Source organism: Pogoniulus pusillus, chromosome 13 (genome assembly GCF_015220805.1).
Source record: "Pogoniulus pusillus isolate bPogPus1 chromosome 13, bPogPus1.pri, whole genome shotgun sequence".
Classification (NCBI taxonomy): domain Eukaryota; kingdom Metazoa; phylum Chordata; class Aves; order Piciformes; family Lybiidae; genus Pogoniulus; species Pogoniulus pusillus.
The window spans coordinates 12,769,023-12,841,111 of record NC_087276.1 but is presented as its reverse complement, the minus strand read 5'-3'; the positions used below and the strand labels follow the sequence as shown (position 1 = coordinate 12,841,111).

General features: G+C 41.1%; 1 long non-coding RNA gene across 2 annotated transcripts; it reads left to right on the top strand.

The window, feature by feature from the left end:
• The first annotated feature begins 11,932 nt into the window (after positions 1–11,932).
• On the top strand, positions 11,933–70,835 carry LOC135180309 (uncharacterized). Of its 2 annotated transcripts, none has more exons than XR_010304378.1 (4): positions 11,933–12,040; positions 56,063–56,253; positions 58,298–58,411; positions 70,526–70,835. It is a non-coding gene; the product is annotated as an uncharacterized LOC135180309 (long non-coding RNA). The 2 variants fall into 2 exon arrangements; XR_010304379.1 differs by lacking the exon at positions 11,933–12,040 and adding an exon at positions 51,944–52,024.
• The last annotated feature ends 1,254 nt before the right edge of the window (positions 70,836–72,089 follow it).

Below are 72,089 nucleotides of genomic sequence, written 5' to 3'. Positions count from 1 at the left end.
CTGAAAGGGAGGAAAAATAAGCTGAAAAAGATCCTTTAATGCTTTTTACCTCAAACATAAAATCCTGTTATAATGTTCAGGTAATAATTATCAAGATGTTGTTTCCATTCTAGCATTCTTAATACACATGGGTAAAGGAAATAAAATGGAGAGTGTGGTGTTAGTAAGCAGAACTCTCCCTGCTTCAGTCATACCTAATGACTGAGCTCTTCTTTCAGGTGGCTTTTGTTTTAGTCTGTAAAGAAGAACTTTTAAATCCTTGCTGTACTTGTCATCACAGTTGAAGGCTCTTGGAGCAAGGAATGGCAAAATATGTTACATGCTATGAAAATGTGCCTGCTGTGTTTACAATCTTAAAAGTGGGCAGCATTCATTACTTGAACCTCTTCTACCAGATGTGCATATTGTTGAGTGTGGAGAGGAGAGACTTTTTAATTTCCAATCCTGTTTTGTACCCTCTTTAGTCTTGGGGCTTTCTCCCCCACTTTATCTGTAGTAAAACCAAGTCAGCTGCACAATTAACGGTTGCACAGTTAACTACCTAGAGGGATATTGTGGAGAAGCTGCTGCTGGTCTCTTCTCACAGGTAATTTGAGACAAAACAAGGGGGAACTGCCTCAAGCTGAGACTGGGTAGGTTTAGATTGAACATTAGAAAAAAGTTTTTCACAGAGAGAGTGGTCAGGCACTGGAATGAGCTGCCCAGGGAGGTGGTTGTGTCACCAACCCTAGATGTGTTTAAGGGTCATTTGGATGTGGTGCTTAGGGATATGGTTTAAGGTGAATCTTGTAGAGTGGGGTTCTAGGTTGGCCTTGGTGATCCTGAGGGGCTTTTCCAAACTGGATGTTCCTGTGATTCTGTAATAAAGCTGTAATCTCTTTTGCAAAGCAGGGCAGAAGCAGCACAGCTATTGCATTTCTGACCATGCATGCGGGTGAATTCAGAGGATCCTAAGGGTCACTACCAAGTTAGAATTAGCATTCTGGTTAACTGCAAGTCATTGCAGCAACGAAGCCATACACCTGTGGGTGGCATTCTTGGCCTGCTTTTCAGTGTACTGTACAGGGCAAGAGAGCAATTACCAAACTGCAGAACCAGCTAGTGGTACAAATGGAAATGAATCATGCATAGAAGTTCTGTTTCTGACAAAATTCTTTCATTGCAAAACGAGGATTTTGCAGAGAAAAAGACTGGTTATGACTACTTTCTCCTTCAGCTTCTGCCTGGTTATTAAAAGCTGCATGAGCAATTACAGTACTGTGGAGTGTGCTCATGAAAGCTCTATCCACATTGAAAAAGGAGTGAAGTAGCTATATTAATACAGACTATACCTGGGTATCTTTGAAACCCCTACATGTCTGTAATGGATAGCATAAACTTTGAGATCTAAGCTGTGTTTCTATGATCAAATACATCTAAGCCACGCACCTCCTCCTCTGGACTTCTTAATTCCCTGCTACTTTGGGTGCACTGTTAGCAGGACTCCACTCTGCCTCTTTCCACCACTGTAAGGGGGTTCCCCAGGACTGTCTCCCACCTGCTCTGCTCTCTGACTCAGACCTTGCACTTTGCAGGTTTAAATTCTGCTCCATCTCTTAGCTGATGCTTCCCACTATCTGGCCTCACTATTCAGGAGAACATCTAAGTTTCTCCGATACCTTCTCAGAGGTATCAGCTGCCAGCTCTAGCCCCATACAACTACAGACAGATTAATCTTTACTCCTACCCTGCTACTGCTTTGTTAGACCAGAATAGATTAAATCCTTTGTTACAGTGTGCATTGTTCCTGACTGAGAGCTTTCTGCAGAAGCTTTTACTTGACCAATGCCTACATCTGACTAATTGCTACTGAAGCTTCAGTTGTGTCCCTTTTCAATCAAGCTTCAGTGATGTCCCTTTTCAATCACTGTGTCCCATTTCAATCACTGTACAAACTGCTTTACTTTTCCTGGCAACTGTTTTTCCTTCCTCATAGTTGTTGGGAAGCCTCTAGAAAGGTTGTATTCTCATCCTGCCCACTTGACTATGTCACCAGTCACACACAGATGTGTTCTTCCACTACTTTTCTCTTTGCAGTCACCTAAGGAGTAAGCAGGCTATTCTCCTCTGCAGGATTGCTCATGGCCTCTCCTTTCTCTTCCTGCTATTCTATTTTTTTAAAAAATTGTTATTCTTGGGCTACCAGCTCCCACCTGGCACCTGCTACAGTCCTTAATAGTGCAGCTAATAAATGCTGAGAGATATACCCTGAAGATTCTTCTATGCTCAGCAGAAGCTCTCTGTAACCAAACTCTTCCTGCCTTTCCTCTAGCTCCTCCAGAGCAGTTTGCTTACAGTGCTCAGCAGTGGGTGGACAGCTGCTGTGCTGAGGGTTGCCTGTCCCACAATGTGCTCAAATGTCACTCCCCAGTCTGTGCTGGTTATGGCCTCTCTTGGTTTCACAGCAAGGTTTAGTCCTGGTCTCTCTGTGCTGTTTTTATGTTCTCTACTTATTTGTCCCTCTGAAAACCTGGTTCTGGTCGAGCTGAAAAGTTTTTGGGTGCTGCAGCAATAGAGATGTCTGGTGGCATGTGTAGATGGGAGCTTTCATTTTACTGGTGTATTCTGGAATGCACTGCTTTGGCCAAAGGCTGCTCTTGGCTTTGTGGACGTGACCTACCCACTTCAGTAGCAGCAGGAGATTGTTAGCAAGAATACTGCAGTCTTGTTGCTGTTATTTCACTATCAAGGCAGTTTATAGTGTGGTGAGATAATAGGAGCAGACAGGTTTAAGCTCTATTTACAATGACTATATTTAAGCGTAACTCAAAGAGTTTGGCACTGCTGACAAAAGGCATAAAAACATCATGTTTGATTGTTTGTGAAGGGGAATGTGATTCCATCTCTTTTGCTGACATTAAACTTGGGGGAAAAAAATGTATAGGTCATCTTGCCAGCGATTAAAACTGCTGCTGAATTTTTTGTTTTCTGTTTTTGGTGGACTTATTCTTTCTTTTTTTGTAAAGTTGGTCTTTAGACCTTGGGTTGATATTTAAGAAGGAAGAGAGAGAATTCTGAAAACAACATTATAAGTTGTACCAGGGGATATCACAAGCTTTCACTTTGATAAACTGAAAGAGATGGCAATCTCAGCAAAAAATTTCTCAGCTGTGTAATGAATTCTATCTTTTTTTCCCCCTTAAATGCTTAAGGCTACATTTGACTTCTTTATTACCAAAACAGGATGAAGTTAAGTCCTGACCCAGAGCCCATTGAAATCTATGATTATTTCCAGACGCCACAAGGGTCTTTGAAATACTCTTATCTGTGAGTTTGTTCCATCCAGTTTTAGATGCTTAACAGAGATGCTTGAACTTGGAGCACACTTAACCTGTTCTCCCCTGTAGATGATGAGAGGGTTAGCTTCAGCAGGCAACTAATGTCTTCTGTGGGCCGAATTGCTATCTGGAGATACCTGTGTCTGTTCATTGATTAACTTTCTGCAGTGAAGATGCTCTTTAGGTCCCTGAAATTAGGTGAATTGAGTGTGAAACCGATATGAAATGCCCAGACTGATTGTTGTAGATATCAACTGGATACTGCTTCTGAGCAGTTATACATGCTAGGATGCCAAGTAGTGAGAGGACCGGGGGGAATGGAGCAAAACTAGAAGTAGATTCAGATTGGATGTTTGGAAGAAGTTCTTCACCACGAGGGTGGTAAGACACTGGAACATGTTGCCCAGGGAGGTGTTGGAAGCCCCATCCCTTGAAGTTTTTAAGGCTAGGCTGGATGGGGCTCTGAGCAGCCTGATCTAGTGTAAGGTGTCTCTGTCCATTGCAGGGGAGTTGGAACTATATGGTCTTTGAAGTCCCTTCCACCTGACAATTCTATGATACATCTAACCCATAATGTTTTTTAAAGCAATGAATATTCCCTTGGTGTGGACAATGAAAGGAGGTTTGGTGTGGGTATGGGTGTTGCAGGCTTCCTCATATCTTCATGCCTACAGATTTGGTTCAACATTTGAAATGAAGCTGTTGGAAGTCCCTCCACCCACTTCCAGCTCACAGTTCAGACCCTTTATTTTAATGCCCATGTCCCCAGCAGTCAGCACAATCTTTGTGATTATCTTTTTGGTGCCTAAACAGCTTTGAGTTCCTGTGATAACTCTGTGTAGGCTTTTTGATTCTGTACCACTACTTTTCTCCACTACCCAGCAAAGGGCAATGTCTCACACCACCCAAATGTACTGGCTATCAGCGGCTGGGAAAATTCAGTCTTGAACATCTCCTGTTTGTGCTGCCTTCTAAGCGTGAAGTACTTTCAGCTTTGGAGGAGGTAAGCAAAGGCTGCATTACAGATTCCCTGCAGTCGTTTTGAAAAGCCTTTTCATTTCTTTTCCCTACGTTTCAAGGTTGGAAAAAAATTAGCTCCTAAGTATAAATCAAAGTCTTAAACTCCCAGCCTTTGGAAAGAAAGTTACTATAATAAACAGAGCTGTATGAAATGAAGGATTGTAAGAGGCTCAGAGGTCTATCTTTCCTGCTATAAAACCTTCTTTACTCTTGTGACTCCTATGTGGACTCTCTACTCCTCCATTTTTCCTCATTGCTTCAATGCTTCATACACTTCCTTAAGTCTCTCCCCCTCAGGCTTGGGCTCAATTTGTCATTGTCCTTGAGTTGTCTTCAAAGCAATGATTTCTCATCTTGATTTATTTAGTGCTTTGCAAACCTTTGCATTAGAACAAAATAACGAAGTAAGTGCAAGGTGGTGATAAATTGGGTTATTTTTCTCCAGGGATCTGATCGTCATCTCTGTAAACTGACATTGCTTCACGGCAGTGAATGCCGTCATTGCCATCTTGCATTTTCCACATCTGCAAGCAACAGCACTTGAGGGATGCTAGATGAAGTAATTCCACTGGAGAACAGCTCTGCACTTTGCATGAGCTCAGGTCTCTCACAGCCTTGATTCCAGAAAGTAGAGGAATCTTTATCAAGGATACTCCAAGTCCCTTTTCTGGACCTTACATTTGGGGCACAGATTCACCTAAAATGGAACTGCATCAACCAGCAGTGCCAGTACCAAAATAATAATGTGATTTCATGTTTTAGAGAAAGCCTGTGGCAAGTCCTTGTGATTATGTAAATCTCACTGGCACATCTGTCAAGGCCCCAAGACAGAACCCATGAGGCTTTCGTGAGTCACGTGTCCAGAGAGCGCCTGCTGTAAACACTCTGATGTCCCATTTGTGGGTGAGATTTAATGGCTGAGAGTCTGGGGTGTTAATGACCAAATCATTTCTGCTCCAGCACTTTGTTTTATGTTATTTTATGACTTTCCAGTTGGATAGCTCAAGTACCAGTGGGGTGCAATATATCAAGCACATCAGCAGTGTCCTACATTACTGCTTCAGACCCACTGAAGCCATATATCTCCATGTTTATTGAACTTTCATGTTGAGATCTCAGAGGTAAAAGTCTTAAATTAATAAGACACTGTGTGATGTAAATATCTCAATAAGCTGCAGAAGACACAAGCCTCAAATTGCTAGCAAAAAAGCAATGCTCTCCTCCAACTTCCCCTTATCATATTGAAGGCTCACTTCTTAAGCCTACAATGTGTCATTAGTGGAATGCACAGAGCATAGATCCTGCAGCTTCTGGCAGTCTGTCACCTTACAATCTCAGCTTCAGCAAGGGATTATTCTGAAGGAAAATGAAAAGGCAGATTTTAAACAAGTTTTGGCCTATTTTCTTATGAAAATGACTAATGTCTTTGGAACTACAGCAGAAACACATGGGTTCTGTTTTCTTCTGATCCCACTGGGACCTGTCATGGCATAAGGCACAAGGAAACATGGGCAAGGTGAGGAAGCTACAACCTCTAGTTGAGCCTGAAGCAGTCTCTGAGTCTTTAAAACAAACTCTCATTGTAAGAATTTTTTTTTTTTTATTAAAACATTTAATTAAATTAAAAATACTCATCCTCTCTGCATAAAATTGGGCAGGTAACAGACACTTTAAATAAGTAATCCAATAATTTTCTGTTATGGTTTGCATTCTAAGAGGACATAGAATGAAATTTTAGACCTGCATGTATAAAAATCAAAAAATATATGAAGATCAGCAGCTGTGCAGTGATTTCACACAAGGTTGCCTCATTCCTGGTTATGCTTTTGTCACAGGGTTTGTTGCACAATTCTCACCAATTCTTCCCCTTTTGTATTTTCCTCTCTGGCTTATTTGTGCAAGGTCTTGAGGGCAAAGAGTAGAGCCAGTTATGCTTGACACAGGATGACTATCTCCTCTAGGGATGCCAGAGGCTGTTTAAAATATAAAAGTGCCAGTTAGAAGAGGAAATGAACTCTTTACAGGATCCTGTCAAAAGAAAAGAGAGGAGGGGAAAAGACTTTTCCTTCGTTTAACTGTTGCTCTCAAAATGATCGGCAAGGATGAGATTTATCTTTGTGCTGATGTTATATTTAAACTACAGGCACTGTTTAAGGTTTCACTGTGAAGTTTGCAAGAAAGTTGAGACTACAAGTAGAGGTTCAATCTGGTTCATTGGTCTAGACATTCAGAGCCACCAGCTAGCATAGGCAGACATGGCCTCTAACCACAAGTTGCATGGTAATATCACGCCACACATAATCAATGCACTGCCCTTGCTTTTGAGTTGCAATTCTTTTTGTTATCATGCTCTCCTACACCTTCTTTAGTCACTGATCTTAGTAGTCATGAATCTTTAGTAGTTCCCTGGGCCTTCCTGTTTGTGTACATTGAGTCCATGGCAGGTATGACTACCTTCTTCACCTTTAGAGGTAGACAATATGTAACCTTGCTTCTAAATATGTTTGTGGGCACTACTGCTGCCTTGGGCCTTTAACTTCTCATGGCTGCTTAATATTTTGTGATGTGACAAATTTAGGGGAAATGTGTTTGCAGCGCTAGTATTTATTGACTTATTTTTGGCATTGAGAGGCTAGGTGACATTCAACTTGTGATTTCCACTTGAGAGAACTAACCACCAGGGACACTTTATTCAGCCTTTCACTGGAAGCAAAACCTGAATGTTCACAATTTCAAATCGAATGTGTGCTATAACAGTTCCAAGTGAAAGTGAACTGACTTATTTGCAGAACAGGGGCAAAAAGCAAGAAACTAGTCCTTTGGAAACCTCTAGCAATTTCTTTTCCTAGAAGGAATAATTTCTTCATCAAGAGACATTCTCAATCACTAAAAGACAGGACAGTGAATTCTTAGACATTTCTTTATACTAGGTGAAAATTTGGTGTCTGACTGTAATGAATGTCAAGAACCTACCTGGAACAGGCACAGTTTCTTCAGAATGGAGTAGTTATTAAAATACCTTCTGAAAACAGTGAGACTGCAGAGGTTGCACACACAGTTTAAACAGAGGAGAAAAGAGTAATCCCATCTGCAGAAGGCTGAGTACATCCTGCTTGTCAGAACATTTTATCTACTCCAAGAGATTGGAGTTGCACATTCTCAAGCCTCTCACATCTTAAGGTCAAAAGAAGAATGCAATTTTTATTTTTCATAAGGTTCTGTTGTTTTATGACCTAACCTTTTCCCTGGCCTGCTGCCCTGTTACCAGGCATCATCTCAGTGGATGTTTCCCTTGTTGTATGTGAAGCTGACTTTTACCTTTTTCTCCCTTACTGCTAACTGTTGAACTTAAAGCACCAGCTGCAATATATGCATTCATCATGAATGTCTTGGTGACTCCAGCTGCACAGATGTTCATCTCAGTTTACAAAGATGCACAAAGCACATTTCAAATCCAAGCAACTCTGTGAGGTACCAAACTGAACAGCTAACCATAAGAAGTCTGGCAGTTTTCCATATGGTGTGGCAATGCAGCAAAAGGAAATCTAATCTTTGCACTAGAAGCAGAGCCTGAGAATTGGAAAAGAAAAAATTAAAACTTGAAGGAGGAAGCAATCTCTGCAAGTGCTGTCCTAAGGTGAGCTTTAAGAAATAAAGCATAAATAAGTACCTTACTTGTAACAAATAGTCTGTGCATATTCAGTGCCCTGACCCTCACAGGTCTGGAAAACTGGACAGGGCTACATACAGATCAGGCACTGACTGAGTTGCTTTTTCCTGCTAAAGATTTCTGCTTTCCCAAAATCCTGATGGGTTTGTGAATGCTTCTGTTATATCAGAGTGCTTAGACAAGCCTCTCAGCTTCTGTTTTCATACACACTGTAATTAAACATCTCTTCTGCTGGTGAAATGGACTGCGCTAAGAAGAAACAAGAATGTCTTTTGTAAGATCTTTGTTTGATGTTGACTGTTACTCTGTCTCATAAAAATATTACCCTTTCCATCTAGTGATGAAAGTGTAGCAGATGATGTAAATGAAGAGTCTTCCTTGTTCCCTGAAAGGGAGCAGTCCAAAGCTCATACTGGAGGGCAGTCACTTTCCAGTAGTCCTCAGTGATGTCAGAGGATTGAATTCCAACTTGTACATTTGAAGAATGAAGTGCCATGAAGGGGGTAATTGTTATAAAGAGTAAGGCTATAAACTAAATCACAATAGTGGCTTTTAAATCTTCTGCAAGCAAACCCCCCTAAAAGTTATCTAATCCTAATAACACAAAGTGTTACAGTTTCTTTGATGGATATATTAGAGGCCTCAGCTTTATTTGTACAAATGGACTCATGCTAGGATCAAAGTGCTGCAAGGATGTGGTACCAAGTTTACTTACAAGCTACCTCCAGCATCTGGCAAACTGGTTTTGTAGACATTGCTCAGTTAAGTCTGTCTCAGACAGGTCACACTAGAGTTGATGTGCTGCTGGAATCCATAAATCTGATTTCCCTCAGTAAACCCTGGCACCAGCAATCACTAAGCAAGAGCTGACCAGGATCGTAAAAGCTGATGAAGGAACCAGGCTGCTGTGGAAATGCAGGGTCAAGGCTGAAATATCCAGTTTTGGAATGGCTCCTTTCTGTCTCTATTGGCATCACATCTTCCAGACTTTCAAGGTTAATGGAATCTTGTGCTGGCCTCTGAAAGATTTGTAATTGAGGCAAGCTACTAATTCCAGATTTTCTTCACATAACGTCCCTCATCTAAAGGACTTACTTGTAGTATCCAATCAGATTTATGTGTGCCTTGCCATATCCAAAACTGGTGTGAGGAACACAAAATTAGCTGCATAGTGTTGCAGTTAAATATCTGTGCTAAGCTGGAAACACCTACAGCCTCTTTTTGTTTCTGTTTTCTTCTTAAACTCCTTTGATTTTAAACCAGTCATGTCTAGTGTTGACACATCATTTGTGTAGATGTTGTACCCAAGTTTGGTGCAGAAGGTCCAAAGCAGGCTGTAGGGATGGCACTGATAAATGATTCACGTTGTGGTAAAGGCACTGCTGGATCAGCACTCAGGGATGAAGACATGAGGCTTAGCACGCTAGAAGGATGGGTGAAATGCCTTTAATCCCAGGAGGAATTAAATTTAGCTTGCAAACAAAAACATAAAGTTTGAAAAATATTCAGTGGAGCTAGAGCAGATCTATCCATGCAATAATAATCAAGCCTAGCAGAATTCTCTGCAACTTTTCCACTCAGAGGTATTTAAGAAAAGAAGTGTTGGGAGTAATCACAGGCAACAATGCTCATACATTGAGATCTTTACCAGTGAAATATGAAGGCACAATAGGAACTGGGAAAGTTCTTTATAACTGAGTCTCCTGGAAAATAAAACTGTTCCTCAGTGGGTGGTATTTTGGTTTTGGCTAGTTAATTACACAACTGAAACTAAACCAGCTTCTTGGGCAACAGTGAGCCTGATAATGCGAGGAAACAATCAATGGCACCACCTGCTGAGAAAATTATCCACCTGCAAGATGTATCACACCAATGAATCTGTTAAGAAGACAGTTCATTTTATATTGTTTTTGTCACCTATCTTCCTGCCGGAAAGCCTGGGAGCTTCAAAAGTCCTGTGTGCTCAGGATCAAGAGATAGCCTTGCACTACCATGTGTGCTGCAAGAAGCTCAAAGATTCTTCTTGTGAATTGCTCTTCTAATAGATTAGTAAATGGATGTTTTGTTTTTATTTGTCTTTTTATAAGTGAACCAAAAGAAAATACTACATCTTTACAACAGAGAGGGCATCCTGATGTGCTTGAGAAGTGCTGTTCAGAATGATCTCACTGGATTTTAATCATGCCTTGTTTTGTTTTAGTAATTGCCATGGGTGAAGAGAGAAATGTTCGGTTTGGCTAGGTGTCAAGTTTTCTTATGGTATCACCTCATCAGCTATGCTGTGTTTTCCTGTGCAATCACCATCTAGGACAAGGGTGATATCTGTAGAGCTTTCGGAGCAGGGTGAGAACTCTGTGTTAATGAGGCACTTTCAAAGCCCTAGTGAAGTGGTCTGTAAATTCTGCTAGCCCCAACTCACTTAATTTTCCGCTGCATTAACACTGGCAGGATAGTATCTACTTTCAGAGATTGGAGGTTAACACTCTAAGTAGAGGACTTTTTATTTCTTTTGCTTAGAAATTTTTATCCATGTTACTATTTTTACTATATTCCACCCATGTGTGTGTGTGTGAGAGAGAGAGGGGAAAAGGGAAATCTGCTTCTTCCAGTCCCACTTGAGGAGACTCTTCTGAATGTTGGGAGGATGGAGCAGAAGAACAGAAGAAAGGTCTTGCTTTCTGTAACATCTTTGCTCTAAACAAAACATGCACAGTTCTGCTCCAAGCAAAACTAACTTAAACTTAGATCAGGTTGTGAAGGCTTTGTGGCCTTTCAGTAGGGTTTCTCCAGATTGCCAGTGACTTATTCTAGAGGGCCCAAGACTGGATACAGTATTATAGATGTGACACATAAATACTACATAGAGTGAAATAGCAGGTCAAGGGAAGGGACGGCATCCAGAGGGACCTGGATAGGCTGCAGAGGTGGGCCCAGGCCAATCTCCTGACATTCAACAAGGCCAGGTGTAAAGTCCTGCACCCTGGGTTGGTGCAATCCCAATGACAGATACAGGCTGGTTGGCAAATGGCTGAAGAGAGCTCTGAAGAAAGGGACCTGAGGGTCTGGGGTGATGAAAAGCTCAACATGAGCGGGCAGGTGTGCATGTTAAGCCCAGACAGCAACTGTGTCCCTGGGCTGCAGCAAGAGAAGCGTGGCCAGCAGGGCAAGGGAGGGGATTCTCCCCATTTACTCTGCTCTCATCAGACCCCTCCTGGAGTACTGTGTGCAGTTCTGGAGCCCCCAACACAAGAAGAGCAATGAACTGTTGGAGTGAGTCCAGAGGAGGCCACAAAGATGCTCAGGGGACTGTCCTCCTATGAGGACATGCTACAAGAGTTGGAGCTATTCAGCCTGGAGAGAGAAAGCTTTGAGGAGACCTTTAGAGTGGCCTTCCGGTATCTGAGGAGGCCTGCAGGAAGGCTGGGGAGGGACTATTTACAGGGTCTTGCAATGGCAGGATAAGGAGCAATGGGTTTAAACTGGCAATGGGGAGACTTAAACTGGATGTTAGGAAGAAGGTCTTTCCAGCAGGTGTGGTGAATAGTCCCAAAGGGCACAAAATGGGCTCGAGCATGTCCTGTCTGATTTACCTGCCTGTCTGCACTGCAGCCAGAGGCGGGGAAAACAGGACAAAGGAGACCCAGGCAGCCAGTCCGGTTTGATCCGGTCGCCTGAGAGGGGTTTCACGAGGCCCCACACCCCTGTGGCGTGCCAGGCCTGTGCGCCCCCCGTGTTTGGAGGAGAGCAGCTGTGGCCCTGCTTTTTTGGTCTATTGGGCGATTGCCAGAGGTGTTTGGGTGATGGTGTGGCAATGAGACCATCAGCCTCGGCCATTGTCCTATAAAAGGGGGTGAACAGGTGGGTAAGTTGCTGCCTGCTCATTTGTTGCTCGCTCACCTGCTGCTTGCCTGCCCCTCACCCTCAGCCGCCTCAGCCAGCAGCCGATTCCACATCGCAGCCCACCTGGAATTCACCACAGGATTTCTGTTGAATATTTTCCTGCCTATGTTTTGGGCCACAGACATCAGGACTAGTGAGTATTCTTAATTCTTTATTCGAGTTGCTAAAGGAATTTACTTAGCCTCACAAGCGGTGAATGAAGCCTCAGACTCTCTGTCAAGAGCTTTCTGAAAGCTTTCAAAACTCCATTGCACAGAGACATTCGGTACCACAGTTCTGCTAACTGCATCCAAGAGCTTGTGTGGGTAGTTGGGATAAGTTTGGGGGAATTGTTTTGTGTATAGTAATACATTATTTAATAACTTTTGAATCGGCCTCACTGCATTTCACCCAAACCTCAGATTTCAGCTGGCCCCTTCTAACACAACGATGGTGAAAATACTTGAACAGGTTGCCCGAGAGGTTGTGCTCCCTCCCTGGAAGGGTTCAAGGCCAGGTTGGATGAGGCCTTGAGGCGACTGTTCTAGTGGAGATGTCCCTGCCTATGGCAGGGAGTTGGAACTGATGATCTTTGAGGTCCCTTCCACCTAAACCGTTCTGTGATTATGTTCTTGCTGATGCTGTCCTGACTGTACTTGATCTTCATTAACATGTCCACAAGCATGTTGCTGACTCTTATTCAAAATGTTTAACCAGTTTCTGTTCTGAAGTATGCTCTGATCAGTGATTTGAAAGCAAGTTTCATTCTTTTCTCATTTTTTTTTCTCTCTACCTGTGACATTTCTTCAAGCTGCTGTGAAGTAGCCCAAGTGGAAACTTGAGATGGGTATTTGGGTGCAGAGATAGACTCTTCAGTAGTGAGCCTCTAGCAGAGTAGCTCACTTGTTCTGCCTCTTTCCTTTCTTCTAGATTAGCTGAAAAAGCTTCCAGTCCCTCCACTTCACCTGTGTCTTTCAGTGATTTAAAATGCTGGAATCCAAAATGGATGAAAATTGAGGGACTCTGCACTCTTAATGACATACTTCATTGTGGAATTTTTTTTGATACCTTGTGAATTTCACCCCCAGGAAACTTGCTTTTATGGGCACCTCTTTTCTCTGCCTCTGAAGTTGTTTACTTTGGGAAATGATAATGATGAAACAGCCCTTTATCTAAACTGCTGAGGTGCCTCTGTTCAGTTTGGAGAACAGGGGCTGCGTGGGCAGATACTTTTATCATAAGAGTGAAGTGTGCTTGCTGTACTCTGTGTTGTTTGGTTGGTTTGTTTATTTTGCTTTCAAAATGGAATACCCTCGCTGTCCACTCTCACATCACACTGCAACACAAGCAGCAGCATGACATTTCCAGGCTTAATGCACTGCATCTCCCAATGTTACATAAATGTAATCTTGTAAGGCTAAATCTCTTAAGTTTTCCTTATCAGTATTTTGGCACCTTCAGTTTTGCAGTCATATTCTTTGAAATGTGAATTTTGTCAGGAGATGCAGTCCACAAAATATAGTGTGGGTCCTAATTCCCAGAGATACAGGTTATAACTGGAAGGTCAGCACCTCACTGGATCAGCTCCATTCATAATCCAGCAGGCAAAGAGAAGACATAGCTGAAAAACTCCAAGGGTGCCTTTACTTGTGCAATGTCTGTTAAATATTGCAAATTAGGCAGTATTTCTTCAAAGGAAAAGTACCACCCCTTTGAGGAGAAAATACTGAGTACAAGGAGATATAAAGCGACCATTTGGCCACTCCAAAGATAACCAAGCAATATACTGTTTCTTTCAAAAAGAATATATACATTTTGCGCATGACAGAACTCAGATTAAAAAAAAAATAGTTGTTGCTTGCACCTGCCAGATGTCCCCAGCTAGCTTCCAGTCTTGCGATCATTCAAATCAAATGAAACCTGAGGGGCAACATGGAGAGGATGGCAGAGAGTGGAAGATATTGAATTAATAGCTGATGTAGCCCAGTCATCTTTTCTTCTGCAGCTGTTCCTCATGCAAACAAGCTGTCCAGGTCTCTGTATTAGCAAAGGCATGAAGACTAGTTCTGTGAACTTTTGAGAACCTGATTTGACTTTTACATAAACAAATCTCTGCTCTGTACACTGTTTGGCCTATCATGTAACCCTTCCTCAAAATCTACTTCATGATTAATCTTCTTTACATTAAGGAAAACAGAAGTAATCAGAGGCCATTTATTGAGTTGCTTGAGAAGTTTGGGATGGACCTGATGGAGCAGGTTCCAGAGGAGGGCCATGAGAATCATCAAGGGGCTGGAACACCTCTCCTATGAGGACAGGCTTGCGGGACCTGGGATTGCTCAGCCGGGGAAGAAAAGGCTCCAGGGAGACCTGACAGCAGCCTGCCAGTACCTCAAGGGGGCTACAAGAACGCTGCAGAGAGACTGTTTGCAAAGGCCTTCAGTGACAGGATGAAGGGTAATGACTTGAAATTAGAGACAGTAGATTTAGATTGGAAGTTAGGGGCAAGTTTTGCACCACGAGAATAGTGGAACCCTGAAGAGGTTGCCCAGGGAGGTGGTTGATAATCCATACTTGGACATATCCAAGGTCAGGCTTTGCAGAGCTGTGGGTATACCTGATCCAGTGGAGGGTGCCCCTGCTCATTGCAGGTGGGTTGGACAGATGACCTCTGGAGGTCCCCTTCCCAACCCAGACTCTTCTATAATTCTGTGGTGGGGAGATGTGTTTGTAGTGATAATAATTGATCTTTCTGAAGACTTACCTGGAACCAGTATTCTTCAGTGGCTTCTTTAGATAAAAGCCTGGGTGGTTTCAGGAAAAGAACAGAATTAAACATCACCCTTTTACTTCCAGGTTAGAGTGAATCAGTTCTCAAGTAAAGGATTCAACCTGCCATCACAACCAGTTTGTAGAATAGATCAATACATCAGCACATTGTGCAGTGCTCACCATCGAAGCTGCTATGCTCTGATGTTAAAAGGCATCTCATTGTATTGCTTGTGGCCAGGGCTGGCAGCACATTGACAGCCATGGGCTGACTGTGCACATTTCACCCTGATTTTTCCAGCACAGAAGTATTATCACATCAGTGTTTTATAAATGGTCCTGTTTACACTCTGTTGGTGTCTGTAAAGGTGATCCTAGTGCCATTTAGTAAATAAGTTAGCTTCTCCCAGAGACAGTGAACCACTGAGGGAAAGAACTTTCTCTTTTCAGAAAGTGATCACAAAACACTTTTCAATTCGTTTAATGCTGTCCGGAAAGGCTCAAAAGTTGCCATGATATTTTGCTGGTGCTAGATTTCACCTTAAGGAAATAAAATTATTTAATCCTTTATTATATTCAAGGATTGTTCCTTAAAAATGGTGAGTAATGCAAATCCCAATTCATCCTTCTACCCTAAAATGAGGACAGGAGAGGAAAAAGCCCTTCAAAGACTTGGCTGTGAGGAATTTTAAATATCTGAACATTTAGTGCATCTGTTGGCTGAGTGCTCTGTCTGTTATTTAATGAATAAGGAATATCAGTCAATGACCTAGATGCTTTCCTCTGAGACTTCAGTGTTTACAGGTGATGCATCTTCACATAAGTAACAGCTGGGGCTGTAAGTGTAGGGCAGTTGGATCTATCATGGCTATTGCCTTGGCCATTCACGATTGATTGGCTGGAGGTTAGAGAAGTAAGGGTAAAGACATTGCAGTAAATATCTTATTGTGTTAGTGGAAAGGACAAAGCAGAGTGTTGTTTAAGAAGCAATAAAGCACTGATATTAGGAATTAGAATCCACTCCTGGGTTAATCTCTCTCTCTGCCTTGAGTATTGGATTTAGCTAATGCATAGAGCTTAAAATTATGCCAGAAAGGTAGTGTCAACAGTCCTTGAGGAAAGAGAATAATTTAGGACTTTAGAGTAATTGATGATGCCTTTTGCTCTTCTGTATAATGTGGAAAAAAGGTAGTTGTTTCTGAGTTCTTTCTCTCCACCCCTGAACTCTGTGTAGTGTGTGTTATTACAGCATTACACTTGCTGCAGCTATTGGAGTTGGACAGGCTGTCTGCACAAATATTTGTCATACTTTCACTCAGTCTTCTAGGGGCTTTCCAACACAGATCAAATCATCTAATCTGAAGGCACAGCTCTGTTTCCTACAGAAACTAAAAAAAACCCCTGGGACTGACAGAATTGCCTATGGCAGCTATTTTTCAGAAGCAGTGGAGAAAGTAATAAAGCTAATTGTATGATCCTTCTTTTCAGAAATTCTTATAATAAATAAAAAGCACATGCCATTTTATCAAGCCAGAATCTTCCAAATCCCACTGGGAGCAGTTACACAGACAAATTCCCAACCAAACAAACACAACTTTTACAAAAATCAAGGTGGTTAACCCATACTTTATAATTGGTATTATTTTTTACACCTAGCACTTTTGAATTATCAGAGTTTTTGGTCTCACTTTCTGCAATAAGGTCTGCAAGGATCCTTATTTTTGACATGAATGAGAAGGATACATCTAGAATAAAAATCTAAAATGTGATTTGTATTTTATAGTCAGTTATCAAAGCATTTACAACACCAGGCAGTCAGTGTCATCTGTCCATCTGTAAAAAGCAGATGGAATTGCTATTAGGCATTTGGTGTATCTATTAACACATTTAATTTGATGGTTTACCTTCTGGGTAGAAATTCAATTATGAACTCTGAAATTCAATGATCATGCTAAGCATCATGTGGCCAGCCACCATCTGATCATCACAGATCTCTGAATTTGCAAAGAAATCAAAAGCTGTTACACTTGTCTGGAGGTTAAAAAATAATGGGGCCTCAGCTCCTAAAGGCTTCAAGACAATTTTTTTTCTTATTACCAGCTTAAGCTTCCACATTCTTAGCAGAATTGTGTCAAACAAAGCCTTCACTCCACTTCTTTAAGAGTCAACATTATTCACATTTATCTTCATAAGGAAAACATATGGCAAAGACTGTCCAGATCTGCCTGCTGAAAAGAGATGGCAATAGCCAAGGTGGGGAAGAAAGCTGATTTCCAGGTGTTAGCTCACTGCAGGAGATGCAGATCTTGAGGTGCTTTAAGCAGGGTTACAGGAAGAGTGCTTACTACCTTGTAGAGAGTCAGGATCATTGGACTCTGCCTACCTATGTTTAATTAGGCTGTGTACTTCAGTAGATGCCATAATATGCAGCAGTGTGCCAGGTGTAGCACACCTGATACTCGTTGTTAGCTTTTCTAACTTGAAAGAATGGGGAGGGATTGAAGAAAAAAAAACCAACACTTTAAATTATTGAATGTAATGTACAGCACAGCTAATGAAGTTCTGAGAACCTTTCACTGTGTCACTTTTCCCCTTTTGGCACAGGTGATGCAAGCTGTCGGCAGTAAATATTTTTCCACTTCCAAGTGTTAGTTTGCCTGTTACAATGCAGCAGGTGCACCAGGCAGTATGTAAGTGCTGCCTTAAGAACCTGTTCTCTGTCCTCAAGTCATATGCATGCAAGTTGTGAAATCGAAGCCAGACTTCATCTTCACAATATAACTTGTCACATGTCAGTGACCTAGATAGTAGAGCTGGCACAGGTGTCCAGGTGGCATGGTATCTCTCATGAAGATCCAGATGAAATCTCAGCAAAGGCCCACGTAAGGTAGGTAGAGTGTTTTAAATGAAATCTGCAATATTCTGATTGAATCAAACCATTGCTAACTTCATCTGGAAAGCAGTACAGCTCTTGGGGTTGAATTGCTTTAGTTTGCTCATGTTCCCATGCCCTGCTTCTCTTGTTGAGAAGCTGAGCTTGTGTGTGGCAGTTCTGCATCCCTGCAAGAACAGTGAACTGGGACAGGGCAATTGTATGAAGACTAAGGACAGAAAACCTGTTTATAAATCATACTATCAAAAGAACGAAAAACACTGAGGAGACATTGCAAAGGAAGGACAATGGTTATGACATTTCCAGGTTTGCTGCGGATAGAGGTCAGCTCTTAAGAAATCAGTATTTTACTTTTAATATTTGATGGTATCTAAGGCTTACTGAGAGCTGTTCACAAAACTTTACAGGGTAATATAGTTGATCTGAACAGCAGATGTATGTGTTGGCTGGTTTATGACTTCACAGAATCACAGAACATTAGGGACCTCCAGAAATCACTGAGTCCAACCTCCCTGCCAAGGCAGGATCCCCTAGGGTAGTTTGCATAGGAATCCACCCGGGCAGGTTTTGAAAGTCCCTAGAGAAGGAGACTCCACAACCTCTCTGGGCAGCCTGCTCCAGTGCTCAGTCACCCTCACTGGAAAGAACTTTCTTCTCATGTTGGGGTGAAACCTTCTATGGTCCGATTTGTAGCTCTTGTTCCTTGTCTTACTGCTGCTGACCAGTGAAAAGAAATTGATCCCATCCACTTGACATTCGCCTCTCAAATATTTGTACCCAACGATCAGATGTCCTCTCAGTCTTCCCTTCTCCAGACTAAACAGCCCCATGTATTTCAGTCTCTCTTCATAGGGGAGATGCTCAAGTTCCCCAGTCATCCTCGTGGCATTCTGCTAGACTCTTTCCAGCAAGTCCCTGTCCTCTTTGAACTGGGGAGCCCAAAACTGGACACAGCATGCCAGATGTGGTCTCACTAGGGCAGAGTAGAGGGGAGAAGAATCTCTCTAGACTTGCTGGCCACACTTTTCCTGATGCACTTCCTCCTCTAAGTGCTGAGAGTGTGAACACAGCTGCCTCTTCCTCACTTGCTCCAGGTTGCAGGATGATCAGAGGCGTTGGGACAGCTTCCAGGAAGAGGAAAGAAAGAAGTCCCTCTTTTACAATTTAAACTTTCAAAACTGCTTGTTCAGAAAAAAAACCCAAACCAAAACTATAGTTATTTGCCAAGAAAGATGATTTTTGCAAAGTTTCCTGTGATGCGGAAAGCAGCACCAGGAGAGCTGGCTAGCATCAGCAAATCATGCACAGCTTTGGGCTGGATGCAGTGTGCAGATGCTGAGGTGACGGTTGCTTTGCAGACTGGCTGCACTGCATTGTTTGGACAGGTTATGTGCAAAACAAAGTGAATTTGAATCTCAGATAAGCTAAAGTTTAGTCTGTGACTATGCAGATGAACAGTGCTGATAACTCAAGAAAACAGGAATATGTTTATGGATGTGTATAAACTGTGGGAAAACACAGCAGCAGTTTTAATTTGCTTTGCACTGCACTGCGTACCTGAGGTTTTTTTTCCTTACACATCCTCTGCTCCAGTTAAATACTGTCAGCCAGGTGAGCTAGTGGCTATGATGTCGAGTAACTTGTTGTGAGCACCATGAGGCTTCAACCGCTCCATATATTGTTGTTATAAATCTTTAAACATTAATCACTGCAATGATAAAGACTCTGTAAAAAAGCCATATAATAGGCACAGCTTTCAATTATTTATCATACTACTAAAAAAAAATTCTTTTAAAACGTCACTGGCAACAAAGTATAAAATTTTGTGGTAGTAATTTAATGATGTGATAAAACCTCTAATGTGTATTTTGGGTTGTAGAGGAGGAATTGAGGAGAGGAGACTCCTACAGATTCTCTGCAGGATATTATCTTAACATCTGCTAGTCCCAGACTGTAAACCTTACGTGAATGTGAAAAACAGGATTTCAGCACAATCTTAACATGTATGTGTGGTGTATATATATATTATGTGGCAAAGGCAATACAGTAGATATTGCATCTTTGTGAATATGGAGTTACCATGGTCACTGCAAAAATGATCTGCTGCATCTTAAACAGAAAAGCAAAATCCTGAAAGTTAGTATTAGTTTCAGTGTTTGAGTATCTCTACTTAAGTAGAGAGAGATGGCTACTGTGGAGGTAGGGCAGATCTCCTTTTGTCCAAAGGCTTGGTCATGACTTTGGGCTTCAGCCAATGACTCAGAACTGGAGTAAACATCACAGTGACCTACAGATTGTCTCCTGCCTGTCTTCTAGAGTCCATAATGACTTTCTAAGAAAGGCTGGCACTAGGTTGTATGTGGGTTCTAGGATTCTCTTTCTAGCAGTGTTCCCCTTAGCTAAAACATAAGCTTTATGCTTCTCTGGCCTTTCCCTTGGGGGGCCTGTGGAGATGTGTAGGTTTGAAGGGAGCTACAAGGTACACAGAGGTCAGACATCTTGTGCTGCTTCTGTCATATACAAAGATGGGGAGGACGGACAGTTCACACGCCAGCTCTGGCCACAGACCTGAACCTGCAGTGGCTTTCCCAGCAGTGATTTGCAGTGTGATTGGAGTGTTAAGAGAGTCTCGAGATCCCCTTCCTGCATGTGGAATTTTGTAGTTACATAATCACTTGAAAATCCATTCTGAAGTATGTTAGTGGTGTCCAAGGTTTTATGTCCTGAACGTTTCACAGGACAATGGAGTAAAGAAAATATCTTTTGGATTACAAATTAGTATATAACAGGAAGATCCAGGGTTTTCTTCATTTGGATCAGATGGTCTGCAGCTTGGACAGTGTCTTGTAATATACAGTCAAGTACAGCTCTGGGGAAATAATTCATACTGGCTGTGCCTGAGGTGCTATGTATGTTAAAGGATAATTAGGGCTAAAATTTCAGTGGAAGATAAATGTTGCAATAATGTCACCTTACACTTGTAGAGCAACTTTCATCTGGGAGGCTTCCAGCTTGCTTAGACAACAATATTCACAAATAAATATGGTCACTGTTCCACTGGGAAACAGGCAGTCAGGATTGCAGTGCAAAGCTGTCTTTTCTTTCTGTAAGTGAAAGATTTCATGGTACTGCTACGTGGACTGATCTCTGTTCTCTTGTAAATGTTTTGTTGAAAGAATTGTGATACTTAAGCAGGCATAGTTATTAACTTGCACAATAAAATACCTACATTGTTGCTGTCACAATGATACTTCCTTTTTCTTTTTCTGTTTGTTTTGGTTTGTTTGTTTTGAAAATCAAGTAATTTGTGAGTGACCAGCATAGTCCACTGATGCTTGGTAAATCATGTGCCTCTTAAGCAAGGAAGGGTTTTGTCTCAGCTAGTGGTTTTCTAACCTCGATTCCTTTTGTAACTAGGAAGAAAGAGACAGTTTCAAGGGTGCTAGTGATTCCCTTGGGCATGTGACACAGATACTGTTGGCAATGTGCCAGTTCATCAACTGGCCATAATGAGGATTCAGTAGACAATAGGTGAGAAAGTCGAAAATGAACCCCACCAGTATTGCCCTAGCAGATTCTTCAATGTATCAATACATACAGCTATATGTTTTGAGGATGAATGGACTACTACTGGAGTACAAATTCTGAGAATGCTTTCAATGTAGTGAACTTTACTCATGTGAGTAGTTCTGCAAGAGTGATTATACTTCCCTTACCACCATATTTACTTGGCATTTGTACACATGGCTTCTTGTCATGGTTGTTGCAAGTCAATGTTTCATGTGCTAAGGACAGAAGCAGAAGCATTTCACAGCACAGAGAAACGTTCATGAGTTGAGAATAGGAACAGCATTCAAGCTATAGCCCACTTGTGGTTTTTTTTGTAACAGAAGACCTCTCATTTTCTTATACTGACAGTGACTACATCTTAATCAAAGACTGTACAGTTCCTAGATCACAGAATCACTCTTTCATTTGGACTAGATCTCCATGATCATTGACCCTAACACCACCATGGCATTAAACCATGTCCCAAAATGCTATGTTCATGATTTTCTTGAACACTTCCAGAGACAGTGATTTCACCACTTCTCTGGGCAGCCTGCTTCAATGTCTGACAATTCTGGCAGGAATGAAATTCCCCTAATATCCAACCTAAACCTTCCCTGGTGTAATTTTAGGCATTATCTTGGTCACTTGATACTAAGCAGAGAGAGCTGATAGATATTTGCTTTAACTTCGCTGTGTTTCTTTTATCCTTGTATGTCAGGTCAGCTTTTTGGGACACAAAATTGTAATTTTCATCTCATCCAATTTCCAGGTAGAAAATGACAGAAGCTAATATTTGCACTTTGCCATGTCATTGTGTCTTGTGAATGGTAGAAAGAATATAAGCAAATCTGTTGGATTTTGAGTTATAGCTGGGGTCTGAACACTGCACACAGGCTGAGAGCTAGAGGGAGGATTTTATTTCTGACTTTGACATACAGAGCTGATTGTCCTCTGCAGGTACTGCTCCTCACATTGTGCTTTTGGAAATGGTCCTGTTCAGGGTTGTGCTGAGGCTAAGAGACTGAGGAGATGGGACTGCAAGGCAAACTTTTATTTCAGGCTTTTGAATGTTTATCCCTGATCACATTTCAGAGCAAACAAGTATAATGAAATCCCAGAGCAGATGCAATGAAATAGGCAGCAGGGTAGCTTTGAGAGCAAAGCTTTAGTTTGTTTATAGCTCTTTGAGTAGTTGCTTCCCAACAATTGGCAGTAAGGGAGCCCTCCCTGCCCCTTGGCAGTAAGCATTTCATTAGTGGTATTTAAAGTGAGCTAAGTGCTTTACCCTTAGCTGTTCAAGGACACTGCTTTGAAGGTCCTGCTTCCTACCTGATGAATTCTGCAATTAATTCTAATTAATTTGTTGGTTAGCTTGCTTGTCTGGCCTAAAAGGGGAAAGCACTTTTGAAATCTCTGCATTTCTTGCTGGAGCAAGAGACACTGCTTTGTGTTAATTTCTTTGTGGACAGTTTGACTTCTTTAGGCTGGTGAATGTTCAAAGTACAAAATATTTATTTTCAGTGTCCACTGTACATATATATATATTATATATATATATATACACCACAAAGCAGGAAAAATAGATTTTCTAGGGGTAGGGTAGAGATAATGAAGGCTTCTGGACCCTGGAGATGCCACTACAGTGTTAAATGAGGCTAACATTTGCTTTTTCCTGCTTCTGTGACACAATATGAGATGCATTTGTCTGTATAATTTGCTGAAGTCATGAAAGGCTGTTGGTTTGCACCTAGAACTCCAAGTTACTACAGCAAGAAAGTTACCCTGATTTCAGTGTAGTCAGGAGAGGAAATTGCAATACCTGCAATGCTTGGATTGATCTTGTATGTCAAAAACATCCAATTCTTTTTTAGAAGAATTATTCTGCAGTTGATAATGATTACTATTTCAATTAAAGCAATTGTTTTGCAGTAACCTTTTGTCCTTTTTTGACATAACCTCAGCTTTGCCAGAATGTTTTGGACAGATTTTGCTCAGAAAAAGCAAACAAACCAGGAAACCCCACTCAACATTGATGAGCTAAACATTCACAAGTGTAGCCAAACTATCAGGAAAAAATATGGTTTTGATCACTTTTTAATAGTAGCTTTACTTGAAAGGGCTTAGAGGAGGCCTTTTCATTTTGAGGGTTGTAAATATGTGTGAACATAGTGTCTATAGATGCCTCCTTATTCTTCTCCCTTTTTCTTCATTTTGCCTATAGCTTTTAATTTCCATTTATCCAATAATATGCCTGCATAAAGCTGGGCAGCAGATTATCATGTAGGATCAGTCCCAGAGCAAAGCATGCTCTGTTCAGTAATATAACTGGGGTGCTTGGGGTCCCAGCAAAGAGATGCACTTTCTATGGGAGGGCCTTGTGGGAGTCCCACCTGCTGCACTGCAGTGGATGCCTGGGACAGGGCATTATTTTTGGAGACTGTATTGATATACATTTTGTTTTGTTGTTGGGTTTGGATTGGTTGCTGTTTGTTGTTGTTCTCTAGCTGTGTCCTGGCAAGTTTTCCTTTGGTTTGTTTTTATTTTTCCCCAACGTAACCTTTACTGATAGGGTTGAAGTGTACTATGAGTTATAGACTGTGCAAAATAAATCTTTGTGCATGTCAACTTGTCTCAACATCCTTTGTGCAAACGTATATACTGCGTAGATTACAGTTCACATCATCCAAAAGTGGTGTGTGAGGCCTTTATGCACAGAAGTAAATGTCAGCTGTAGATTTCAATTCTCTTTCTTCAGCTCTGTGGCAATATTACCTTGTCAAGAGTTAGAGAATCAGCTTTATTATTCAATAAACTCCAATTTAAACTCGGCCTTTGATCTACTGCTCTGTGTTTCTGCAAGCCAGAGAAAACCCTCCCCAGGAGATGGAATAAGACTCCAGGGAAGCAGCTGCCAAACAGGAGACAAAAGCTGTCCCTGAAAATTTGAAGAGGTTTTCATGTTGGGAACTCTGTGGTGCAATTGTCCATTGCAATAAAACTATAATAACCTCTTTTATTTGTCATAAGCAAGAAGAGACTTGCTCTTAGCCACAAGGAAGTCCTGGTTCATAAAATGACCTCCTTAATTTAGTCATCATGAAGCATGCAGTGTATGTACCTATGAGAGGAAGTGGCAAAATAAATCTTGCCCTCCCAATAGATTGTGTGGTGATGGCATGCATGCGTGTGATGCAGAAAAACTGTGCAGCAGGCACACCTCAGAAACAGCAGGTATGCAGCTTTAGGAGTCCAGATGGCTTATGAAAGGTTTCTTTTTTAAGTGATCATTTAATAGAGTTTATTGTTTAAATGTTAGAGGGCAACGCCAACAGTACAGATACCTTTCCTTGCTCTTTCTATGTCTCTATTACCTAATCAGTTGTGGTGTGTGCTAGTTTGTGGGTAGCTGAAATATTTTAGTGAGAGAAATTAGATTATAGGCAGTGAGAAGGAAACAATGGTGATGTCTACTTCACTTGTAGGCTTGTTGAGATTGTATAAAAACAAGAACATAAACACAGATAAGACAGTTGTCAGTGTGGATCTCTGGGTGCCTGTACTTTTCTCCCTGGCCTACTTTCTGTGTAACTAATCCTTCTGCTTTCTAACCTCTCTGGCTGAATCCTCCAAACTCACCTTGCATGTAAGGCAAGTCTGGGATGAGTAAAGGGGTGGAAAGAAGGTGGAAGGGTAGTTGGAGCCTCTCCTGGGGACTATGGTGGGCCTGATAGCCCAAAATAGGCTTATACATGTCCTGGCTACCCGACATGTTTTTCTGCTCTCCCTCCTTCTGTTTTGGAGAGAAACAACTGCAGTAAAGAGGACAAAGAACCTGAGTCACTGAGTCTAAGGACTCTGGCCTGTCCAGACTTGTTTTGCTCCTGTGGTAAACAAAGGTACACATGCTTGGCTTGGGCCTGCCTTGTGCAAGGCCTATGCTTTTCCAATATTTGGGTAAAGCAAGCCTATGGCTTCACCTAACGTGGTCAAGCTTGGCTAACTGCCATTCTGATGGCTGTTCTGTGTCCAAAGGCACATTAGTCTTGGGCTACATTGATAAACAGGTAACAACCACGTGTGCTCTGCCGTTGTATTTATGCCTGTTTGACTGCTGCTGCTATTGCTCTCTGTTATGGCAGTGGTTTTACGCCATTGCCTTCTGCAGCATTGTGCTAAAGCTATAAGCTAGCTGCTGAATTGCCTGGAAACCTGCCTGCCTTGAGTTTACCAGGAACAGGCTCTAAACGTTTCACTCAATTGGCCTGCATAGCCAGCATGACACTGTGCTAAGACTGCACATTGTGAGACATCCCACCACATCTGAAAGTCTCCTGCCAAGACAGGAAGTCCTGGAGACACACAGATCATTCAGAGGAGCAAAGAGATAAGGTCAGAGATTGTCTGTCTCCTTTCCTAGCACTCTCTGAAGCCTTGGAAGAAATCAGAAGTCTTAGTGTTGACAAACAGTAGCAGAATTCCCTGAAAGCTCTTTGGGTACTGTCTGAAGCTGTAGACAGCCTCACGAGTTGGAGAATAATGTTTTATGGGTAAACACTTGAAGCCTGTTGCAATTGACCATTGCCTTCTGCCATAGGGAGAAAGGGGCTCCTTGAGTCCATCCAGCAGGCAAGCAGTATTTCTCCACAGGAACCTTCTCTTCCGGTTCAGTTAATGTTTATATATTTGCTGGTTATTTCTAGATCTAGTCATTCTCTGTAAAATGTTTCATGACCGTGCAAAGAACCGATTAGTATTAAAATTAGTGTTTGGGAGTGGTGAAAGTTCTGAATTTTCAAATTAATAAACAATATTAGTTTGGGAAAAATATATTCTCACATGAATTAATTACCCCTCCATAACACCAGTGATGGAATGGAGTACCTATTACAGATAACAAAGCCTGGTTTTTTATATTAAGAATGCAGCAAGTACTTTGAGGAATGCAATGGGGAACTACAGCAAATCAGCATGCAAAAAAAAGCCTTCTAAAGGTGAAAAATACAATGAAGTTGTTTTCACTTTTCATCTTTAACCTTGGCAGGAGCTGTTGGCTTTGGAATTGTTTGAAGCACTGTGGGACAGTCCTCATTAATTTTAGCCCCTAAACTTTCAGGATAATGGGTACATAGAATGAAAAAGGGAAATGAGCACAAAAGAACCCTGAAAGGATTATAAAGAGATCACAGGTCAATTCCATCTTTGGAAGAGCATCTCTATAATGTGTCTAAACTTGAAGCAGAATAAATAGATAATGAATGTAGAACCATTTTTTTTACTAATCTGTGTTCTAGATGAGCATTTATTTGAAATGCTCTGGGCTTAATTCTTTCTTACATAAAGCTAATCTAGGACACATTGGTCCTACCTCAGGTCATTTATGTCCAATTTAAGTCTGTAGAGTAAGCCTAAGAAAAAATTCTTTCAACAGAGAATAAAAGGAAGGCAATTTGAAATGATAAAATGGCTGTGTTTTCTGATGTGCACTCTGTCAAAATGGAATTGCATGTGTGCCAGACCTGATCTGTGATTTAGAGGGTGCTAATAGAAAAAGCAAAAACTTAGGAAAACATGTTTTGTCCTTATGAAAGTAAGTAGTGAGGAATAATACCCATTTGTATGCTTTGTCTGTCTCTGTCCATCCTCTGGTTTGTGCTGTTGAGATGATAGAGTGTTTCAGAATCTAGGCTGGTATATAAGTAGAATTTGTAATGTATAGTGTTGAGAAATTGATCTGTCAGAAATGGCATAAATCAGATGAGGTCCATTTCTTCTTGGAGGACGTATTCCTATTTGGGGCTGGAATGTCCTCAGCTCTTAACTTTTCAGTGCTGATTTGAGTGAAGGGAACAGGAGGAAATGCGTGAGGAGGAGGGCAGGGTGTATGGCTGTATCACAGGACAAAGCAGTACTTGGAACAGTATGATTGCATTCAAGAGAGAGAAGGGTTAATATTTCCTAAGCTCTTTCGTGTAGACTCAAAGTGCCTGAAGTGAGCCTTTCCAGGCATATGAAGGATAAAAGATGGATGATGAAGTTCAAATGCCCTTTCTACTGAGAATCTGAAAATATTTTATATATACCTTTCCCACTTCAACCACCACTACTTGGTTATTCCAAGTGCTGCATTATTCTCAAGCAAATACACCAATTCAAATAAATTAACACTACTCTTCATGACAAATCATGCAAAACTGTTCATGCTATCTGGCTCAATGTGGCCAGGAGCTACAAGGCTTTGATTTACTCTTATTGGAATGATATACTACTTGACTTTCACTCTTCAAATTGTCTAGAAGGTCAAAGATGTGAAATCTGAGCACATGTGAAAACTAAGATGCTGTTGGTAGTAATGTTAAACATATTCTGAAGTAGGACATGTACTATCTATTTTAAGCTGTAATCTTGGCTGAGTGGGCAGAGTTAATGCACTGGTTTTAGAATTTGAATAATACATGAGACTTTGGTACTATGAGAACAATAATTTAGCTATAACTGATGCATGAAGTAATGAGTGGTAAGTATCTCTTGAGATGCAGCAATCACTATGTACCTTAGTAAACAAATGTAAAAGCTTTGGCAAGCACATGGTAGGCATAATGGACTCATTTAGCTCTTGTTGAAATCACAAGAGTGATAGCAGGGGCAGGCTTGTCCCTGTGTCTTGCAGAAGATTTGCAGCTGGAAAGAAGAATGGAATCTCAACCTGCAAATAAAATGAGTTTTCTTGAGAAAAAGCAATTGAGAATATTATTTCAGTACTTTATGGAAAAATAGTTCTCTAGAGACAAAAGCTATTGTGCTTGCAACAGATTAAGGTTTTACTAAAAATTGCTTGATTGCATAAATTTTGTCTGGTTTCCCTGTCCCTTCAGTGAAAGTGGCGCCTTACCCATACTCATTTTTTGGGTGGGTTGTCCTGGCAAAAGAAAACTGAAATCAAAAGTAATCTTACAATAGTATCCCTGCAAGAATGGCAGTGAAGAAAAGGGTGAGAAACATCCCCTGTTTAACTGGGTTAAACTCTAGTTTTGGACTAAGAGAGCTGTTTCATCTCAAATCCACAGTCTGCTCATTTCTTGCTGTTGATATCTGTGGGATCCAAGGAGACCTTATTGTGGATTTCCAGTATCTGAAGGGGATCTACAAGAAACCTGATGAGGGAATTTTTAAGATGCTGGATAGTGATAGACTAGGGAAAATGTAATCCAAAGCTAGAGGAGGATAGGATTAGATTGGATGTTAGGGAAAGAAGTTTCTCACAGTAGTGGTGAGATATTGGAACAGGTTACCCAGAAGTTTTTCAAGGCTAAGCTGGATGTGGCTCTGGGCATCCTGATCTAGTGTGCGTGTCCTGCCCATGGCAGAGGGGTTGGAACTAGATGATCCTTGAGGTCACTTCCAACACTGACAATTCTGTGACTCTGTGAATGAGTTGGTATACCTCAAGTGTCTTCTGATTTTCTGATACCTTAACACTTTTGTGTTTAGTGAAGGAATTAACAAAGAGATTTTTGGGGACGATGTAGAAGATACCTATATAGAATCATAGAGAGTAATACACAAATCTTACAGCTTACAGCATCTACCTGATAGTTGCTTTGTATAGCTTTGGAGTAAGCCTCTCTCTAAACCTGAATTATACATTGTTTGATGAGGTTAAAATGTAATCTCAACTCTTTTGAAACTCTAACCTCAAACTCTTCCTTACTGCCAGATTCCTGACACACTTGGAGGTCTTGCTTTCTGTTTTCCATGCTTCAGGCACCAGTGTACAGCCACTTGTTGAGAGCTCAGCTAGCTCTAAATCATCTCAAAGAGAGAGAGAAAGGAGAGCCTAAAGATTTGTGGAGAAACAAAACTATACAGCTAGGTTTGTTGCACGCAGTTGTTGCTAAAATCCTCCTGAGGTGTAAGCACTGAGCTCAGATCTTTTCATGCCTCATTTGAGGTTAAAACGATTAAGTAAATGTGAGTTGAAAATATCCTTTGCTCTGAGTTGGAGAAAAGAAAATACCACTCCACTCACCTTAACTTTTGGGGTGTGACAACCTAGGTTCCTTCCGGATATAAAAAAGAGTGTAAGTACAAAAAGTACAACTGTAGTGCTCAATTGAGTCAGGTCTATTTCTTCTGTTGCTACACCACTGTCTGACTTTACTCTTGCCATCTCTTCATTATGGCAAACTGCACATGTTTTTTATCTATGCATGGTGTTGCTTTCAGACTTGTTATAAAATGATACAAATGTGACTATAAGTCTGAGCTTCATTTCAAAAATCTTATGATCAAATTAATTACATGGAAAATGTTTAAGTAATACTTTTATTTGATCTCAGAAAAACAAAACTGTTTTTTTTTTTTTGTTGTTTGGTCAGTTGGTTTTTCCCTCCCCCCCCCCCTCCCCCCCCCCCCCCCCCCCCCCCCCCCCCCCCCCCCCCCCCCCCCCCCCCCCCCCCCCCCCCCCCCCCCCCCCCCCCCCCCCCCCCCCCCCCCCCCCCCCCCCCCCCCCCCCCCCCCCCCCCCCTCCCCTTTAATGGAATAGTATAAAAGAGGAACAGTTCTGAATCTGTGGTATAACACAGCCACAGCAGAAGTTAGACATTGATTGCTTTCAACATCTTTTTAATGGGCAGTCCTTTTGTCAAAGGCAAAGGAATAGTGTCATATGTGATAAAGACCAGTCAATATTGAATTTGATTAATCAGGCTGCTCAAACAGAACCTGTGGTTTGGGGTGTACATGGAGCTGTAATTGTGGCTTTCCTTGCTTCTTTTACCTATTTTTCCTTTTTGGAATTTCTACAATGTTTCTCTTTGGCAGTGCTTTAAGGGCACCAGAAAGAATTGCAGATCACAGAAGGCAAGCATGAAAATCAAGCAATGAAGTGAACAGTCCACTGAGTTCTATTCTAAATAAACTTAAGACAAAAGTTTAGTAAAGGCAGGTTCGGTTGGAAGATCTATGTGCTTTCTCTTGTAGCAGTACAAGTCTCTGAGATGTCTCTGATGATGAAAACCATGGTGATTCCACTGAAGTCAACAGAACGGTTGAGAAGTTACCCCTGCAGGTACCTACCTGTATAATGAGTTCACTTAGGCATGGCTGAGACACTGCTGAGGTTGTCTTAGGATCCAGATTAGTGACCCTGGGAGTTTTGGCAAAGGTGCGTATTATCTCATGAAGTCTGTTGCCATCTCCAAGACAGAGATGGACTTCCCCTAGTGTCACCTAGGACTGCCATGGGCTGAGCATGTCCTTCAGACTGATGTTGATATTCTGCTAGACACTTTAACCATTCCTCATTCCACTTCCAGTGTAGGCTCTGATCAGACATCTACCAGGACTGAAGCCAAATTACTTTATTATAAGTTAAGAGAAGTATGGACTTCAATGAATTTGAGTAGTCTCATTAATTAAGTAGTGGGCAAATCTGATCTTGCCAGAGGAGCTAGCACTGCTATAATATGCCATGACTCCACATTTAGCCCCTGGGGGAGTGGGGCAAAAGCTAGAAAACAGGAAGGGCCATTTCCCACCTGGTTTAAATCCTGAGAATCAGCTATGTCCTTGGCAAAGAAGGTAACTGTCCAAATCTCAGAGTTTGGAATGAGACATGAAAACAAAGTAAAGCTCACTGCTGATTTGATCTGCATCCAACGAAAGTTACAAAGCCCAAATTATCTGGGGGTTTTACTCCTTTGATTTTGCCTTTACGTTCTTTTCTAAGTGCCAAACATCAAAAACTGTTCTTTTGACCTCCCAGACATCTCATTTCCTTGAATACAGTTTCTTATCTGTGACAACTACACCATGTTCATTTCACAGAAACTGAGCAAAAGAAAACAAGTGTATCACCTTTAAAATCCATGCATGGAACAAAAGCATCTCCTTATCTGTAAGACTTCTTCATTTTCACTCATAGTTTAAATCTTTACTCTATTAAAGAGTTTTCTTTCACATAGGCCATAACAAACCTGCAGGTCGATGCATCGACAAAGTTTAAAAAGAAATATGGATAAGGCAATACCAGGACCATGTCACAAGAGGAGTTGCATTCTACTGTGGTGTTTTGCCTACCTTAAAAATTCGAGGGTAGTGCTAAGTCAGAACATGCATCTTGGCAAACTCCAGCAACACTTGTCCCAGAAGAGTTGGACAAAGCCTGTCTATTTGCCAGATTTGACTGTAGCGCAAGAAAAAAATCCTACTGCTGAAGCACCTTGGAGACAACAGGAGCATAGTTCAGTCCTGCTGAGTGCAGGACATCAGAGGAACAGCATCTGCGCAGGTGAAGCTTAATGGCCACAAAAGCATAAACTGTGAAGGAATAGCGAGACAAAACTCCTGGAAATGTGGAAGATATAAGGGGGGGTGGTGAGGTAGAGAGAAGAGAAGCATTTAAAAAGCAAGGAGAATTTATCAAGTAATTAGGGAAATCCCAGAAACAGAGATCAGAGAAAACGAGAATATGAAGCCAGAAAGCTTTAAGATTTACTTGTTCAACCTACAGAGCAGTACAAATCTCCATGCTGAGCTGCTCAGTGGAAGCACAACGTGAAGGGTCATAAAATAACCAAAAAGAAACTGTTTATGGCCTGAGTTTGTGATAAAAAAATCCAGAGAACCCCAACCCTGACTCTAAACCCAAACTAGTCCCTTACTTTGCTCTCTGAATAATTGATTCAAGGCAAATGACACAGCGGTAAAGTACCACTAGTATATTCGCCTTAAATTATTGGGACTGAATTAGCTGATTTTGATTTTCATTAAAACAGAACTTTTGAAGTATTTTGAAGTTAGAAGATTGAACAAATTTTGGTAAGTGGACTACCACCAGAAAAACACGGATATCCAGCCAGAGGTTGAGTTCAGATCCACTTCTGAGTAGACACTGTTTTTGTGCGAACTCCTCTGTGTTCACGATTGAAGAATAATCCCAGAGATGAGCTATCAGTGAACAGAGTCTTTATACCATTGTCCATAGTTTTATGTTTCTTTAGGGACAAACCTTACTTCTGTTAAATCTTATTTCTTTTCTCCCCTAAAGTTCATCGTACATTTGATCAAACATCTTAATTATTCTTAGGAGAACATTCAGGAACTCATTTCTCTGTCAGGTGAACATTCATGAACCCATTTCTCTGTCACTCTCCCAGAAGCTGGAAGAAATCCAGTAAGATCTTGGAGTCAGTATAAGTGACTTTATTTTCCTCAATATCGGGGAGAAAGATTGTGAGGGAAATGAGCTACTACATTCATTTTTCTGCATGCAGATGGGGTGAGTTTCAACATAATCAAAACCTGATGAACTGTGTATGATGATCTCAGAGAATCTTCTCTTTTGTACTTCTTTGAAATCACCCTGATGTGCCATGTGTGTCATTCTAGCATAAATCTAATTTTGAACTTGGCCTTTCTTAAAACATAGGATTGGGCCAGGATGACATCTAAAGGCCCCAACCTAAATTATTTAATGGTTCTAGTGCTGGGATTAAAACATTCTACAGCACGTTACTGCAAAATATTTTCATGCCTGTCAAAGGCCTCCTGTTGCTGCTTTGGCAGCTCATCAGCACTGAGATTCTAGAGCATCTTTTGGATTAAGTCTTTATTCTTGACATCTGCATCACCTCAGGCTAACACAAATGAACAAACATCAAAAAACTCAATTATTACTTTCTCACTAAAATCAACAGTTTCATGGAAAATGTCCCAAAGAGAGACACAGTTTATACATGAGAGATAATGGGCTAGTGTGTATCTGCCACAGTTACTCTGGAAACTTCAGTATCTGAGCTCATTTCCAGTACAAGCAAGGGACAGTTCCACAGCTGTATTCCTTTATTCAAAGGCCAGATATGATTTCAAGGGAATATTGCCAATGCTGTGAGTGTGCAGACTCTGCAGAGGTCAGAAGCATCCTCTGCAGGTCAGCTCTGCTTACCATAAAAATGGTTTCTTCTGTCATTGAGGTTGTTTGCAGAATGGTTTGTCTTCTTTCTTCACTGCCTTCTCTCACCTCTTTTTCCCCTTCTCACTTACTCTAAAGTACTTTTACCTTTTTGCTCATTGTTTTACTTTGGTACATCTAGGAAGTGTAAGCAGAAGAGACTGGGAAGGGTGGATTCTATACTTGATTTCTGTGACTTCCTTGAAAAGGACTGGATGCTATGTATATAAGAATGACATTTCATTTGCTTCTAGAGAATGAATACTGCTATGGGGACTCATGATGGTTTCCAAGCAGTACCTTTTTCAGGTCTCACAGTAATTGCTATATTTCATCCCTTATGTGTGTGTGTCACATCTTTTTGAATGGACAGTGCCCCAAACCTCCTCATGCTCAATCCAAAATTTTTGAGCTTATTTTCTTCTTCAGTCTAAGAAACACAAATTATATTAACTGTTTTCACTCAGTTTTAATGAAGGAGAAATACTGACACTAAACAAACTTGACATAATTTTATTCTGAGAAATAAAAACTTGGTAGGTTGAGGAGTTGTTCTTGATGGAGCTAAAATTTAGCAATGTTATCCACCTACTGGTGGACCAGACAGTGAGGTGATGCTGTCATCAGATTAAACAGAGACTATTACCTGAGGTTTGAAAAGGAAACCTGGAAGTCAAAGGGATTGAGGATTTTAAAGAGCAGTTAATGTTTTATTAACTTAAGAAGACAGAATTCACTCATAACATGCAAGTGCCTCACCTTTATTTTCTGGCTGCATTTTCTTCTGTGAATATTTTTATTCTTCAAGGAATTCCTGTTCCTCTTCCCAGAATGTCCAGGCTCCTTCTTTCAAAGGTCCAGCACAATTTTCCACGGGTCGAGATCCTCTCTCCAGAGCTTCACTTCATCCTTTAGTAAGGCCTTGACATTGCTCCAAAGGGTCATGTTTATTTTTTCATTTTTCCAGAGCCGTATTCTCTCCCAGGCAATCTTGTTCTTGTCTTGGAAGGCTGTGATCATAACCTTGTTTTCTTTCTTTTTCTCCATAATGACTTGTTATTTTCTCTCCTGAGCTCTTTCCATTTTTTAAACCTCTGGTTTTTCTTCCAGAATGTTGTCACTTTCTTTTATAGATCTGTGGTTATTGTCTTGTCATATTTTTGAAATAAACCATTGGCTTGTAACTATAGAGAAGAGATGATCCAGCAAATTGAGAAACTCCAAAGTACCACCTTGAAAACAATATGACTACAGGCCAGTTTTGTGATGCAAAGCAAGATCCTCTAACAGCAATTAGAAAATGGAGTTGAAAAACAAAAGCGTAATCCCATCAGATGTGTTTGCAGCACAGAAATGATTAGGTAGGTCTATTATCAAATTTATTTCACTGCATGCTCTCTCTAAATTCATAAGAAATAAAGTGCTGTATTTTAATTGTCGAAATCTAATAAGGACTGAAAAAGTACGAAGTAGCCAAAGTAGTAAACAGGAGTTGTGTATCTATTCCATGCCACTTCTGTACACACCTAATATGAATTTAAAGCTCAGTTTTCCTTGGGGTAGGAGAGAAGAGAATTTTGATGGACCAGCTTTGATGAAAGTTTCCATAATGCCTTGCTATTAGACCTGCATCAAACCTGGAATAAAGTCAGAGTGGAATATAATGATAGTTCTCTTTAGTGACAGAAAATAGTCTGCTCTTTCAGTTGCTTTGTTGTCATGGTTGCCTTCATGATGTGAAACATACAATTTATAAAGGGAATTAGAAGTACTTTGAGCATAGTGTCGGTATTGATGTATCAACCTATATCTAAAGAATAGACATCTGCTTAGATAGGATTTAGGGTTTGATATAGGAATTTCTAGATGGAGTTTTTATGGCTCATCATAAATGGGCTGGATTAGAGGATAATGGTGTTTCTGCCCTTCAGGTGTGTAGGTACCCCTAGCTGTTGCAGGGTCTTAGGAAAATGAAACCTATTTACAACAAGCAAATAGTGCTCCCAGGATGCTTCAGACATTTCTGCTCTGCAAGATGCCAGTAAAAAGCCTGAGAAAGTGTCCTTTGATATACATAAACTTTGCATGCACTGTGAGCTAGAGCTGGGCATATAAACAACTTTGGAAAAAGAAAGGAAAGGAAAGCAAGCCAGAGGAGCAGCTGCAAACATTAGAAAATAGACATTCTCCTTCAAGGAGAATTGCATATTTCTTACTGCAAGTACACTTTGTCTTGCCTCTGTGTTTTCAGGCATTGCTTTCCTGATTTGTATTCCCTTTTTTCCTGTGAGTCACTTTTTGCCTGTCATAACAGTAGCTTCTTCCCCAAGAATACCAGCAGTTCCTGCGACACAAAGGTCAACGACAGAGACATGTCTCCTGTTTGTTTTGCTTTTAACACATCTTGGACCCCTAAAAGTCAGAGGGAAGACATCAGTACCTCTCCAGTATGTGGATATGTACCTTTCCAGTATGTGGAAAAGGCACTGGCCACTCGGGAGGAATACAGGAACACTGCCAGAGTATGCAGGGATGTGACAAGGAAATCTAAGGCCGTCTTTGGAATTCCAATCTGGCAGCAGATGTGAAAATAACAAGAAGAGCTTCTTCAAGTACATCAACAGGAAAAGGAACACCAGCAAAATGGGGAGCCGCTGCTGAATGAGCTGGGTGACCTGGCAACAGGGGATACAGAGAAGGCAGTTTCTGATGCCTTGTTTGGTTCAGTCTTTACTGCTAAGGGCAGCCCTCCATCCCTGGAGGTAAGAGAGACAGTCCTGGAAGAAGGAAGAATCTTAGACCAGGAGGGACTGAGTTAGAGATCAAGCTAGACAAGTTGGATACCCACAGATCCATGGGCCCTGATGGGCTGCACCCACAAGTGCTGAAGGTGCTCATTAAAGTTGATGATTGGAGGAAAGCAAATGTCACTCCAACCTTCAAAAACAGCAAGAGGGACAACCCAGGAAACTGCAGGCCAGTCAGCCTCACAGCCATCCCTGTAAAGGTGATGAAGCAGCTAATTCTGGAGGTTCTCTCTAGGCATGTGGAGCAAAAAGAGAATGATCAGGAACACTCAGCAAGGCTTCACAAAGGGGAAGCCATGCTTGACTAACAGATAGCCTTCTATGGTAGTGTGACCAGCTGGATACATGAGGGGACAGCAGTGATTGTTGTCTACCTCAATTGTGGCAAGATTTTTAAACACTGTCTCCCACAAACATCCTCATAGGTAAGCTTAGGAAGTGTAGGTTAGATGAGTGGACAGTGAGATGGATAGAGAACTGGGTGAATGAGAGAGCTCAGATAGTTGGGATGATGAGTCCCTTTTTGCCACTTATTGTGTTATTGCAGGCAGTGCTGGAGGGCAGCCCACATGGTCTGGTTGCTTTAGGTTGGTTTTATGCACAATTGTCACCCTTATGGATATAGGCCTTGAAGTCCAGGTGTGAATTTTTCCAGAAGATTTTAGTAACTGGAAATCTGTTTCTTTGAAATAACTTCTAGCCTGGTCAGATCTCAGAAGTGGTCTTAGACAGCTTTTTGCTTTACATTATTTTGTGATACAGAGAAGGGGAATTTCCCTATATAATGTGGCAATACTAAAGAAGAGATACACAAGCTGCAAACTGAAACTTCTTAGGAGCTGCAGGGCAACAGCACAGAAAGTCAAGAATGCATTTAGAGCAAAAAAGAGAAGAAGATAGTGGTAATAATAAAATAGATGTAGGCAAGTTCAGCACAGTTGTGTGGAATATGCTAAGGAAGCAAAACTGGGAGAGGTTGTTTTTTCAGACAGAAACATCCTGTGAGGCAGAGAGAACTCAGGAGCTGGAAACAGTGGAGCAAACACTATCCTCCATTAGGTGCTGTGTCCCCTCCTCTCCAAAGCTGTGCCATACAGGCATTGCCTCTTTGGCACTGCTTTTCAGAGCATAGGCTTCAGGGCTCTGCATTCCCTGCCTTACTCGGCTTCTGACCTCAGGGTGAAGGAGACTCATTCATGCAACTTGACTTGTTTTCCTGATTGCAACTTCACCTTGCTGACACCTTTTGAATGCTCCAGAGGTGATGAGGTTTGCTGTGCTCCTACCTTCTGCCACATGAAATGAGCTTCAGTGGCCCCCAAATATGGCATATTTATTTTGCTTAAGAATCTTTGCTTTTGTTTGGTGACAGGGAAATGGAGGTAATTATAGGCTTATTATGTTGTTTGTAAAGATGAAAGATTAGTCAGCTATGTCCTTGATATATGAGCCTGGTTTGGCCATCAGGATTTGGATTTTATCCTGATTTAAGTGCTTGCTAGTGCAGCATACTAATTAAGTGCTATGCCTGTCTAAGGGACAGCAGCTCGAGTCACTGAACGAAACAAATCACTCTCTATAGACATCTCAAATTGCCCTGTAAATGACATTACTTGCTCTCCAGGTATTCTGTAAGTCACCATCTATTTTGCTATTTTCCCCCACAGGGTTCATTATTGGCTTTCCTACAACACATAAAAGCTATCAGGAAAACACAGCCTTTGATCATATGAAGGCCTTTAGATCAATGGACACTTTTGTTCAATATCCTTCAGAAGAGAATGAATTAATGCCTCCTTGCATTAAGATCATCTGCACCTCTCCCAGTGCTGATGGGTGGTTCCCACGCAGGTTCTGCTTGTTCAGATCTTGGGACATCTGCCCCCTTGCCCTGTGTAGTTATTTATAGCTATGTAAATGAATACAGAAGTACAATGCAGCTTCAAAAGCTTCCTATAGGGAATTAAGGTCAATTATCAAGGTAGGTTTTCTGTCATGTAAGTATTGGAGAAGCTATTGTCACAGACTGACTGTATTTCATAGCTAACAACAAAACCTCTCAATGGATTTTCTTTTCTTGCCCCCCTACATTTTCTTTCATGGTGCAAGGGTGTGCAGAATGGGCTTTTCACTGCTGGTCAAAAAAGCTTTTGATGGTCAGATGCTATTCTAGTCCTCTGAATCATGGTTTTGTTCAGATTTAAGCAAAGAGGACTGATTTCTCAGGCCTGTGTTTAACCTTGGGGCTGCACAGCACTCTTCATCTTCTATTTCTCTTTTTCCTCCTTTTTGTCTCTGCTTAGATTGTTCTTTCTGTCACAGCCTTCCTTTATTAAACCCCATCCTTGTACCTGGTTATCAGTCCAGTCTCCGAAGTACCTTAGGCACAGTGGTCTGTGTTTGGTCCTCATGTTACATGCGCTTGTGAGAATGTTCTCTGCCAAAAAAGATGGAAGAGGTTCAGCTGGGAAATGGAAATGCTGTTCTGGAATGAGCGTGGGAGACTGCATCTCTGTGGGTGTGCTCCATGTATTGTTGTTACGGTCTCTGTCCCAAATACCTAGCTGTCAGACAGTGCTTCACAGTTAGTAAAACATCTGCAGTAAAATCTGTGGAAAGTTTTTAGAATTCCTAACATGAACTTGACAACTAAATTAAAATGTGTGGGCTGACATGTACCCCCCAAACTAATCCTTAAACTCTGGTAAACCTGCACACTTTGCATACTTTTCTGCTGCTTCTTCGCACTTTTCCTCAGTGAGGATGTAATTAACATATAAAAGGTGAATATGTTCAAGTCTGACCAAGTTGCTAATATTTTGAGTTGCTAGAAACAAAAAGTAGACAACATAGAAATGATACAAACCCTTGAAACTCTATTTCCATGCACCACCTCCACAACAGTATTGCCTGTGACAGGAAAGTGCATCAGCTGCCTTGACAGGCAGGCAATATCTTTGGCACTGGCCTGGCTGCCTGTGAAGGCAATGGCCAGCTCAATAAAGCTCTTCACACTGCCTTCCTCTCCCATACCCACTCTTGACTGGGTAGATGCTGTGCTTTGTTTTTCCTCTTTGTTCACTTTGTCCTTAGACCTGTGCTTTTGCCCAGGCCTGTGGACTGTCCAGTAATGTTTAGGCAATCAGACACTCACTTGGTTACTACAAGTCCCTGTGCTACTCCAGACCCCCTTCTAATCCATTACAGGTTCAGCCCAGAGCTCCTAGTCTCGTTCTGTCCTTTCTTTTTACTCTTTCCTCCTTATAGCACCATTTCTGACCCTCTTTTGCCATCCGTATTGAGAGTAAGAATTTTTTTTGAGTTGCTATTTTTTCCATCTTCCATCAAGATCACTGATCATAAAGTGGTATATGTCAGCCAGATAATCACTGGGCTGCAATTACCTCTTGTGCTGTGACCTCACTGTAGCACATGCCAGCCCCTCTTGCATATTCATAGAAACATAAAATGGTCTGAGCTGGAAGGAACCTCCAAAGACCATCTAGTCCAATGCTTCTGCAGTCAGCAGGATCATCTTCAACTAGACTAGGTGGGCTGTGTAGGCAGAAGGACCCACTGGTGTAGTGATCCCCACAGAGAAAATTCACAGCATCATTCAGAATTTATAGGCTTTGTACATAGATCCTTTAAATGACTCACATGTGTAAACTGCCTGAAACCAAAGATGATCTTTGAAAGCTCCTTTTTTTTGTAGCAATGACTCTGGTTTATCACACGGAATCACGGAATTAACCCAGGTTGGAAAAGACCTTCAAAGTGGTTGAGTACAGCCTATCCCCTAACCCTTCTAATTAACTAAAACCATGCACTAAGTGATCATCCAGCCCTCCTTTTAACACTTCTAGGGACAGCGACTCCCACCACCACCCTGGGCAGCCCATTCCTATGCCAATCACTCTTTTCTGGGAAGAACTTCTTCCTGAAGTCCAGCCTAATCTGCCCTGGTGCATCTTGAGGCTGTGTCCTCTTGTTCTGTCACTTGTTTCCTGGGAGAAGATACCAACTCCTACCTGGCTACAACCTCCCTTCAGGTAGTTGTAGAGAGCAATAAGGTCTCCCCTGAGCCTCCTCTTCTCTAGGCTAACACTCCCGCTCTCTCAGCTCCTCCTCACAGGGCTGTGCTCTAGCCCCCTCACTAGTCTTGCTGCCCTTCTCCTGGACACATATGCACAGATGTAGTGTTAAACTAAGATCCATGGGACTGGCTGCTGGGCTGGTTTCCATGCTGTGTGTTTTCTGTCTCAGAGCAGTGAAAAAACTTCCTCCAGGCCCTGTGATCCACCACAAACATCTCATGAAAAATACTTCATCCAGAGCTTCTCAGCTTAGCAACATAATGTTCCAAAGTCTTGGTCATAGCCACGTTTTATCAGGCAGAGTGATACAATGCTGTTTAATATTTCAGAAGAAAGGAGAAGTTAATTTGGTGACACTGATAGTCTCCTTGGACTGGGATTAAAGAAGTGCTGTCAAAGTGGGCAGGCCAGAATTTAGCTTCCTTGATTTTTAATTCAATGCTGAGCCAAATACAAAGCAACTGACACCTCTTCCTTGGTCCTGTGTCAAACATATACTCAGAAAGATGCAAGCTGCCTGATGGTGATGCATCAAGAGACAAGGTTTGCAGGTAGCTTTTGTCTCTTCATTTTCCTTGACTCTTATATAGACTGATGGCCCTTCTCAACCAGAGGCTTAATGGCAGCAGGGCTAGCTTGACAGTCTGCTTTCTCATTCCGCTTACAGAGCCAAACCCTTGGTAATGATGTCCTTTCAGGTCCTGTTTCAGCTGGCAGCAAGTGACTCCTGTTGCAGAGGCTGGCACAGCACACAGAAGCAGAGTGGGTGAAAATCTAGTGAGTGGCACTAGGACTAGATGGTACTGCTGCCTTTTTTAATTCCTCAGTGTTGTGACTTCTGGAGAAATAGGGACAATTACATCACTGCTGGAACCAGTATGACTCAGGCTAACAATCACACAAGTCATGCTGTCCAGGAGAAGGATTGCTCTACTTGTAATAAGGCTACTGAAATGTAGTGCCTTTTGGTATTGTCTCCTAAAATACAGCCCTCAGTCCACAGTGGAGGAGATGAAAAAGGAAAGGGGTCTGAAATAAAATATGCTAAAAGGTCAAAACACAGTGTTCACTGGAGGGTACATGGCACATTCAGACACCTTAAATGTGCACTCATTGGAGGGCAGGACATAAAGCTGAGTGGTATTTGTTATTCCCTATCATGCTGGCAGTAATTGTGATGGGAATCATCAGTGCACCTGAGCTAAAACTCTTCCTGCAGTCTCACTGTAGATTGTAGTCTTGCCCTCTGCTTTGAATGTTGTGAGTTGACACACATGGGAAGAGGGTGAGGAAGAATCTTGGCTCCAAGAGGGAAATTCCTAACACCCCAGCACTATCAGTGCAGGCTTCATTTCTGTTTGCAAATGCAGCAAAGGTTTGCTTGGAGCTTCTCATGATAAACTGTCTGAGCTGCAGTTACATTAGAAAAAAGCAAACACAGGCTGTGGCAATCACACAAACTCACTGATAGACATCCAAGGCTCAATATCCTTCTAGAAACAGGCAGTAATAGCAGTTCATGGCTGTGCTTTTGTCCCCTCTGTATGCTGTCAATAATATGGGGTTTTTTTTGCTTTCTACTATTTTTCTCACTGGCAGTGATTAGTGCGTAGCCATCCAGCACCTCCAAAGTATGAAAGCTACTTGTTTTTCAAAGATGATAACCTTGAGAGGTGTCCTATAAATAAAAGTAACACTTTGTTATCTATGCAGTTGATGTGCACAGCTAGGCTAGCATTTTCAGGGTCAAGCTATCACTGAATGGTACTAAATGAGGTCAGGAAGGACGAGAACTTCTCATTTGTAGTCACAATAAATGTTATGCATCTCTTGTTCTGTGCTTAAAATTAAAACCACAAAACCCACTAAGCATTGTATTAGGACATGTTGTATGTGTTTTTGCAGCTCTGGCTTATTTGCCTATAAAAATGATCTTGCTTCTTGCAATTATATCATGTTGCTGAGAAGTGAGGGCAAAGTTCTTATTTGCCCTGTCCCTTGTGGGTATTGCTGCATGGATTAATTTCTTAGTGAGATTGCTGGGAAATTATTTTGTGGTTGAGTGTGTTGTTTGATTGATTTTTCTAAATGGGACAAGGCACTTCCCAGTGGTGAGAGCTGGATTCCAGGGGATCCATGTGTACCCTCATGTTCCTGCAGCTCTTTATCTGTGCTTCTCTATCTCCCGTTCATTCCTTATCCATGTACATTGCTTTCCAATTCTCTGGTGCTCAACATAAAGACAAGAATGTAACTGAGCTTGTTCGGGACAGGACACTTCAACATTTATGTCTTGGCTATGAGACAGGCATAGTAACATTTAGTTTTCCAGTTCCTTTGATCCATAGGTCCTTTACAACTAAACTAGGCTACTAACTGTTTTTAAGGTTACGTAGAACCATAGAAACAGAATGATCTGGGTTGGAAGTAACCTCTGAAGGCCATCTGGTCAGCAGGTTGCCCAGGGTCCTGTCAAGCCTCACCCTGAATGTCTCTAGAGATGGGGCCACAACTACCTCCCTGGGCAACTTGTTCTGGTGTTCCACTACCCTCACAGTAAAGAACTTGTTTCTGACATCCAACCTAAATCCACTCTTCTCTAGATTGAAGCCATTTCTCCTTGTCTTATGACCCCAGGCCTTTGCAAACAGTCTCTCTCCATAATTCTTGTAGGCCCTCATCAGGTACTAGAAGGCTGCTATTAGGTCTCTTTGGAACCTCCTCTTCTCCAGGCTGAACAACCCCAGCTCCCTCAGTCAATCCCCATAGCAGAGGTGCTCCAACCCCCCGATCATTTTCTTGTCCTTCCTCTGGACTTGCTTCATCAGGTCCATGTCCTTCCTATATTGAGGGCTCCAGACATCCTGGTGCATCCTGTCTCCCTGTCTTTTTATCCAGCCATGAATTCTCTCCTGCAATTTTCTCCTACTGTCCTGCTAGGTGGGGTGAGTCAGTTTGAGCTGATTACTTCACATCACTGTCAAGCTGCAGTTTCAAAGCCATGTCAAACATTCATCAAAAATAGCCTGAAAATGTCAAGAGCTACAGATCAATCAGAGCAGGAAAGTTTAAGTAATTGCACCCTAGACTGGGAAGTAATATTAATAGGGGCCATGCGAAGATGGGAATGTGTGATTAGGGAAAGGAATTAAGCCAGAAAGAATTTGCTGGGCTTTGTTTGTTGTGTCTTCCAGTTGTCCTGCATATTACTTGGGAAGAAATAGGATTAAGCTATCTGCTAAATATCATTTGAGTTGCAATTAACTGTTTTTGAGATCAGAAACTTTTTGCCCACAGTCTTTGCAAAACTGTATACAAAATCTTAAGACAGATAAAATAAGAGATCTATGACATTGTTAATGCCAAGATTAATAATGACTGAAGTAGCTCCAATGGAGAGTCATTTCTTAGGCTGGACATTATGCTACTGTAGTGCTTAGATCAGTCAGATTCCACCAGAAGCTGCTACTCAGGGAAGAGATGGCCGTGCAGTTGTATCCTCCAAACCCCTGGTGACAGCAGAGTTATTGTACTGTCTGGGAAAACTTTGAAGTGAAAAACTCGAGTTTTCTAATTTTCACTTTGTTGCTAACCACTGCAGTTTTACCTCACTTATAAATTATGCACTGTTTGCCCTCTTGAAATTGTCTGATTTCTGAGTGTTGTGCTTTCCAAATGTTGGGTTTTTTTTTTCCCTTTCTGCACTGCTTTAGGTCACTTTGTATCGTATGCGACTCTGAGTGCTATTTATGGGGATTTGATTTATTGCCTTATTCTCTCAAATCTACCAGTCTATTTATGTATTTTGCTTTGCTCAGAAGCATATTTTCCCTCCTCCCCCCAAAAAAAATATTAGTCTGACTTGATTTTGAAAAAAAGTCCTTGCAGAAAAAGATCTACCTCATATACAGTCTTCAGTACTTTTTCAAAAGAGGAAAACAGTTCAGCCAAATGGATCTTCCTTACATAATTTTTTCTTCGTTCTCTCTTTTGAATAACTTCAGAAGACTTCACCATTCTAGTCTCAAGGTTTATTTTCTCACAGTCTAAAATGTATGTTGTACAGCAATAGATCCACTCATTTTTTTTGTACAGCAGATGGCTGACCACATAGATGAGAAAGATTGTCATAACTGGTCAAGAAATGTGGGATTCATCTGCCTACAGGAAGATGTCAAATGAGGCTGGCTGATGGACTTGTCAGAAATTGAACCCCTGCTTACTATGCTATCTGAAACAAGTCCTTATGTTCAAGCAACAGAAAATCCCAGTTGCGTTGTGTCAGTTTCACTCTCTGAACTGTTACACAGGTAGAGATTCAAAGGTGACTGTCTGTGGAGAGAGGACTCCAATGTGTCACTTCTCTGTACCTGCAAGCAAGACATTTCCTGCCAGCAGCGTGCTGCATGGGGGACCATGTCCACAGCTGGATGAAAGTGTAACACCAGAAAACACAGAGATAAAATGGAACAAATTTTCTTGCCATGCTTCTCTTCCTGACCCAAATGCACTTCAAAGCTGAACACAGCATCACCCATCCCTTGAGTGGATATCATTCCACTGATTTCCTGCAGAACAGACTTGAATTTAACCCGAAGGAGGTACAACCCTTTGGAATTAAAGCAAGGGCTTGTTTTTAAAACTACTCACTGCACACTTCTTTGCTCTGCTTTAGAATTAACACCAAGCAGCTGCTTTTATAGTCTAAGATTCAAGTGGAAGGAGTTATGAGCACTGTGTAAGATAATGAACCTGCCTGAGAGAATACATGTCTACATGTTAATAAGGCAAATATGCAGGGACAAACCATCTTGAGTACTTTGTTTCATTTTTTTTTCCCCCTCTATGCCTCTTTTTGGGCTCTGTGAATGCTCTGATGAGATCTTACCTACATCCTGGCTGTGTGGGAGTCAATTCTTCCTCCAAATTGTCTGTTGTTATCCTAGCAGGAGGTTTGCCCAGTAGGCTGATGTAAATTAATGATTACACAAGAATTTTGTATATTTTCTCCTTTGGCTCATAGCTACAAGGTTTCACAGTTCTCTGAGATTGTCTTTGTACCAGTTTATGTCAAATTTGGATAAATTGTTCTTGATTTATGGTGAAAAGAAGTGGAGAAACAAGATATTTATAAGTCCTTTGTCATTTAAATGAGCTGTAGAAACAAGGCATTTCCATTTTAATGTAACTTCCTGTAGACACACAGTAAGCAGAGTGCCTGCCCTGCCTGCCTCGGTGTTAACGATGGGGAGCAGCAAGGTGCTGCAGAAAGGGCAGGGGCCAAAGCACAGCTGACCTGCATTCTAAGGGCCGCTCACTTCGTCTCTCTGCTCTATCTGCTCTTATCCTGTGTTCAGACGAAAAACTTCAAGCCTATTGCTATGTAAAGGCAAAGTTTGGAGCTCAGAGGAAGTCTTGACTAAGTGTGGAACTGGTTGTATCGTACTAGGGAGCAGAGTCATGATACAAACTGCTGGCTTTCACGTTCTGCCATTGCTTATTTTAGAGGTTGCCATCTCCCAAGCATGTGGAGAGAGTATGTGTACAACACGAGATGCTCTTTCAGACTGTGGGTTATGCCTGGGTATCACTGAATTTTTGTTCCTGTCAAAGTGTTTGCTGTTGCTCTGTGAGCAGTTGTTCATGTGAGCAGTTTCATTATCTACCAGCGGAAACAGCCTATTGAGCACAGGATTTGTTTCCAAGGGAATTGTTTCCTGGCCTCTAATCAAGTGGATGGTTTTTAATGCTATAATATCAGATTATCCAGTGTTGTCATATGAGTACTCTGCAATGTTTTTCAATTGTTACAACATCAACATTTCATTAAGCTGAAAGTTGTTATGCCGTTTCAATTATCTAAATCTTGTTTCTGCAGACATTTCTAACACCTCTGTGTTAAAGATAAATGTTTCATTTATGTATTTATCTGCTTTAGATGAAAGAGAGGGAAGTTTCTAGTTCCAGCCAAACAGTGGATAACTGCCCCCAAAATATGCCAGGAGGGTTACTCTAAACTATGCATATAATATCCCTTAGGAGAACTGCTGATTTATCACAGCTTTGCATTTGAAGAACAGAGTTAAAATTTAAGTAAAACTAACAGTAAGCAGGAAGCTGAAAAAGTAATATAGCCTGATGACTCATGGAATACCTCTGGGTAAAGCAACCTGCTTATGACAGGGGGAAAAAAAGTTTGAATAGTTTTGTTATTTATTTATTTTGTAATGACCTAACAATTACTGTCTGGAGTTTAGATTGGATGAATTCTCATTGAGGTTCAACACAATTACCACAGACACTGCAGCAATTAGGGAAAGGAATCAAGCAGCAAAGTCTTTCACATATTTCTGCATAGAATTTGTAGTTCATAGAATCAACCAGGTTGGAAGAGACCCCCAAGATCATCCAGTCCAACCTAGCACCCAGCCCTATCTGGTCAACTAGACTATGGCACTAAGTGCTTCATACAGGCTTTTCTTGAACATTTCCAGGGACAGTGCCTCCACCACCTCCCTGGGCAGCCCATTCCAATGCCAATCACTCTCTCTGACAACAACTCCCTCCTAACATCCAGCCTATGCTTCTCCTGGCACAACTTGAGACTGTGTCCCTTTGTTCTGTTGCTGGTTGTCTGGGAAAAGAGACCAACCCCCACCTGGCTACAACCTCCCTTCAGGTGAGCCCTGAGCCTCCTCTTTTCCAGGCTAAACAACCCCAGCTCCCTCAGCCTCTCCTCACAGGGTTTGTGTTCCAGGCCCCTCACCACCTTTATCACCCTTCTCTGGACATGTTCCAGTATCTCAACATCTCTCTTGAATTGAGGAGCCCAGAACTGGACACAGGACTCAAGGTGTGGCCTGAGCAGTGCTGAGTACAGGGGAAGAATAGCCTCCCTTGTCGTACTGGCCACACTGTTCCTGATACAGGCCAGGATGCCACTGGCTCTCCTGGCCACCTGGGCACACTGCTGGCTCATCTTCAGTTACTATCCACCAGTACCTCCAGGTCCCTTTCTTCTTGGCTGCTCTCCAGCTATTCTGTCCCCAGCCTGTAGTGATGCTTGGGGTTGTTGTGGCAAAAGTGCAGAACCCTGCACTTAGCCTTGCTAAATCTCAACCCACTGGGAAGGCAGAGAGGGACTTTATTTCTGCTCATTTCCAACACCTAAAAGAGCATTTATATGAAAAATCCAAACTAATTTTGTAACTTACTTTTATAGCAATGTAGAAGATAGCTTAACTCTAAATTTCCCTTCATCAGTTAGTAACTGATTTAGGCTTTCTGACTAGTGTTCAGACACCTGTTTCCTGGTCCACTGTGAATCCTTACCAAATCTCACTCAGGTACAACTTTTGCTTTCCAGCAAGTGCTATCTCCAAGTTTTGAACTGGTATCCTGTGCAGCCTATCTGCAATGACTGACTGTTTCTCGCTGGGAGATTGCCTTCATTTTCATGGGAATTTCTATTTGAGTAGTGTGGGGCATTGTACTGGGTACCAAGGACATGAGCATCTTTAGATGTTTAGAATATTTTGCAAAGTATCCTGTCAGTTTACACTGCTTTGAAATCATGTGTGTCACATTAAGCAACCATTGTGAGCTCTGCCAAAATTTCAGATTATTTTCTTGATGCTGAAGGCAGAGACTTCAGTGGTGCTCAGGAGATTTAGGGACACAGGTTCCATCTTTTTTTTTCGGTTGCAGTTGGATTGATGATTCAAACTGTTTAGCTGGTATTAGAAAAATAATATCAAGTACTATGATTTTCATAGTGCTTCACTATAACAAACACTACTTGTGGCTATACTCACGCTTGGCTTCTATGCACCCGTGTTAAATTCATCTGTGTTTTCAGCTGCTGTAACACTGTGATCTATGTAGGGTTTTATTCTGAAACCAGTACATTAAACTTTCACAATAAGGGACTTAAATCTCAAACAGGTCCTGACAGCTCCATTAATCATATAAAAGCCATGATTTTTGTTATGCATCTTCAGAGAGAATTTTATACATAAAGAATTGCTTGTTGGAATCTGAGTCTTCACAGAGAAAAAGAACTCTCTGAGAATAACAGCCTTGAAAATGCAGTGAAGCTGTGCTGATGGACTAGAGCAGCCAGGTCACTGACAATCAAGGGAAGCAGCAGCAGGTGATCAGAATATTCCCAGGTAATTTGCTACATCACAGCCATTGCAATGGACTCTTCAGTGGCAATGGGATGAGCTGCTAAACTGGCACACCACTAAAAATGCAAAACTGCTTCTGAAATCGAGTAGATGTTGGCATGTAAGCAGAAATCTGCTTCTTATTCATGCACAGATTTCAAAATGAAAGACAAAAAAAGAAAAGGGCAAGAATGTGGTGCAATGTATTTGATCTGTGTCTTAAAGGGAGAGCAAGGACTGAACCCTGTTCCCAGGTTGCCAAAAAGATGTTTGTATTGGTGAGGAGCAGCTGCTAAGTTATCTGTTGTTGTCTCAGGATCCTCTGTCATTTCTCACTATACAAATATATCTTCTGTAGGAGACAGTTCACAACCTGGAGAGAGAGTCCATCAGATTATGGATAAAGTGACCCACTCAGAGACATATACTGAAATTAGCCTGCTGGGAAAAGTATGGAACTTAGCTCAAGATTTCTTACAATTTGTGTTGATATTGCTGAAACCTCCATGTATTTAAGTGAATCACTTTGCTAGTGGTCCAGGAACTGTGCAATTAGTTGCAGCTGTGTGTAAATAGTACCTTAACCAATTTCTAGGTTTTGGCTAAGTACACAAAAAATACAAGAGCTTTCTTCAGTTTTGGTGAGTGTTTTGACCAGACTACGAACATTCCTTGCTGTAGTCTCTGGATGCTTAGAATACCTTCCACATAAATGGCTCTAGAAAATGGAGTGTGCATCTAAATCCTCTGATTTACACAACAGGGCAGAACTTCAGTGAATTTGGCATATGAGGAATTGTTTTCCTTTCCATAAAGATAATTAATATCTTCCACAAAATAAAATCCTCCAGTACTGTCTCTGTAGAACCTTTATGTACTAAATGCACATAACTATGTCATGGCTTATTTTATGTCATGTTGTTAAATAATCCCACCAGGGAAAGTCTTCCAGGCATGTTCTAGTAGGACTGCAGTAGTGTTCTGTTATGCTCGGTGTTACACAAAGAAAGAGAGAGAACTGCTGGGGTATTACAGTGAGCAAAGCAAGGTGAGAAATGAAATTGAGTCAGGGATATGCTCATACTGAGCGTCAGGGTCAGCATCAAGAAGAGCAGAGCTTTCTGGAGTTGTCTTTGGTCTGGACTGTGTCAGCTCCCTAACCAAAGAGTACCTTCCCTTGAACTCTGCTTATTCCTCACATTAGAGTGACAGAGTTGTTTTGGTAGGAAAAGAAGGTTAAGAAAAAGGTGGGAAGTTAAAAAGTCATGAGAGTGATCTGAAGTCTTGAGGACACATCTCGTAGCAGCAGCGTAAAGGATTATCTCTGACCACAATCAGTCTGCTTGTTGTATTCAGAAGCAAGCAAGCAGCTACTTGTCATCTACAAGAATTCTAACGAGGATATTTCTGAGAGCAGAAGATTAAAAAGACATGTAAGTGGTCAGAATCTGAAGCTAGACAAATTCACACTGGAAAGAAAATGTACATTTTGCAGCCAAGGAGTTAGGTGTCAGAACAGTCTCCCTTATGGATGGTTGAAGTCTGCAACTACTTAAGACTGAATATTAGATGTGTTGTAAATGATGACACTTCAGGCAGAAGTTAGGGAATGAGACACAACTTGTTGGGCAGGATATTGTTGCATCACGATTTTCACAAATAGCCAGGCTACATGTTTTTAATGGCCCTCCTAGCCTGGAAGTAGGTAGAAGAAGTTGGCATTTGTTAAAACTCACAACCAAGTGGATGAGATAGACAAAAACAAAGACCACTTATGCTGAATTCTTTGAAAGGACTGTTCTGGGTGTTTGTGCTGCTGACAACAAAAGAGAGAAAGGGCGAGTCCCTTGGTTTAACCTTGGTTTAGCATATTGGTTTTAATAAATACAAAATGGATTAGGTGAGAAGGATCTGTGCAGCAGGAAAGAGCAGGTTGATTTCTGGCATGGGGCTCTGAAATACAAAGTGGAGCAAGCAAATAGAGAATTCAACATTTTGATAATTTTTTATATATGAGGTTATATTCTAATGGAAATTGTGCTCTGTAGTTGTGATGGATTTTGGGTGGCTTGTTTTTCAGGATAGGCTACAGATACAATGATATTGATTCAGGGGGAAAAGAAACATTTGGAGAGTTTCTGGGCATCAGCCTGAAAACAAGTGAAAGAAACTTTGCCATTACCATTTGCAGCCTTGTGTGGGTAAAGCATTTTATGTGGCTGATTGACTGGGAAGAGACTCCATTCCTTTTAACTCTACTACTTCTATTGTTTAAGTCTGATTCTGCTGGGAAATGAAACTGTTATCTGTATGTCGTAGGTCCTTGTCTTTGAGTACCATTGCAATTATGTTCTGTAGTTCTAAAAAAATAGTCTGGAAGTATTATAAGAAGGCAGGAGGGAAGGAAAAACTTGCTGCACTGCAGTCCAGAGCCTATTTCCAATTCCTAATATAATTTATGACAATGAATTCTGCAAATTATTCATAAAACAGCAGTGGGCCTCATTTAACACCATGACAGGGCTGCTTGTAATTAGAAGTATTTTAAAGTGTTTTTTCCCCCTATAGATCAATTGTTCTTGCTATAAATGTTGCTAAAACAACACACAGAGTCTTTTACTGGGTAGTGCAGCGCAGCCATCTGAAGCAGCTGGCTCTTAGCCTGGGAGTACTTGGTGATTTGGTCTCCAGTGTCCTTTTCTGAATATGGTTTATCTTTTTCTTCTCAAGAGTTAGCAAATATATACAGCTTTGCAGAGACTCACCTGAAGCCATGCTACACCCAAACTTGATCTAAAAAACACTGGCAGAACTATAGCAGGTCACAAATCTCATCCAAAGGAGAAACAAAGAAACCAAACTTTTATTTACTTATCCCATTATGATAGGAATTGTAATTTCACAAAATTGGCCTGTTTCTCTGGTGTGCCACAGTAGAAAATATACCCTTCTGGTACAAGCCTGGGAAATTCTCTCTGCTATCACTTTAATTACAACACTTTGGATTTTGTGACAGCTCTCCAAGGTGTTGCAAGTCAGTGCCACTGAGATGATAGCCATGTGCAGTCAAATTTGTCTCATGCAACTGGTAAATATGAGTAGCCTTACTTCAACTGCTTCACTGAATCTGCTTTAACCTACTTGATTCAAATAGATGAGGGATCCTTGTTCTTGTTGAAGACTCTTACTCACCAGATAAATACTACCACAGTCCCAGAGCTGGGCAATGCTGCTGGAGACTGAGGAAAGAAATGATAGGGAAGAGTAGCTCCTATTTCATGTCCTATCTATTCCTGAGTTTCAGTGTGAAAAGCTAAATCACCCACTCCCCAACACTCCTAATCTCTAAAAGCTTAATTAAAAACTCATTGAAGTCAAGGGGGATCTTCTCACTAACTTCAGTGGTTTATAGCTCAAGCTGTGAATGTTTAACGAGTGGCTGTTTGTTCCATTTAGATAATTATTTCTTCCTTTCTCCTTTTTCAGACTGTTCAAGTTTGCTTTGCCCACAGCATTATTGTGCACGTAATTTGTTTCCCTTGACTGTTGCTGCACCAGTGGCCTAACTATAAATGAGATTTTACAAATACATTTTCTGAGTATATGCTGGATACTAATTCATATTTACAAATCACAGATCCAGCATCCATGCATTTAGGTCAGGTAATGCCAAAAAGACTTAGAAGAACAATCTCCTATAAAAGAAATGATAGATTAAAAGACTTTGCTCATTTTTTATGTCCAGTTCAGCATTTCCTTTCTCAACTCCCACCTTGTCAAGCCTTTGCAATTGTTAACTATTCAGTCACATGATTTTTCAGGTCATGGAGTGCAAAACTTGGTGTATCAGGAGGTGTGTGTCTAATCATTAGCATGGTAGATGCTGAGAAACAAATCCTCAGGTGAGCTTAAACTGATATTGTACCATAAACTTCTGCAGGCTGTGGTGATTATCTTCCCTGGTGACCAGATCCAAGCAGTCTCCAAACAGAAAGGACAATTAATTTAAAAAGAGATGAGACTGCCAAGTGATTGGTTCTGTTTCACAATTTGTACACAAATATACTGCTCCACTGTATATTTAAAATAACACCTGGATCTTACAAGACTCAATTTCCACCCTTAAGATATTGGAAAGAATAAACCACATGATAAAAATCTTTAAAATTCAGCTTCTGACAGGATTTTCTCATAAATGAATCATACCTGATTTAAGGAGAAGAAAAATCAGCAATTTCCATTAGCAGTGCAAGTGTTCTCAGTTCAAAAAGCCCTTAGAGTAATGCCTACAGGTTGAGGAAGTCTCTAATGTTTTTGTGGGATCTCAACAGGTGCTTCTGAAGCCCATTTGGAACTTTACGAGATTCCTGGGAACTAACAAATTAGGACAAACAGACATTTATGGGGGTTGGATTCTGTCCTGCACATTAGTTCAGCACTCCATCCTCCTGGTGATGGCATTTAAACACATGCTTTAATAGGCTGCTGCTCGTACGTGTTTTTAAATGCTCTAATGAGATGGTGCAGATGGGAGGAGAGAGAGTGGAAGGTTGGAAATTGCAACACAGGTAGCAAAATGGATAAATGGAACTATACTTGTTTGTGTGAAAAGACAATGAGAAAGAGGTGGTGCTGTATAAGGGGGATTTGCTAATTTGTTAACATGCAATTCCAAACCAGGCTTTAACCAGGCAGTTTTTCCCAGAATGGTGGAATCTTTGTGAGAGAGGCAGGGAGATGGCCTGAAGTAATTTCTCTTGAATGATAATGTGCACTTAAACAAGAAAATTTTACTTTCTCTCAAGCTGAGAATCTAATTTTAGGGCTGGCAAAACTTTTACAATATTTTTTTTTCATTGGGTATGTTCTAAAAAAATAGAAAAAAGGATTTTAAAGGAAAATTTCAATCTATGGGAATGTCTAGAACTTCCAAAACTGTTAACAGGGAGCGAAAGCAAACCTTAACAAAACAGCCACCACTTGGCAGGTCTTCCTTGGCCTGCTAATACCTTGGCTTACACAAAGATCTTTGATTTGGATTTAAAAGTGCTTGTGACAGATGGGTACCCTGAATACTAGGCCTAGGTTGGCTACTGTTTCTGGCCTAATGAACATTTAAACTAGAACAGCTTAACAAGAGAAACTGCAGCTGCAGGCCAGGCAAAGCCAGTTGCATGAGATTCCAGTATGTTTTTTTGAGTGCTTTGCTACTTTTCCCTTATCATGACCCAAAAATCTACTCTGGACCATAAGACATGCTTGCACAAAAATGTAATAACTTATCTCCACTTCTATGGGGAGAATAAAAACCACAAGTAATTTTTCTTTCTGCCCATTTATATGCATAGCTAGTTCCCCACTTAGTAGCCCATGAACAGTAGCAAAAGACTTAGTAAGGAAACTCATTGAAGAAGCATCCACGTTTGTTTCTCTTACAGCCCTGGCCTTTAGTTATGTGCAGCATACAGCTGCTGTCTTTTTCAGGAGAAGCTCTTTCAAAGCTCTTTCAAACTACTGAAAGGGAAGCAGAGACAATAAATGCTACCAACAGCTGTCCAGGAGCTTCTTATATTGATGAGGGAATCCAGCTGATTTCTGTAAACAAGTTTTCTTTCTAGAAGTCAGCCAGCACCAGAACTTTGGAGCTATGTATAGCAACTATTGCTGCAGGAATCCAGCTGACCTTTAAAGAGGAGGTTTTACCTGTAATTTCATCTCACCTGTGGTGTTGCATAAGTGTGGAAAGACATAGAAGCAATATGAGCATTCCCTTCCTGTGCTAATGATGTTGTTCCAGCTGGCATATTAGATGGGGAGCACCAGAGCTCCAGTCTTGTGTCTTCGTGCAGCCACTTACAGCCTGCATAGTTTCTTCTCCTGCAGTGTGATCCTTCAGAGGGTATTCTCAAGTTCAGAACTACTTAAGGACTAAGCCATGAGGCTACTGGTAGAAGTACTAATGCAACAGGAATCCTGGTTCCATTAGTATTAAATGTTGCTAAAACTTTCATCCTGCCATTTGCTAATAGGCAAAACTTCTGTTCAGAGATATGAACCAGATTCTGGCAGCATAACCTCACTAAGTGAGCACTGAGATATCTCCCTGTGAGACAGGCCCTGCCTGTCATCTCTAAGGCACTTTAAATGACTAAGCTTACATCTCTCTTACTCAGCTTCCTTACATATAAATAAGATTTAATATACCCATTTCTTTTGTGAAATGGTAGCCAAGAGCTACATGTAATAAGCACTATGTGACTCACAGATTTCTGTTACCACTGAGGAGAGAAAACCACAGTTGCAAGAGAACATTGGAGTGCAAACAGATAGCATGGGATTCAAAGCTGTCCTGACCAAGCAGGCCACTGGCCTATTACAGCATGAGATGGAGAGGAGAGATCCAGAGGAACCTCTCCAAGCCTTCCTTCCAGTGAAATGGTGTGTCTGTTTCCTCAGCCCTTGGTAAAACAGAGGGAGTTTCAAGTGTGTGAGCTTTTGACATACAGCCTCACGCTAAACCTGCATGTCAGGAATGAGCCATGTGAAGCGTGACTGTGATCAAAGCCCTTCCTTACCAACAGAGGTGCTGATGCTTCAGTTAGGCTGACAGTGTTCTTTTTTGTGTGACCAAGGAGAAGGACATCATAACACCTCAAAAAGTATCGAAGGGAGGTTGACAACATGTCTCTGAGAACATGCAGTTCCCATGGACAGTACAGATCAGCCTCTTAGATTTCAACTGCCTTTTGCACAAAGAATGGTAGGGGTTGAAGGAACTTCTGAAGATCATCTAGTCCAATCCTGCTGCTAGAGAAGGATCACCTGGAATAAACCACCCAGGAACATATCCTGGTAGGTCCCTGTCATTGGACATGACTGAGAAGAGTGGCTACATCCTCCTGACACTCACCCTTTAGACATTTATATGTACTTGTGAAATAGGTCTGTGTTCAGTAAAGCAAAACAAACCCATGCCCTATAGTCAAATGCATGCAAACACACATTGATAATGCTGATTGACAGTTGTGTTCATGTGTTTTGTGGAAGAAGGCTGATGAGTTTAGAGCAAACACACACAGAGCTCTGCTCATAGTGTCTGGGAGGTGGTAGAAGAACTCAGTAACAGATAGGTCTCTGGCATTTCACTTGATATAAGGGACGAGATTCTTTTCAAAGCACATATTTCACAGAGATACAAGTTACTGCACAGTTTCCAAGACAGAAACAGAACCAATACAGAGAATGGAAGTTTAATTTTACTTTCTTTTTAATTTCTTTCAACTGCTTTCTTTGGAAAACAAGACTATTTCCTCTTTGGGACTATAGTCAGACCCTTAATGCTATATCAACGTTGTATTTCTATGGCTGAATAAGGCCAGGCTCAAAAATCTGTGGCAGGCTAGAATCTTCTGGGCTCAATTAGTGTGAAGTGTAGGACTCAGAAGTTGAGAAGAAGCTCAAATGGTAAGCCCTTGGTGACCTTAAGATACTTTCTCTAACAGTTCTGATTCCTTGGCATCAGTCACAAGTGCTCTCTTTTCATTTTCTCATGATTTTCTTGAGGAAAGAAGAAATCCTCTTGATTACCACGAGTACTTCTCATGCCAAAAGTAGCTCAGTCTTTCCTCTGTACATTGTGAAATGTCAGAGTCCTGTACATGGATGCAGTTAATGACCTGCTGTAATGTTAATAAAATAATGCAGTAGCTTGTCCTTGCTTTTCTGAAGGAGAACAGGAGAGAGACAAGATGGTAAAAAGTGTTTTACTTGTTTGGTGTGCAGATTTCAAGCCCTCTTGTGGTGGGCTACAGTTTCCTATGTTGGGTAACTCCAGAGCTCCTTAAGTTCTGCCTTAACATGAGCTACAGTGTGAGAATACAGCACAAAAGACATTGTTCCTTCACTTAGTTGTTGCTATGCCTGCTCTGTTCTGTTCACAGGTAACAAATCACTTAGAGTAAGGAAGAGACAGAAGTGTGGGACCCTTTCTTCTCTGTATTCACCTGGAGAATTTGTTGGGCATTGAAAAGCCTTTCAGCTTCAGTGCTTGAAGAGGTGACATTAGAAATGACATTCCCCTGTGCATGCAGAAACATCTCTGCTCAGGTTATGGCTAAAGGCTAACAAGGAGGTAAGTCAGCCAGAAATTGTGTTCTAAATTGCTGCACCAGGATAGTCATACCAGCTTCTTTCTCAGCTGTATCCTCACTACAGTACAGGCTGTGAAGGATGTGCTGTAGAACACAGGGGGACATATACATAATGCTGGTAGCCAGAATGCTCACAGACACATAGGGCAGTGTCAACAGTCTTTAAAAGCAGTTTTACTCTCTCCGATTTCTGGGAATTTCCCAGGTTAATTTGTTTTTCTAACTTTTATTGGAATTCTTGTTTACTTTGCATCTTTTTCTCAAAAATAACTGTGTAACTCTTGTAGCTTTCCCTGCTACCTGTAGGTTTCTGCACTGAAAATAAACGAATTCCAGCTATTTTGTCTGGAAGCTTTGACATTTCAATTTCAAATCAACCTATGGCAATAGGGATTCATGACCAGTGTACTCTTGTATATGGCCTCGGTCCAGCAAGGCACTTAAGCACATGCTTAATTTTAATTTTGAACTAAATGGGGCAGTGAATCACATGCTTCAGTCTCAAATGAGGTTAAAATGAAAATTAACCATGTGCCTGTGCTTTCCTGGATGAGGGCTGTGTACAGTTTTTTCACTTCTTGCCAGCATTTACATTACTGCTAAATATTAATTCTCACTTTTTAGCATCTGCTTCTCAACTGTTCTTGAATAGTCTCCTTTGCCTCTTAATCAGGTAGATCTTATTTCTGTGAAAACCTTGGAGTGCACAAATTGATATCAAAGTATCATCCCAATACAAATGCCCAGGGGAATTGTTTTCTCTTTTTGTCCTTTTGAGCCTGCTTTAGTTTATTCCTCATTAGAGCTATACAATCATTAAAAGGCAATTTGAAATTGCTAACATTGTCTTTTCTGATGAAAATCACATTTGCCATACTGACAATACCCTAGTGACTGGAAGGATTTGTAATGATTTGCAGTCATCTGATTAAAAGCAAAAAATCAGCAGTTAATTTCAGTCAGTTCTGCACTCAAGATCTTTTGAAAGATGGAGATAAGGTGATTTGATTCCTGCATCTTATGTTGTAAATCATTCAGCTGGAGAATATCAAAATGAACTTTCATCTCTTTTATTAATGTAGCACAACCTCCCTGGTATCTAGCATAATAATGCTCTAATCTGCAGAGAACAACAGAGGGAACAGAACATACAGAAGTGACTGACCAGAGTCTAGTTGTTTGGGAAATGGGATGTCTCTGTGGCTTACCCAGACCCATGCCTTCATCACTTGCTGCTTGCTTTTTACTGTATCAAGTTTCTAATCATGAGTAATGTCTTGAAACTTTTCAGGCAGAGTGTGACCCAGTCTGAGCTAGTTTGTATAGTGAGGGAGAAGAATTTTTCTCTGTTGAAAGATTCCTTTATGACATGACCCAGAGCCATGGGCAATAGGTAAGAAAAATCAGCAAAGCTAAGCAAATGGAACATCCTGCAAACTCAAGGTGAACTCACATCTGCATAAAGCTAATTCTGCCCCCCTACCCAGTGACTGGTGTGTTTTTAAACAGCTTTAAAAAAAACCACACATTAAAAAATAATCAAGTAATGGGCAAGATAAGAAATCTTAATGAAGTCTATCATGATAATTATACCATGAAATTAAAAAGGATATTTTATCCTTACAAGGTAATCCTAACTTCAATTTAGAGCAGGGATTCAGGAATTTATATTTGTCATACAAGTGAATTGGGATCCTGGGAACTCCCAAATTATCATTGCCTGCAAAATGAGTGTCAGAGCCTTGATGCTTTCACAGGACTAGGGGCATATATTTTGTAATAGCACAGCTTCAGTTCCCAGTTTTCTAGGAGCTGTCCAAACACAGACTAGGCCTCAGGTTACACAGTTTAAAGTTTGCAAATACCAGAAGAGTGCCTTGGCTCTGCCATGGACCTGCCGTTTCACAGACACTCTGGAGACTGAGGAGGCAATACAGGGGCACAGACTGTCAGAGCAATTCTTGGAGAGCAGTGTTACCCTGAGATGTCAAATATCACTTCTCTGACTGTCTCTGTACATTGCAGCTGGACTACATCAAATCAAGCTAAATTATTTCCACTGCTGACGAGATTTCACCAAAGAACATGGGAGAATGGCTACAAAGACTAACCACCAGGAAAGGGTGCATGAATTCTGAGGTAAAGAGAAATGGTAGCATGGTATCTGTCATGGACTTAGGTTATACATTTAGAAAAAAACCCTACATTTAGTATCTTCTTAACAGGGCTGCCAGGAATCCAGCTATTCTACACTGCCATGGTCACCTGTAATGCTAGATGATGACTTTGTCAATGGTTTGAAGAAACTGGATGTATGTAGGGGTTTTGTTAATGGCTCTCTAGAAGGAAAAGAAGAATATTTACATAGAAACTATGTTGTGTTTGGCTGTGATGGCAAGGCTTTGCAGAAAATAAGTCAACAGCACAAGTGTAACTGGAACAAGCTGCTAAGGTCACTTATTAAGAGATCCATTTTGATTTCAGTTTAACTAGAAAGATTCTAGGTGGAGTTATTAGGTGGGGTTAATAGAAGCCTGACTTTGGAAATCTATTTGACAATGGTCATGTTACAATATAAATGAAAGCACAGTAATTTTTCACTTAAGAAACAGGCATTACAGAACAATGTACCTTTGAAGGAATTGGTGGAAGTCTCTAGTCCAACAACTTGAACCAGTTGTAATTTCAGTGTTAGTTTGGATATCTTGGGTCATTGCATGGCAAACTTTTTAATAGCTCCAGTGATGAAGATTTCACAGCTTCTCTTGGCAGCCAGTATCAGTGTTTAAACATGCTCACCATCAAAAATATTTTCCATATACCAAGGTAGAATTTTCTCTGTTGTAGCTTGTGACTGTTGCTTCTGCTTTCTGTGTATCTCTGAGAAGAGTGGCTTTGCTTTCTTTACCATGTCCCTTTTAGGAAGTTGAACATAGCTAAAAGGTCCCTTCTGAAGGCTCCTCTTCTCTAGGATAAACAAGTGCAGTTTTGTCAGCCTCTCCTTGCGGTATAAGTGCAAGTAGTCCATCTCTCAGCTGTACTGATGGCCTTCTCCTGGCTTCCTCAAGTTCACAGAATCATAGATAGTTGGTAGATAATTCTGAAAAAGTAGCATGCAACTTTGAACCTTCACATAGGAAGTGAAGAGAGATTCTTCATTTAATGCCACTTTAGAAAAATAAATGTGGCCAAATGCATCCCATCTAACTAAAACTGAAACCTACTGGAGACTATTTCTGCATGCACAGAGACACCTCCAAGTTCCTGATTGGATGCACACTATGTGCTTCTTCATTTTTATTACAAAAGTAAAAGAAAGGAAACTCATGAATGCCTACCAGAATCATGACACTGTAGATTAAACTGCTGGTTCTGTTCACTCAGTCCCACAGGCTGGGAACTTAAGCTTGCAAACCCCATACAATTAACTCTTACTCTAGCTATCTCTATACCATGTCAAACATGATATGCCAAAACTTGGTATCAGAGTGGAGACTCCCATAAAAGATGTTTAATAGCCAAATTTTTTTTGGTGTGTTGGTTTCAGTCCACTTCTTTTTGTTCCAAAAACATATGAAAAGAATAAGGAGATTACTTCCTTTACCTATTTCTCATCCTCTTTGTAGTGTGTTGATCACTTTACATTTGCTTAGAAAGATCAATATTCTATCAATTAACAGGAACAGCACCACAGCACCTGGCTGCTGCAAGGTTGAAAGGCAAAAGTTGGTTTTTTGATTTATTTTTTCCCCCCACAACAGTGGGGTAACAGCAAATAATGTGTTTCTCAGAGACCCACAGGCAGGTTGTTATCATCAAGAGAAATTTCTTGGGCTATCTCCCCCAAATCTTCATTAACTTAAAATACTTGATAAGTATGCTAAAGGAAATAATTTAGCAAGATGGTACCAAGCAGGAGTGTAACAGAAAACCACCCATAGAGAGGCACAGAGGTATGGCCACATCTAATTCCTCATTTGTTCTGATATCTGTGTTTCCCTACTGTGAAACTTCTTGTGCAAATAAAGCCGGCACAGTTAGGACTTCTCACTAGCTATTTTCCAGAATTTTGGAAGGTGATGTTCTTCTTCCCCCCCCCCCCCCCCCTTCATTTTCTTAATTGCATTTTCATAATGAATAAGAGTCTGTATTGTTCTATAATGAGGCATTGTAATTAGGATGGATACAGAAATAACAAAAAAATCTTTACCATACCATATATCATGAATAAATTCAGGGTTTTTACAAAGGAAGACACTAAGAAATAGTTAGCAAGGAAGTTATTTGTGTTCACAGGTTTGAAGTCAAATGATTTAGTAGCTAATGGGAGGCAGGAACCTATTGATTTCCAGTGCTTTGCATGTTTAGCAAAAAAAATTAGCCTGGAATTCTTGAAAATGCTGATTAAATTTCCAAGCATCTTTATAGACCAGATTCCTCCCTCTATAGTGTATGAGAGATAATGAGGAGCCCTGGAGAACTTTCATAGTGTTAATTTTGGAGGATAGCAGCCAACCCCAAGGCAGGAGTGTTGGAACAAGATGATCAGGACCAGGGTAGCCATTCTACTCCTGTATTCAGCACTGGTTAGGCCACACCATGAGTACTGTGGCCAGTTCCCTTGATTTAAGAAAGATTTTGAGGTGCTTGAATGTGTCCAGAGAAGGGCACCAAGGCTGGTTAGGAGGCTGGAGCACAGCCTTGTGAGGAGAGACTGAGGGAGCTGGGGATGTTCAGCTTGGGGGAGGCTCAAGGGAGACCTTATTGCTCTCTACAACTACATGAAAGGTGGTTGTAGCTAGCTGGGTGTTGGTTTCTTCTCCCAGACAACCAGTGACTGAACAAGAGGACACAGCCTCAAGCTGCACCAGGGCAGGTTTAGGCTAGACATGAGGAAGAAGTTCTTCACAGAAAGAATGATTGGCATAGGAATGGGCTGCCCAGGGTGGTGGAGTCACTGTCCTAGGGGTCTTTAAAAGAAGACTGGATGAGGCACTTAGTGCCATGGCTTAGTTAATTAGAAGAGCTAGGTGATAGACTGGACTCGATCTCAAAGGTCTTTTCCAACCTGGTTAGTTCTGTGATTATCAAATACAAAAAGTCAGGACTTCTGTATTGTGGTAGACCAGTTTCTGAAGCAACTAACAGCACTAAGCCAGTCTACAGATCTGGGGGAAAAGGGGTGGCAGCAAATGTCACAAGTGCTATGTGAGACACATGCAGACAGAAGTATCCTCATTCCTTTCCCAGGTGCTGACATAGACTTGACTGAGTGGGAACTCCCCAAAGAATAAAAAAATGTTTTCAAATGGTAAAGGTGTTTAAAAGGAGACTGGATAAGGTACTTGGTGCCTTGGTTTAGTTAATTAGGTGTTAGGTGGTAGGTTGGACTCAATGATCTTAAAGGTCTTTTCCAACCTTATTAATTCTGTGACTTTAAGGTGTCTTCCAACCCAAACTGAATGATTCTATGATTCTTTGACTAGTCTTGATCTGGGGGGGATGGACAGAATGGAAAATCAGCATCTCAGCAGCTCGTTGAAGAAAATGCAGGCATCTCACAGGCTGCTGTCCCTTCCACAGAAGACAGGCAGGACCAGAGAAGCAGAGGCAGCATTCAAATTAGCTTTGACTTGTTGAAGTTGTTCCAATACAATGGCAAGATTTTGAGAAGCTGAAGGTGGGATTTCTTCAGCAGCTAACTTTTCTTGACAAACCCATCTATTTGGTCTTGCTGTGGTATTTAGCAGAGGTTTTTTCCCAAGGGTGAGATTAGCAAGTCTACTGACAGCATGTGTGTAGCAGGAGATGCCTTTGAGACAGGCCAGATGGCATCTGGGCCAGAGTGACAATTATTTGTGACAGAATTCTCTCTCTACTCTGTGGTGCTTTGGCCAAAAAGGATGTTTTTGAGGTTTTTTTGCCAAGTTCATCATACTGAGCCCTCCAATTTTTTTTCTAAACCAACTGAGCTTCAGCTTCAAAGCTCATTAATGGTTGAGTTTTATTACTCTTGCCTTGTGACAGAGGAAAAGGATTGGAGTTAAAAAAGCTAAACTGGAAGGCATTTAAGATGAAACAAAACTAAATATTTTAACAATAGCACTTGCTTTGAAGTCAAATGATGAAGCACATACCTTTTTCTTGCATCTCTTATCTGCTGGTTTAGTTGGAGGTGTTAAAAAAAGAGACATTGTGTCCACTCAATCAAGCACCAGCTGTTCATTCTTGGTTGGTTTTGCCCTTTTTTTTCTTTTCTTGTAGAATGGAGGATTCCTACCCTGGTTTGAAAAACAGGATTGTACTAATTGCTCAGTTTAGTGACTCCAGGTTTATGTTTGCACCACAGAGAGCAAAGCTTGGCTTCTGCTTTCTTCTGATTTCTCTCCTAGCTGCTCTGTGTGCAGATGAGAAACTTCAGCCCCTTGCCTTGGGAGCTCAGCTCATTCCCCCAGTGTAATATTTCCTGGTTTGTGGGCAAATTTCTCCCAGTCGTGAGAATAAGCAAAGAATAAATAGTCTCAGCTTTTAGTAACATCAGAGCCAGTGGCGCCTTCCGATATTAGCCACACTTAGATTATCAATGTGTTAGCTTGCAGTCCCTGTAACAGAGTCAGGATCTGGGGCACTGCCTGTGGGAATCTTCTAGGCCTTTTCTCTCTAATTAATTACAGAATCTATAGGTTAAATTATTGATAGAAATAAGTTCTTCCCTTCAAAGGTGCTAATTATTTAAAAGGCTTTTAATACCTTAAGCTCTCCAGTCTCCTAAATAACTCCAACAGAGACCTTTTGTCTATTTCAGTGTTGGACACTTTGAATATATTGGAGGTTTTGTCCCCTGGAATTGTGACTGTGCAAGAAAGAGTATCCTTGTGTTTCCTGCAGTGTAATCTGGCAAGAAAACCAGCAAATAAAGATGTGGAATGTGAAGGCCGTAAATGTGCAAGCTTTTATAGGCTTGTAGGAGCCATTGTAGACACTAATAATAGCAGATGGACACTTGAAATTCCATTGTGTCAGAATGAGTAGATGCACTCAGGCATTGCCTCCTCTGCCCATATGTCTGAGTTGATTGGTTGAGCTCCCCTACCCGTATGTCTGAGGCAGTACTGGCCCAGAAACCACCCATCCAGCAGGTGGTGGCACTGTGCTGGACCTGCTACTGTGCCTCCCACACCACTTGCTGTGATTGCCTAGTGTCCAGGTTTGGGTGTTACCTGCACCACACCACCACTCCCCCCCCAACTAGAAATTCACCAGACTAACTCAGCTGGCTGGAAGTTAAGGAATGTAGCTGTAGCTGTATGTATAGCTTGGCACAATTTACCAGTCTGTATATATATATACATATACAATATGTACAGATATTTACAACTACATGCAGTCATATGCAAGTTAAAAGTAATACAGACATGCAAAACCCCTCCCTACCAGCATAGCCGCCCAGGAGGGCTTTCAAACCAACTCTTCTCCTCCCTCCTTCTTATCTCAGGATCCCCTTTATGTGCAGGGTGAGCTGCAAAAGGTTGGCAAAAAGCGTTAGAAGAATGACTAGTTCGAGTTACGTAGGTTCAGGCAGAGGTAGTGCAGCAGGTGGCAGACAGACAGAGACTGACCTATCTTTCTTTGTGTTCTTGTTTTTATATCCTCTAAGTAAAACCAATAAATAATGTAGACATTACTATTGTTTTATTTTCACAGCCAATGATCTAATTTCTCACATTAAAATATTCCAATTAGCCTCAACCCAGCATATCTAGGCACAGGGTCTTCTCTTAGGCAAGTCTGAGAAGAGATGCATGAAACTGGTTTACTTTGGTGAAAATGACTTTGCTTAAACTCACATTTCAGCTAACCTCACAGGAACTGAGGATTAGATAGGATGTAGTGAGGCCACAAGACTGTCTTGTGTATGACAGTGAGGAATGTGGTGAAACCTGGACAGCAAACAGAGGGGGTGATCCCATGTCTGTTGAATGCAACACTGCTGCAGGAAAATGATCTCATCAGAAAACAGAGATATGTGTGATTTCAGCACCTGCATGCAAAGATTTGATCTACAGACTTAAAACTGAAAAGTTATAGGAAAAGGGAAAAAAAAAGTCATTTTAGGATCTTACTTTTTTCCCCTCCAAAGGTGATATTTATGTGTAAAAATTGCACCACTAAAATTCAGATTTAAGATATCCATGGGCAGTGTTTTCTAAGCATCTGGCAAAGTGTTTCCACAAGGGCTATAATTAACAATGTTTTAATTCCACCAAGGGGCAGTTTCCTGCCTACACTATCATTAAAGTAATTTTTCTTGGTGCTCCACTTCTTAGGAAAAAAAGCAAACAGTTAAGAAAGTACTAGCCATCAGTGCAGAAAACCAGCAAACTCCAATTAAAATTATTCCAATGGGTTATAAATCAGCAGGAACCAATCCTCTCTCATTATTTGAAAGCCTGTGGGTTCCCCCATTAGTAAAATGATCACCACACTCACCTGTTAATGCTAAAGATTGGTTTCCACTGGAGCAAAATTCATCCTGAGAGTAGCTTGCTGAAACTAGAGGCTTTGCCTCTCTACTAAACTTGACCAACTTGGCCTGTAAGTATTGAACAACATTTATTGTATTCATACCTTGCCAAGGCAGTAGGTTTTCTTCTGCACTGCATTGAACACTTCACAAAACATCCACCCACTCAAGGAGGAATTATGTACTTACCTAGCAGAAAAGCAGTCCTTAGTTTTGTAAACCTTGAAGTCCTAAAGGTAGGCTTCCTGTGGCTGATGAGTGCCAGGGTTTCCTTAGTGTTTGGAAAGGTCAGTGTTTGACATAATTTATCCTTTCTTTGTGAAGAAATGAAATGATATTTTGATTCAAATGTAAAATAAAATTGTTAGGAAATGGGACCTGCGTACCCACAAAAGGGAAGGTAACTCCCACAAGCATTTATGCTGTAAAAAGGTATGTTTTAATATTATGACTCAGCTGTCCTAAAGGGACAAGAATGAATGCAATCACTTCACTGTTTCCTAGATATGGACAAGAAATGAAAGAAGGGTTATTTGGTAATTTTCATGAGTAACTTCCATTAGAGAAGAGAGAAGTTCCGGGGGCTCTATTCTTTTGGGGTGAAATTTTGCCCTGTGCAGATGGGAAGCATTTAGACTAAATATATTTATAAAAGAAAAGGGCAAAACACCCCAATGTGTGGATTTCCATTGCACATATTCTTCTGGACAGGAAGGAATTTCCTGTAGGGCACATCAGTAGTTCCACAACTGCTCCTTGAATGATGAATGAAACCCAGATTACTGCGAATTGACTACTCTCTATGATTGTCTGTTGGACAATAGGACAAGGAGGAATGGTTTGAAGCTGAGGGAGAGTAGGTTAGACTGGATCTTAGGCAGAAGCCCTTCTGTACAAGGCTGGTGGGACTCTGGGATAGGTCACCCAGGAAGGCTGTGGATGCCTCCTTCCTGTGGGTGTTCAAGGCCAGGCTGGGTGAAGACTTGAGCAGCTGAGTCTAGTTAAGAATCTATGCCCATGGCAGTGATATTGGTGTAGATGATCTCTGGGGTCCCTTCCAAACTAAACCATTCTAAGATTATTCAAATACTGGGGAAGCAGAGGAAGACTGGAGAGAGGAAGGAAGTATAAGAAAAAGAAAATATGTTTTCAGCCAGCCAATGGAGCATCTCTTCCTGTGTACTGCAGTAGTGATCATTCTCTTCAGTGCAGCTGCTGTGTGCATGCACAGATGTGTCAGATCTTACATAGTATTCAAATCTGCTGAAGAACAATAGTGAGAACACACGTGCCATCTGTGATGCACTAGTATCTTCCTCTGTCAATGAGGTTTGACTAGAGAACTGCTCCTTTCCCAGCAAGAAAAAGAGAGCATTAGGAATTTCTGTGGCTGACTCTATCTATGCATGTTACTGCTTAGAAATGTGTTTAATTGAATCTAATTTTGCTTGTAAGCTCCTTGGGACTAGGGCTGCATTTGGTGCAGTGCTTGCAAGGCAGTAGCCACTTTTGATGAAGTGTCTGCCTAGATGGGAATACAGACATGATGAGAGGAATATATTCTGGGCCACAGAACTGCAGAGGCCCATGAAGAGTAGGGATTGTGACTTCTTTAGCCTAGAAATGGCTATAAACAAACAAAACCAGATTTCAGATTCTATATTACCCAGTTCTGGAGCCCCTATTACAAGAAGGATATGAACATGCAGGAGTGTGTCCAGAGAAGGGCCACGAGGATGATCAGAGTGCTGGAGCACCTCTCCTATGAGGACAGACTGAAAGAGATGGGGCTGTTCAGTCTGGAGAAGATGAGGCTCCAAGATAACCTTATTGTGGCCTTTCAGTATCTGAAGGGGGCCTACAAAAGAGGTGGGGAAGGACTTTTCAGGATATCAGGGAGTGACAGGACTAGGGGGAATGGAGTGAAGCTGGAGATGAGTAGGTTCAGGCTGACCATGGGGAGGAAGTTGTTCATCATGAGAGTGGTGAGAGTCTGGAATGGGTTGCCCAGGGAGGTGATTGAGGCTCCATCCCTGGAGGTGTTTACGGCCAGGCTGGATGAGGCTGTGGGCAGCCTGATCTAGGGTAGAGTGTCCCTGCCCATGGCAGGGGAGTTGGAACTAGATGATCCTTGTGGTCCCTTCCAACCCTGACTGAGTCTATGATTTCCTTGGGTTTTTTTGGTTGTTTATTTGTGGGTTTTTAGTTTTGTTAATGTTTTGGGTTTTGTTTGTTGTTTGTTTTAATGTTACTTTGAATTATCAGAACTGGAAGTAAAACTAATCCTTTTTAGTCATTTTACTGAATTACATTTTATTTAAAAAAGTTTTTCTCTCATTCATCTTTTATTGTGCAGTGAAATAGAACAGATCTCTATAGGCTGGTCACTTCTTTTTCTTTTATCTTGGGCCATTATAAAATATTAATATTATTATTAATATTAAACTTTGAGGTAGTTCCATTTGGAGGAAGTAGATTTTTATTTTTACCCTTCAGTAACCTAAAAGTTTAACTTGAATCAGAAAGAGGAAAATAGAAAAAAAAAAAATCTCTGTGATTAATAATTTTTTTTTCATTCTGCACCAGAAAATGAGAGAGGAAAAATATAGAAAAAAAAAAAAAACCCAAACCTAAATAGTCTTTACTGAAACTGTTTGGAAGCAACCAACAGTGCTGAAAGGTTTTTAGCCTAGAAAAAGGTCCAGTCTTCACAAATAGAAATACTCATCAGCTGTCCTTCTAAAGAAAGGCTGAATTAGGTCAGACCAAACTGATGTGTTACTATCAGATGGACTGAAAATTGGATCTAATAGAACATGTGAAATTACTTTTTTTGTTTCCTTTGTTCATGCTTGGAGCTCTGACAATGCCAGCAGCAGTAGATGCTTAGGCAAGAGCACCAAAAAAATAAAGCAAACATTACTTGTACTTTCCTTCTTAGTATTCATCCCTGCTTCTACCAATCAGCAATTCAAGGACTTCCTGAGCCAGAGGTTGCATTTTCTCTGTTATGCTTAATAAGAATCAATGGACAACCTCACTCCATAGCTTTCAGGTGCCTGCTTTAGAACACTTAGCTTTTATTGTCTGCAATACTTTGTGATAATTTTCTGTAACGTGACACAAGAGAGCAAGGCAGTTTGAAAAGTTTTAGTAGCTGGTCTATACACTTATTTCAAAATGACTGTTTGCTGTAATTAATACCTGTCTAGACTGATAAACCTTATCTTTGTTACATTGTGTCCCTAGTTCCTACTGCATTTACATCTACTGTTAGTCCTGTGATGCTAATGAACCATTCCATCCAATATAATAGAAGCAGACCAAGCAGCACGTTGAACAGAGTGCCAGCAATGATAGCCAAGCCCATTGGAACCAGTGCATTGTGTCCCTCAGGACTTTGCAGTAACCTAGAGTGTATTTTTGTATGCTGTGCTGCCCAACCAAAGCACCTCCTCCCACACTTTTCTCTTTAGGAGCTGGAAGCCAAGGTCAGAGTTGGTACCTGACAGTTTTACAGTGCATCAGATAGGCCTCAGCTTCAGCTGAGATATTTGGAAATGTCAGATGAACACAGACTCACAGAATTTTAGAGGTTGGAAGGGACCTCCAGAGACCACTGAGTCCAAACCCTCTGCCAAGGCAGGATCCCCTAGAGTAGTTCAAATAGGAATGCATCCAGGTGAGTTTTGAAAGTCTCCAGAGAAGGAGACTCCACAACCTCTCTGGGCACCCTGTTCCAGTGCTCTGTCACTCTCACAGTAACGGAATTCTCTGAAAGGATTTGGGCACTGTGTGAAGCTGTAGCTAGCCCCACGAGTTGGGAGAGAATAATTTTGTGAGTAAATGCTTAAAGCCTCTTGTAAGTCACCATTGTCTTCCACCATAAGAAGAAAGAAGCTCCTTGAGTCTATCTAGTGGACAAGTGATATTTGACTGCAGGAACCTTCTCTTCCAGTTCAACTGAGTTCAATTAACGTTTTTATATTTTTGCTGGTTATTTCTAGATCTAGTTATTCCTATGTAAAATGTTTCCATGACCATGCAAAGAACCAATTATTATTAAAATTAGTCATTGGGGTGGTGAGAGTTCTCAATACCAAAATTAACAATATTAATTTTGAAAAAATATCATCTCACATTAATTAATTAATCCTTCATAACAGGTACATCAGAACTTTTTTTCACTGACCTCTTTGGAGAATCAGCTATGAGAGGGGCTAAACAGCTATTCTGGGATAGACACTGGGCTCTTCCACACTTCTCCAGGGATGTTGCAACATGGACTAAGATGGAGTCAATGGGAAAAATACACTTCTGTACAAAAAGCCCATGCAGTAGTTCAAGTCTTACTTTAATTCTTAGATCAGGATTTTCTCTGTTTTGTTCCGATCCTCTGCACATGCGAAGACTCACTTTAAAACGAGTAAGAGTTTTTGAATTAGATGCCTGCAGGTAGTTCTTTAAAATGGATGCAGTTTGTGTTATTTAATGACTTCAGATGATGCTAAATTGATTTCAAGAAGATGAGGACAGAGTATCAGGATCCAAAAAAAGCTCCAGCAACTGGGTGAAAGATGGTGTTTACCAGCCTTATCCCCACCTGAGCTGTCTAAATCTTGCTCTAATTTCATTGTGCTTTTATTATTTTTTTTCACTGAGTTATATAGTTACTTGTAATTACAAAGGTAGATCCACATCTGAAGCTAGAAGCTGGGGAAGAAACTGAATTAGATTAACTGTTCTTCTTTATTTTGATGTGTTAGCTTCTCTGCTCCTATGATAGAAACGTTTTGTCTTATCCAGCACAAAATCAATGCTGGTTCTAAATCCCTGCTTCAGAGGACCTAGCAAAAACATAATAGAATAGCTCTAAGTTCCTAAATAATCCAAAGTAAACAGAATTTTCCCATTACTCCTGCATAATCTTTCCAGCTCACTCTACCGTGGGAATTCTCTTCTTTCTCTTTTTGTTTCTCATAAAAGATGATATGTCAGAGGCTAGTTTTTCTTATCTGTTTGCTTTGTGTCCTAAGAACTGTCCCATTTTAATAACGTGTTGGAGATAAGCAAATATAATACCTTATGAGAGCCTTCTACCAGTGATTAACCAAGAAATTAAAGTCTATCACTCACACATGTTCCTAGAAGACTGTTCTCCAAAGCTTTGCATCAGAATTTGAAAGCTTTCTTTCCTAAGCCTTTAAGAGCTTAATGAAGTAGAAATCACACTTCTTTTCTTCCTGCAAAAGAAGGTGTATCATATGTTTATGTTGGAAAGTAATGTGGCCCTCATTAAAGAGAAAGACCATAGGGCACTGGTTGGACCCTGGCATGGCAAAGAGAGGATATCTGCAAAATTTTGCTCATAGTTCTTGTAGTACAGCTCAGACTTAATGCACAGTGTTCCTGTTGGTCTTTGATTTCTTATGAGATGAAGCTGTCAGATTTCCTGAACTACAAGGTGATTTTGTGGTACCTGTAAACATCAACAAGAGATGTAGTCACTCTTTCCATTTCTGTGTTCTCAAGTTAGTTCCCTAAAGCTGAAAAACTCCAACCTCAGCAATCTTCTTTCTCTGCTGGGCACTCTACTGGAAGATTGCAGGAATCCAGGCCAAGCACAAAAGGGTCAGAAACAACTAATATCCAATCTCCCTTTCCATGTCAGATCATTATATTTATTTTATTAATTACTACTTTCTAAAAAGTTCATTTTTTCCTTTTAGTGGCACTTCTACTGGCTGTCAAAACCACAAATACGTGTGCTCCAGTACCAGACCTGGGACCAGGATTTCTGCTAAGGTATGCTGTGACTTGCCTGCCACAAAGGAAATCAGACTGAAGAGAGATGAGTGCAGGGGAGATCAGGCAGGAGTGGTATTTGGTGTGGACACAAGCAAATGAGGCTGAAGTAGCAACTTCTTTGGACATACTCAGTGGTTTCATGGTACATATGTGAAGTGAAAGAATCTGAAGAATGTTGCACTTCCTATAAGCTGAAAGAATAGTAATAATAGTAATTTAAAAAAAAAAAAAGTAACGAAGCAACACACTGAAGGTGATGAACTGCACATTCAATGTGCAGATCTTACTTTTTCATTTTTGCTGTTCCCAGATAATTGTGGATATTTTATTTGAAGACATTTCAGCTCTGCAGCTAAAGGTTTGTATTTTTATCACAGTATTCAGCATGCTGATTCCATCAAAGCAGCAGGATGGCTTGCTCATTAGAAAGATGAGTGTAACTTCCTAGACTCTGGAAATTTTTCCCAGAAACCAGCCATTCTTACAAGAATGCACTAAGAGTCACATGAAGAAAGAGGCTTTTTTTTCTACACCACCTTTTCATTTTCCTTGCCACACTGTGCTTGGCACTGCCACAGCTAATCTCTCAAGCAGCTAGCAGCTGGATTGCTATACAAATGTTTGCCATTCCCTTTAGTTCTTGTTTAGTGTTGTTGCTCCAGCACATAAGAGTTCAGTGAATTGTGTTTGACCAATAAACATTCTGGTTTTAGGCATAACCAGGTTATTTCGTGTCTGTCAGCTCTAGTTGTATCAGTGTGTTTTGCACAGGATATGTAGCATTGGCCCATACAAGCGGTATCTTTACACTGTACCATGAAATTATTTCACCTTCCAAGGCATTTTTCTGGCTTCTTGTGTTGAGATAGGCTCTCTGATTAATTTTCTCTCTTCACCTTGTCCTCATCAAACGCTGCTAACTAGAAGAGACAAAAAGATGCTATGATGGAGGTTAATAGAATTTGGGAGTAGCTCAAATGGAAATACTGAAGCGACATGCTCTTCTGTGCCTCAAATATTCAGCAAGAGTTTAGGGACTTGGGAAATATTGGAATGGCAGAATGACATAAAAAACTGTGTTGGAAGAGAAAGCTGAATTTAATAAGTGCGACTTCTTGTTTAAATTCTTGAATGATGGTAATATTTTATTTTATTTCATTTTTATTCTGGTAGATAAGAACCACAAAGGACAAAAAGATAAGGTTCCCAAATTAAATGTGGCCTTTGTAGGATATATAGAAGGGAAGAATTCATTCAGGATCTTACTGACTCCTGCTTTCCGTCCAGACTCTGATGGATCCCTTGATGTGAACAGGTACTGTGCTTAGTATCCTGCATTTAATTTGGTTGTACTTCCTGTTTTGAAGATGACTCAAAGTTTTTGTCAGATCATTTACTTGAATCCTCTGGTCTCTAGTTTGCCAGGTATTGTGGGAAAGCAAATTAAAATATGCTCCACGACTCAAAGAGATGGGAAGCTCAAAG